At 47.1% G+C, this 65860-nt stretch overlaps 11 protein-coding genes across 18 annotated transcripts in view; 6 read left to right on the top strand and 5 right to left on the bottom strand.

Annotated features, from left to right (window-relative positions):
- LOC112887349 (amino acid permease 3-like) overlaps positions 1 to 372 on the top strand; it is a 2079-nt gene extending 1707 nt beyond the window's left edge. Inside the window, exon 3 of the mRNA XM_025953492.1 lies at positions 1 to 372. This exon is cut by the window's left edge and continues 567 nt beyond it. Within this exon, the coding sequence (XP_025809277.1) occupies positions 1 to 69 (69 nt within the window). The 3' untranslated portion in view covers positions 70 to 372.
- A 6086-nt stretch (positions 373 to 6458) lies between these two features.
- Positions 6459 to 15398, bottom strand: LOC112884580 (histidinol dehydrogenase, chloroplastic-like). 7 transcript variants are annotated; one of them, XM_025950000.1, is made up of 15 exons: positions 10767 to 11095; positions 10433 to 10473; positions 9988 to 10334; positions 9847 to 9899; positions 9695 to 9767; positions 9212 to 9313; positions 9016 to 9117; positions 8854 to 8925; positions 8709 to 8771; positions 8596 to 8637; positions 8227 to 8286; positions 8011 to 8121; positions 7677 to 7847; positions 7466 to 7556; positions 6459 to 7358 (listed from the first exon to the last, which is right to left on the bottom strand). In XM_025950000.1, exons 3-15 carry the CDS (start codon positions 10078 to 10080, stop codon positions 6667 to 6669), a joined length of 1725 nt encoding a protein of 574 aa, XP_025805785.1. In that variant the 5' UTR covers positions 10081 to 10334; positions 10433 to 10473; positions 10767 to 11095; the 3' UTR covers positions 6459 to 6666. The 7 variants fall into 7 exon arrangements, with proteins under 7 accessions (XP_025805785.1, XP_025805782.1, XP_025805786.1 ...); XM_025949997.1 differs by lacking the exons at positions 10433 to 10473; positions 10767 to 11095 and adding an exon at positions 14780 to 15398 and having other exon boundaries at positions 9988 to 10100; XM_025950001.1 differs by lacking the exon at positions 10433 to 10473 and having other exon boundaries at positions 9988 to 10100; positions 10767 to 11096.
- On the top strand, positions 12200 to 14354 carry LOC112884582 (amino acid permease 3-like). Its single transcript, XM_025950004.1, has 3 exons — positions 12200 to 13024; positions 13128 to 13270; positions 13371 to 14354. Exons 1-3 carry the CDS (start codon positions 12370 to 12372, stop codon positions 14004 to 14006), a joined length of 1434 nt encoding a protein of 477 aa, XP_025805789.1. The 5' UTR covers positions 12200 to 12369; the 3' UTR covers positions 14007 to 14354.
- A 9076-nt stretch (positions 15399 to 24474) lies between the features above and the next one.
- LOC112883832 (amino acid permease 3-like) lies at positions 24475 to 26402 on the bottom strand. Its single transcript, XM_025949077.1, has 3 exons — positions 25602 to 26402; positions 25367 to 25509; positions 24475 to 25272 (listed from the first exon to the last, which is right to left on the bottom strand). The coding sequence occupies exons 1-3, from the start codon at positions 26254 to 26256 to the stop codon at positions 24637 to 24639; spliced, it is 1434 nt and encodes a 477-aa protein (XP_025804862.1). The 5' UTR covers positions 26257 to 26402; the 3' UTR covers positions 24475 to 24636.
- A 3340-nt stretch (positions 26403 to 29742) lies between these two features.
- On the bottom strand, positions 29743 to 31752 carry LOC112886186 (amino acid permease 3-like). The gene is made up of 3 exons (XM_025951997.1): positions 30935 to 31752; positions 30702 to 30844; positions 29743 to 30614 (listed from the first exon to the last, which is right to left on the bottom strand). The coding sequence occupies exons 1-3, from the start codon at positions 31593 to 31595 to the stop codon at positions 29979 to 29981; spliced, it is 1440 nt and encodes a 479-aa protein (XP_025807782.1). The 5' UTR covers positions 31596 to 31752; the 3' UTR covers positions 29743 to 29978.
- A 5393-nt stretch (positions 31753 to 37145) lies between these two features.
- Positions 37146 to 40051, top strand: LOC112884473 (serine/threonine-protein kinase CDG1-like). The gene is made up of 7 exons (XM_025949865.1): positions 37146 to 37570; positions 37688 to 37835; positions 37919 to 38366; positions 38452 to 38867; positions 38994 to 39073; positions 39169 to 39460; positions 39550 to 40051. Exons 1-7 carry the CDS (start codon positions 37146 to 37148, stop codon positions 39814 to 39816), a joined length of 2076 nt encoding a protein of 691 aa, XP_025805650.1. The 3' UTR covers positions 39817 to 40051.
- Positions 40052 to 40683: 632 nt separating this feature from the next.
- LOC112886154 (DNA-directed RNA polymerases II, IV and V subunit 10) lies at positions 40684 to 42681 on the bottom strand. The gene is made up of 4 exons (XM_025951955.1): positions 42535 to 42681; positions 41888 to 41946; positions 41070 to 41164; positions 40684 to 40987 (listed from the first exon to the last, which is right to left on the bottom strand). The coding sequence occupies exons 1-4, from the start codon at positions 42568 to 42570 to the stop codon at positions 40962 to 40964; spliced, it is 216 nt and encodes a 71-aa protein (XP_025807740.1). The 5' UTR covers positions 42571 to 42681; the 3' UTR covers positions 40684 to 40961.
- Positions 42682 to 43582: 901 nt separating this feature from the next.
- Positions 43583 to 45241, top strand: LOC112886328 (pectate lyase 1). The gene is made up of 3 exons (XM_025952196.1): positions 43583 to 43915; positions 44005 to 44356; positions 44478 to 45241. Exons 1-3 carry the CDS (start codon positions 43708 to 43710, stop codon positions 44998 to 45000), a joined length of 1083 nt encoding a protein of 360 aa, XP_025807981.1. The 5' UTR covers positions 43583 to 43707; the 3' UTR covers positions 45001 to 45241.
- Positions 45242 to 48333: 3092 nt separating this feature from the next.
- Positions 48334 to 52723, top strand: LOC112887662 (NAD-dependent protein deacylase SRT2). 2 transcript variants are annotated; one of them, XM_025953903.1, is made up of 11 exons: positions 48334 to 48511; positions 49345 to 49387; positions 49478 to 49727; positions 49815 to 49880; positions 49974 to 50019; positions 50669 to 50829; positions 50901 to 51030; positions 51392 to 51556; positions 51851 to 51978; positions 52102 to 52201; positions 52288 to 52723. In XM_025953903.1, exons 1-11 carry the CDS (start codon positions 48467 to 48469, stop codon positions 52339 to 52341), a joined length of 1188 nt encoding a protein of 395 aa, XP_025809688.1. In that variant the 5' UTR covers positions 48334 to 48466; the 3' UTR covers positions 52342 to 52723. The 2 variants fall into 2 exon arrangements, with proteins under 2 accessions (XP_025809688.1, XP_025809687.1); XM_025953902.1 differs by having other exon boundaries at positions 49300 to 49387.
- A 383-nt stretch (positions 52724 to 53106) lies between these two features.
- Positions 53107 to 60879, top strand: LOC112884944 (dynamin-like protein ARC5). The gene is made up of 17 exons (XM_025950591.1): positions 53107 to 53567; positions 54106 to 54270; positions 54387 to 54509; positions 54753 to 54974; positions 56071 to 56204; positions 56287 to 56379; positions 56580 to 56643; positions 56804 to 56852; positions 56949 to 57031; positions 57523 to 57680; positions 58081 to 58141; positions 58513 to 58575; positions 58665 to 58765; positions 59688 to 59745; positions 59821 to 60132; positions 60249 to 60413; positions 60503 to 60879. Exons 1-17 carry the CDS (start codon positions 53214 to 53216, stop codon positions 60569 to 60571), a joined length of 2274 nt encoding a protein of 757 aa, XP_025806376.1. The 5' UTR covers positions 53107 to 53213; the 3' UTR covers positions 60572 to 60879.
- Positions 60880 to 61200: 321 nt separating this feature from the next.
- Positions 61201 to 65308, bottom strand: LOC112884946 (probable L-ascorbate peroxidase 6, chloroplastic/mitochondrial). The gene is made up of 11 exons (XM_025950593.1): positions 65124 to 65308; positions 64918 to 65034; positions 64380 to 64500; positions 64206 to 64306; positions 64021 to 64108; positions 62766 to 62833; positions 62600 to 62686; positions 62001 to 62075; positions 61851 to 61928; positions 61658 to 61762; positions 61201 to 61569 (listed from the first exon to the last, which is right to left on the bottom strand). Exons 1-11 carry the CDS (start codon positions 65205 to 65207, stop codon positions 61552 to 61554), a joined length of 942 nt encoding a protein of 313 aa, XP_025806378.1. The 5' UTR covers positions 65208 to 65308; the 3' UTR covers positions 61201 to 61551.
- Positions 65309 to 65860: the final 552 nt, after the last annotated feature.

Raw genomic sequence — 65860 nt, 5'->3', positions numbered from 1 at the left:
GCCGCCGCCGCCGGTTCCATCGCCGACGTGATCGACGCCCTCAAGGTCTACCGGCCGTTCAGCGGTTAACGTGGTACAAGAACCTCAAGGATCTATGTAAAATGGGAGGACGACCCTGAGCAACTACACCAAATCACCAGACTATTTTCGCATACTAAGAGTGGCGAGGCGGACTGCCTTGTATTCCTCCAGTACGTACGTGGTTCTAGTAGGCAGGATCTTGTTCTACCTGCAACTATGTCTTCCTAACTTTTTTTTATTGTAGATTAGGTATATTCCTCCCTACATTAGCAGTAAGCTGCAATACTTTTGGCCGCTTGTCATGTATGAAAGAGCCTCTGAGATATATATTTTTTTTCTGGGTGTCAGTCAGCTTCAAAGCCCAAAAAGGATTTTCTTTGTCTTTCGACGACCGATATTTGTTCTTCCAAAGTTTAAGAAATTAAGTTTTACCACTTTATATAGCTAGAAAACAGGGCCTGTAATCCCAACTTCACATGAATTTTATAGTATTTACATGGCATAATCAAATAGAATACCATGCTTCAATAGAACTAGGCATGAAAACTTTCAAGACTTTGGGCCTTGTACTCCCTGCATTCATCTTTTATGGTGTACTTTTACGGTCCAAGTTCACCCTTTGATCAACAGTTAGTCGAAGAACATGTGAGTTATGTCATATTTAAAAGCAGTTCCTTATGGTTATGATTTTTTTAACTAGATAAAATATAATGGAAAAGAACTCTCATTGTCAAAGAGATAGATTCTGGATATAGTCAAATTAGGAGGGATTGGTCTTCTTCCATCACTATGACATTATGGTTCTTCTTCGCTTGATCAGTTCATATGATTAAACCACCTTTTTTAGGACTAGACATATATTTTTTAGTACTCATATGATTGAACTACTATGCGATGCCTTGGACCATACATGCATGCCAATGCAAGTTGCCGTGACCTTTTTTGACGAATCCATCCATCTTATTGTAGCATCACCTTTCTCCCATGGAAAGCGACGACTGTATACTGCATGCACTACATTTCAACAACAAAGTTCTAAACCATTTGTTTTCTGCAAACTTGTCAGCACCTCGCCACCTAATCGATCGACTTTATACCCTCGGCAGTTTTCTTGGACCTTGATGATCTACCAAAGTGTCTACCAAGCTTGTGTGCTTGTGATGCTTGCACGCATGTGGTTTCTTTCTTTTGTATACTGTATTCCATTTGGATATAAGTAAGAACATAGGGAGGAAGACGAAGCTGTGTGCATGAACTAACCAGAAACAAAACGTTTTCATCGGTGGATCGATTGAAGCTAGATGTGGACTTGGGTTATATATGTCCATCAGTTTGCTATCCTTTGTCAATCTCTTGACAAGTCAAAAAGGGCTTTTCTTCCGGTAAGTTCATGAAGCAATCATATGCTGCGGCTATCTTAGGTGGTAGTAGCTTTTTTGTAAGGTGCTTGGAACTTTGCATTCGACAGCGATGGCTCTGGACATTGAAGCACTGGGACATGCACTAGCACTATTACGCACTAGATTGTTCATATCCTGCTCAATTATTGTATGCATTTTCTAGCTCGTCCATATGGTCAATGCTCATGTCATAGGCTGATAGGCGTGTAGCGACTTCACTTGAAAACCGGAGGATGACTTGGTTTAACTGATTGCTCAGAAGGTAAGAGAGAGTGGTCTGCAGAAATGACCAATTTTGTAGGTCGAGTGTGAGTGTGAGTGTGACTACAGGATATGTACGCAGGTGGAGACGGTCCTTTCATCTTCCTGATCCTCCTCCTGGACCTGAAGTGGGCGTGGATATGACCGCATCTATCGATCTGCAAGAGGTCGTCGTGTTCCACTGCGGGCGGCGATGCAGGCGTGCCGTGCCGACTGCCGCCGCATCCGATTCATCATCAGTGGCCGGCGTTTGAATCAGGATGAGGGGGAGAGAGACGGTCGTGACAGAATGAGGAGCAGCCGAGGAGGTGCGTGCTAGGAAGAAGAAAGAAGCGTCTCCACCGTGTGCGTTCCCACCCGATGCTATGCTATCCGATCCTGAGTCGAGCAGATGGAGGCGCGTCGTGGCGACCCGACCCGATGCAGGCGGATCGACTCATCAGGCGGCGGGGCGGGTGACGCTGGTGGTGGGCCGGCGATGGACGACGTCCTTGACCGCCGAGGCGAGACCGGACGGCGGAGAGTCCGATCCACTTGTCTTGCCGGCCGCCACTTGCTCGGCGATCGGAGGTTGTGCATGCGTGCCGGGAAATGGCAGGTCTCCGATCTCCCTGTCGGCACCGCACCTTTAATTCAGTGGGGACCGGTGCGCCTGCCTGCCGGCCGGCCTGCGCGTTGCCTATAACTCGTAGCTGCCTACTTGTTCTTCTTGCCTTGCATTTGGGACCACACCGCACCACACTCAGCTCGATCGCGATCGACGCGCATCACACGCGCGTGCTGTAGCTCCATGTCCATGGCGAATTGGCACGTGCCGGTTCCTCCTGCGTCCCAACTTTTCTTCTTCATTTCGTTTTGTTTTCCTTTATCCAGAACCCTCTACTTATTTTCGAAAAATGGCCTTTTTCGGACAATAATGTATCCGTGCGTATACATTTTTTTCCCACAGAAAACTTCTTCACATGAGTTTTCAGTATAACTTTCGGCACAACCTCTTCGCGTGATAAGTTCTCAAGAACTCGAAACCTGTTGCAATGTTTTCAAAAGACTCTCATTCAGTAATCAAGCTTCTGGTTCAGAAAATTATTTGTATCAAGTGAAACCATCCATAGAAACATTAGTACTACCTCTCCTGCCGCATGCACGCATGCTAGCCCCCAGTTTGACTTTGTTTCAGCCTCAGCTCACCTCAGCACTGGACAGCAGAGTGCGTTGACTGACGACGACTACTGGCGGCTTAGCTACAATGATGGCAGTGGCAGTGCGTTGACACTGCAGGAGAGGAGCGTCAAAGGAGTTGACTGCCCTTCTTGACTTCTCAATAAGTCAAGCTCGGTGCGGTGGTGTACCAGCTCACTGCTTCCTTGCTGATCAATCACCAACTTATCCGCATGCATCCGCTGCTCCTGATGTGCTCTCTCAACCACAGGAGCCTGACAGCCACATGAGCTAGCAACCGGCTCGATCTATCCCCCTCAGGTGGTGTCCCACACGCTAGCTAGTGTGGTGGGGTCGAAGCGGTATGCGCGTCCGTGTTAATTGCTACGTATACGCACGTGACAAATATTCTTTGTGGGCGTTCTGCTCAAGACTAATAACATCTTACTATTACTAACTAGCGAGATGGCCCGCGCAAATAGCGCGGGTAGCTAGATTTTCAATGCTAATATTTGCTTTTACTTTAAAATAAATTTCTGCAAAAAGTTTGTTTAATCGTGTCGTTGTAGTTGTTATCCTAATATGCCAGACCAACACATTGTTCATATTTTATCCATCATATTAATTATTCTGTGATGTATTCCCATGGAATATGAATTCGTAAGAAAAGATAGTACCTCATATAGAAATATATTTTTATTGTTTGTTAAAAGTAATATAAAAATTTAGAATTTTCACATAATATAGTTAACTTTTAAATTTTTGACTGGTAATGTATTTTTTTGTTTGACAGTTTCAGGTGACAAATATCCTTGGATTTTTTTATTGAAAGTCTAAGTGACTCAATGTATTCAACCATAGATCAATGAAATTAAGTTTTAAATTTTGAACCCAAACTTTAATGGGTAGTGGTTAAATCCCCTTTAGTTCTGGAACTGATCATGCGAATTGCCAACTATCGCTGAGTGCACAGGTCTCGATGCTATCTCAACACCAAGTTGTGCTTTCCAAGACGCATTGTCCACCGTGTCTGTGAACACCGCTACCGTTCACCTTATTACCGTGGGCATATATTTGTTTATAACAAAAGAAGTCAGAAGATATGTTGAACTTGTTTGGAACTCTAGTAGTTTATGCCTTGATCGCTCACCAATGTGGCAGCCACATGCTTTCAGCAGCTCTATATAGAACGACGGAGTTTACACAGAAAGAAGAAAGGAAGCAGATAAAACCAATTTGCTACTGCATGCTTAGTATTGAACAAAACACGCACAATTGTCAACTGATAGGCCAGCAGCTCTATAAGTGGTCTGCAAGCCATGTCATGCCCCCTTCCCCCCTCTCTGCTTGTGAAATGCGACAATCTTGAGCTATAGATGCTCTGAATTGTCATATACATAACTCAAAAACTGTATGGAGCTATCTATATTGCACACTCAAGATTGTGATTATGGAGCCATCGGTCACTATTGTCAGCACCTAAGAATCTACTGAAATAATTGACCTAGCCCCCATTGCCGCAAGATGCAATATACACACATCTCCAAGGTGTTACTGCACTCTAGGTTGATGTGAGACTAATGATCCATACATAGCTGATGACCATTGCCTCATCGTCATATATTCTTTATGACATGTGCAAAGGGTGCAACTGCTCTTTCCGGTGATGTGGTCAGATAGTTGGGTAGTTATGGTTGGCTTTGAAAAGCTTGGTGTAAGTAAGAAGAGAATATATAGAACTGTAAAATTTTATTCTTAGACTCCTTGGCATTCATGTTGCTCAGCGATTTGCGTCGGTCGGCCTCGCATTGATAATGATGAGTATGTACCTTTAAAGTATTGTAGGTTAGAATATTTAATAGATGAAAGAGAGACTGGGATAGATAATTATAATTGTTAGATATAAATCTTATTTTTATATTAATTGCAGAGTACGTGTGATGGGCATTTTGCCACTTTGCTGGCCCGTGTATTTCTGTGGTGCCACATGTGTACGACGCACGGTCTGTACGGTAGATGTCTCATGCATGCATACTATGGATAATCCGGCGTAGAGGCATGCATACCGTGGGACGAGGAGGAAGAAGAAAATGAGAGGAAGGAGGAAGAAGAAGAGGAATAAAGCCCCCCCAAAGTTACATTCTTGGATCCACCCCTGTGTGGGTATGATATATACCTACCTAGCTAACTATATATGTGTTGACTATACAACGTGATACACAAGCGATTTGCTTGTTGAGGTACACAAAGAAAATAAAATCAATACTATATATAATCATTCAGGCTAGGGGAGGCAGAACTAATTAAGAAGGGCATTATTGCATATAGATAGTACTAACCCAACCAGCATTAAGGAACGTGTAACTCCACTGGAAGATGTGCTGTATATGTCGACAGCAGATGGAACAGATTTGCCAGTGTGTTGGACGAAACAAACGTGCGGATTCTCTGTTGACGCTAGCTAATAGTGAGCTGATCAAGTTCAGGTTTAGTGCTCACTTTCACTTTCACTTTCACTTTCACTTTTACTTTCACTTTCACTTCACCCTCGTGCAGCATAGCTAGTAGTATAGCATAATCAGTTAGTTATCCAGTGAATAATAATCATGAGAAGCTAGCTGGACATATTACTCAATCCACAAAGATTTTATTCCAAATCCAAATTAAAGGAGCAAGAAGGGAACAGCAAGGCCACGTGTAAAAGTGCAAAGGCCGGGCAAGATATCCTCTAACATTATAGCTAGCGGCCTAGCGCTCGAAAAGATATTTATATTCTCCGAATAAGACTGCCATGCATCAATTATCACGCGTACTAGTCCATTGTAGATGTGGCTCCGATCCTTTGGTTTCCTATATATCCTCAAGATATCAATCAGAGATACCCACCGCACCCTAGCTAGCTAGCAATGATTAACAAGTCTTGTGTAGTGTAGTAATCTGTGCAAATGCGTTTTGGTCTCATATTATTTAATAAACCTGCTTAGGGTATTGTCTGCTTCTGCTTCCGCTAATTATGCTAAACTAGCCTCTCGACCCGTTCTCCCGCACGGACTAATTAGAATTAATAAAAAATAAAGCTTATAGCTAATAATTATAATTATTTATCTCACATCTTCTTTTATCTATTAAATAGTCTAACACATACTTAAAAAATATATATTTATCATTATCTAGTTGCAATAAATTTTATTTTGCATCACACCTTCATGTGTGTTTGATATATATTTAATTAAACCATTTATTTGTGGATTGGCATTCTTATCTCTCCCATCATGTCAGAGAGGCTTCTAGTGCCATTGGTCCACGTTCAAAGAAAAACATCTCATTGGTCCATGTGTCAGAGAGGCTTCTAGTGCCATTTTATTATTCTTTTATAATCTTACTTACTATGCATGCTTGTAAACACAATGGATACATATGCACCATCCAAATATTGGTGAAAGGGCAACTGGGAAAACAACACTACAGATACAATAAGTTCAGCTCAGGTTTATTCGCGAAACAGATGAGGATGACATGAGCATTATTTGATATACTAGTTGAAACGCCTCTTACTAACATCCTAGTGCCTGTTTTGGGAGACATCAACAGTTCAGTTCCCGTAGGAATCGGGAAAAATTTCAAAACCCCACGTCGAGTTTGAACAATAAAATGGGTCATGGCAGCAGCTAGACGGTCACAGTGGCCTCAACCATAGCCGAAATGAAATTGTTCTCACACAACAACCATAGCCGAAATTAAATTATTCTCACACAACCAAGCACGGAAATAAATTAGTCTGAAACCAAATCCTGTCTACAGTAGTGCACAACAGATTGAAAGACAACTAGTCCAAATTTTCAGCCTTCATGTATCTCCTGATGAAGGCTATCCTTTGTTCAGGTGTTTGGCACTTAAAGAACAAGCGCGTCATGATGGCACTTCCACAAAGGTAGCCCAGGGCCAAGTACTCTGGACTGCCAGGCTCAATCCCAGCTTCCAGGGCGCACTGGATCACAGCTTCATGCTGGGTGCTTTCCTGCTGTTCCTTCATCTTCTTCTCTGCCTGCCTCTCCTTCATCATTTGAAGCTTCGCCCCACTAACTTCTGAGTTCTGCTTCACCATGGATCTGAACATGTTGAAGTACGCGCTCTTGCTCTTCTTTGAATGACTGGCCCCAGTTGTGCTTGTGCTGCTGCCCCTCTTGTTGCTACTTGTGCTCCTAGGGCTGTCTTCGGCTGGGACCTCAAAACAAGGAGGAACATCTTCCTCCTCCGCGTCATGCTCCTCTTGCAGCCTCAGGGTAACGGCTCTCTTGTGCGCCTCGAGCCCTTCGACTTCAGCCATCTTTGCGACGTACGGACCCAGCTTTCTCAGCCCTTCCTCTGTTAGGGATTGGACAGTAATGTATTTGAGGAAAGAATTCAGTGACACACCACTGTACATCCTCGCATAACCGTAGGTTGGAAGGACATGGTTCGTTCCACTCGCATAATCGCCCACACTCTCTGGAGTCCATTGGCCCAAGAAAACTGAACCTGCCATATGGAAGCTGAATATTTAGATCGAGATTTATGTGCACAAGGGGTGGCAAAGAAAAGGATAAGGATCAATGTCAACAAAGCAGCAAAGAACATATGCCTACCTGCGTTCTCGATTAACTCCTCCCACTGCTCAGCATCCTTTACATTGATGATCAGATGCTCAGGGGCATACAAATTTGAGAATGATATGGCCTGGAAAAGGGACAAACAAAGGTCGGAATTGGGGCTGTTGAGGTCACAGTAGAATGGCGATGCACTTGCTACACAGATGGGTCAGGTTTAAGACATGGCAGGAAGCAGGAATGAAATTACCTCAACCATATCTTTGGAAAACACAGTGAAACTGTGGCTAAGTGCTTTTGAGGCAAATTCACCTCTTGGAAGAGCATTGCACTGCTTGCTAACTTCTGCTTCAATGGCATCCAAATCAACACCATCTCCAGCAATAACTAGAACAACTTGACTATCAGGGCCGTGCTCTGCCTACCAAAAAAAAGGCAGCTAACTGTAATGATAAACATCATGAACATGGTATGCCAATAGGGGTAGCACCCTACAACGAAATTCAGTATTTCAATGAGAAACATGACATCTACACCATTTAGCAGTGAAAATAAGACTAGAACAATTAAGAGAATACCAGTACCTGAGATAACAAATCAGCAGCAACATGAACTGGGTTTGCATATTTATCGGCAATGACTAAAACTTCAGAAGGCCCAGCAGGCATGTCTATAGATACCATAGCTTCACTGTTCTGCAGTCAAACAAGAATAAGAACCACAAAGTTGCTGCACGTAGAAAAGATGTGCTAGGCAGATAATGGTCAAGTTTTACACAACATGGAAAGAACAGAGCAAACCTGAAGAATCATTTTGGCAGCTGTTACATACTGGTTACCAGGCCCAAAAATCTTCTCAACCTGCAGAGGCAGAAAAACAGTTAGCAAAGGTTTATGCAAAACTTGCATCGCAATGTACAGTAAATATATATAAAAAATAAATAGCTGCTGTAGAACATGGTGAGCCAAGATGTCCATATGTTAACAGGTTCTTTGAGCGGAATTTAAAGCACTAAGAACATGGCATGCCCCATAAAAGTGTAAGTTATTAAGTCCTAGTAGAGTTATTAACAAGCAGAAGCCAATTAGATATAGGCGAGACAATAAACAGAAAAAAAAATCACTACTGATTTTAAACATGTAACCAAGAAGTTTATGTACTTCAAATACCTTTGGGCACGACGCAGTTCCCCATGCCATAGCTGAGATTGCCTGAAAGTAACCACCATTAAGTGCACTGAACTAAATAATGGAGCACAAGACAATCTCAAGTCTGCTACTACCTGAGCTCCTCCAGCTTTCAGTATGTGTGTGACACCAGCTTTTTTTGCACAGTAAAGAACCTCCTGCAGGAAATAAAAGTGTCTAGGTCTCCATCAAACAATTGCTGAAAAAGTACTGGTGTAGTTTCATGTCCCAAAAGTGTACCTTGCATATGCTACCATCACGACTAGGGGGTGTGGCAAGAACAATAGTTTTGCATCCAGCAATCTGTGCAGGCTGGCAGAAGGAGAAACCATTTTGAGAAGTTCTGAATAGCGAATCATTACAATCAGTTCAGTTAAGAGGATTGAGCAGAGGCAAGCATACCACAGCAAGCATCAACGCAGTTGAAGGCAAGACGGCAGTGCCACCTGGGACATACAGCCCAACAGAGCCAATGCATCTTGTTATTCTTTTACATCTTACCCCCTTCATATATTCATGAAATGGGCATATATAATTAACAAAGAGCATACAGGAAAGGTGAAAAATTGTAAATAGAAACATTTGACACAACTCTTACTTTCATATTCTCAACTGTCTTCTCGGGTAATTTTTGTGAAACATGGAAGGCATATATATTGTCATATGCAACGTCGAAGGCTTCCTTCACAGCTGGATCAAGCTGCAGTACTTGCGTAGGTAAGACAACCAAGCTCATATAGCAAATAAGAGAAACAACATAAACATAAGCACCATTTGCACGAAAAATTAAAACTTATTAACATCACTTGCACATACTTCTAAGGATTCAAAAGCTCTTAGTGGTCAGTGCAAGTCGCTAAAGCCTGGAGTTGCAGCTATTGAACAAATAGGTAACTAACAAAATCATATATCACACCATCCTAGAAATACATGTTTAACTGCAGAGATAGGTATCACATCCGACCAGAAGTTCAAAGAGAAGAAACAACACAATGCATGGAGAATCATTGAATACTTCATATAGTACATGATTTGTACTGATGAAATTGCAGAACTAAGTTGCAAATAACAGGATAACTACCTCTGCATCTGGGAGATCGATAACACACACAACAACATCATCAAGTGTGACCTTGTCAAACTTTTCTGTATAACTGGACCAACCAAACCCAGAAAATTAAGCATAATGTTTCATTCATCGAAGAAAAAGCCATCCATAACAGCAACACTTACTCCTTAACAGCAGCATCGCCTCTGACACGGACATCCTCAACAATTGGATTCACCTGATTGTACCAGACAGAATCCCATGGGTCTCAGGCTATGAAACAATACTGGACTTCAGTACCATGATTAATCCCCATCTCATCTTACCGTGCCGAATATGGACGAGAAGTCAATGCGGGGACGAGCCTTGAGGCCCCTAAGCTCGGCGTCGCTGAGCTCGGACAGCCTATACGACTTCATCACGCTACTGGCAGTCAACCCTGAACATCAGGAAGCAACACGCCGTTCCACGGAAGTTAGCCAGCAACATTAGGAACCAGTTGCTGGCAGCAACTGCAAAAGGATGTAATCCAACAAGCGCGCATCTCTGGGTTTGAGGACTCTGGCGGAGGCAAAATGGAGCCCAGAACCACGTAAAACCCTAACTCTCCCAACGAGCGGCGCCGGCGCCGGTGGATCGCGCAAGCTGCCCATCAACAGAGCACGATCCAATTCTGGAGCGTTCGCAAGTGTCAGAGGCAAGGGGAGGGAGCGCGAAAATTGAACAGAAATCGAGCTCGGCAAGGGGAGCGAAGTGGAGGGAGAGACGAACCGTATCCAGTGGCGGAACCAGCATTCAAACCTGGGGTAGTCCTGACCAAATTTTTCAACATGCAATTCGGTATAATCCAATACACAATACGGTATACAAGTACAAAATATGCATACAAACATAAATGAACTAAAACCACGGTACACATAGCACAAATATTTTTAGAAACTTGCATACATTACAATAAATAGTTCTAAGATAAGGTCTTACGTTCTTCATGCTCTCTCAAGTCCCAACACTATCGGTAGCAGATAACATCCAATTTACATATCAGGCAAAAATGCAAAAATTGGATTGGGCAAAAATTGAAAAGAGAGGTGAAATTAGAGCTCACCACTGAATGCGATGAGAGAGACGAAGACGGCGAACAGACCGGCGCCCTGGCCGCAGCGATTTTCGGCCGAAACCCTAGCTCCGGCCGTCCGGCGGCTGCTTGGCACTCCGAGGCGAGGCCGCGGGGGAGAGCAGGGAGCAGGGCAGCAGCGACGGGCGCGGGCGGAGGAGGTGCAGCAGGATAGCAGGAAGGGGCCGCGGAGGTGCGGAGGCCGGAGGGCGGGCGCGGGGCGGCGGCGCTTCAGCACCTGGGAAGAGGAGGCGCGGTGGGCCAAGGGGAGCAGGCAGATTGGATGGCGATAGGTTCAGCCAAAAATTACCCTACACTGGAGTGATTCCGCTTGACGTTTTTTGTTTTGCCGATCCATATGCCATTTTTTCTGATTCATTCATATCTCTCTGTGGATACGATGGTTCATTTTATTTGTAGTTCATGGCATTCAAATTCAATTTGAAATCGAACGATGCTGCTAATTATCAGTTCCAATGTCATTCAAAATCCTGAAATAATGGTTGGGGGAATATGATGAGAGAAATAATGAACACCTTTTTTATAACAATTGTATTTACTCTCTTCGGATGACAATATTTTGCCCAATCGTGGCATCAAGTTTTGGCTTGCAAATGCTTAGTCGTGACCATATTATCTTGTGGTGAGAGAAAAAAAATCTTTTTACAGTCAAAATGAATATCCCTGCGTAGACTTTGTACATTAAATTTTATATTTTAGCGAAAGGCTATACTTTCATAAGGGAGGCCAAGAGATTGAGTGTTTGTACGTATACGTGAGCATATGTACCGTGTTTCGTAATAAAGAAAGAGTTATACTTTCATTAAAAAAATCCAAAGTTTTATTGTACTTTCTCCAAATAATTCAGAAGGCTTTGGCGTGTACTGGAAAGGCAAAACAAATTCGAAGAATCAGATTCTCTAGTGGATTATTTCATTGAATGTGATTGAGTAGCCAATTCAGTGGGAGTATTTTTGGAGCACCTAATCGTAGAACGCAGTATGAACTCAAAACCATTTTGTACAGCCACATGCATCCAAAGATCATGAGAGTCTCACAACTCGCACTCTCACGAGCGCTTGTTTTTTCCTCTCCGGGCATCTTAAATTTTTTAGCACACCATGATCTGACCTCACCAGCGGCGTCTCCAGCAGTTCAAAGCCAGCGCAAAGCTCCAACCAGCAAGATAGAGTGATGTCGTGTACACAACATTTCTATTTTATTTTGCCGCTCAAAACAAAATGAGAAAATTTCTTCCAAAAAATGAGAAAAAGGAAAGGGAATAGAGAGAGAGAGAGAGAGAGAGAGAGAGACAGAGACGCCCCGCCCGCCGCTGACCGGCCTCCACGCGCTCCCGCGGCGAGAGACAAGACTCTTGCCTCCCCTGATCTCTTCCTCTATATAAAGCCTCCACTCTCCCCTTCCGCCACCGCACACCACCGCTCGCTCACCTCGCCGCACACCACAGCCTGAGCACCCAAGGACGAGCATCTCCTAGCCCAGCTTGCTCCCCGGTTCCAGCAGCCGCGGTCGGTTGCTCACTCGCTTGGAGGAGACAAGAAACCAGAGGGTGCGAGCTCCGTACTGGTGGTCCATGGCGTCGCACAACGGCCCCAAGCACGTGGCGCCGATGGAGGTGTCGGTGGAGGCCGGGAACTCCGGCGCCGCCGAGTGGCTGGACGACGACGGCCGCCCCCGCCGCACGGGCACGGTCTGGACGGCCAGCGCCCACATCATCACGGCCGTCATCGGCTCCGGCGTGCTCTCGCTGGCCTGGGCCATCGCGCAGCTCGGCTGGGTCGCCGGCCCCGCCGCCATGCTGCTCTTCGCCTTCGTCACCTACTACACCGCCACGCTGCTCGCCGAGTGCTACCGGACCGGCGACCCGGACACGGGGAAGCGCAACTACACCTACATGGACGCCGTGCGCTCCAACCTCGGCGGCGCCAAGGTCGCATTCTGCGGCGTGATACAGTACGCCAACCTCGTCGGCGTCGCCATCGGGTACACCATCGCGTCCTCCATCAGCATGCAGGCCATCAGGAGGGCGGGGTGCTTCCACAAGAACGGGCACGGAGACCCGTGCAAGAGCTCCAGCAACCCCTACATGATCCTCTTCGGCATCGTGCAGATCCTCTTCTCGCAGATACCAGACTTCGATCAGATTTGGTGGCTCTCCATCGTCGCCGCCGTCATGTCCTTCACCTACTCTTCCATCGGCCTCGCCCTCGGCATCGCACAGACCATCTGTAAGTTCACGGTTCAATCGGACTGCTAAAAGATTGCGTCTTTTTTATTGATCAATCCATTCTTAATTAGTTACTGACGGGTACTAAATCCGTGGAATTGCAGCCAACGGTGGATTCAAGGGAAGCCTCACCGGCATCAGCATCGGCGCCGACGTCTCCTCCACGCAGAAGATCTGGCACAGCCTGCAGGCCTTCGGTGACATAGCCTTCGCCTACTCCTTCTCCAACATCCTCATCGAAATCCAAGTAAGAAAAAGCCTCAAGTGCTCTGCTCTGATTTCTTCAACTTGATACTACTCTGTAGACTGTACCTAATCAAGGCTGCTCTGTTTCAACTCTTCATCAGGACACCATCAAGGCGCCGCCGCCGTCTGAGGCTAAGGTGATGCAGAAGGCGACGCGGCTGAGCGTGGCGACGACGACCGTCTTCTACATGCTGTGCGGGTGCATGGGGTACGCCGCGTTCGGCGACGCGGCGCCGGACAACCTCCTCACGGGGTTCGGCTTCTACGAGCCCTTCTGGCTGCTGGACATCGCCAACATCGCCATCGTCGTGCACCTCGTCGGCGCCTACCAGGTCTTCTGCCAGCCCATCTTCGCCTTCGTCGAGCGCCGCGCCGCCGCGGCCTGGCCGGACAGCGCCTTCATCTCCCGGGAGCTCCTCGTGGGCCCCTTCGCGCTCAGCCTCTTCCGCCTCACGTGGCGGTCGGCGTTCGTGTGCGTGACCACCGTCGTCGCCATGCTCCTCCCCTTCTTCGGCAACGTTGTCGGGTTCCTCGGCGCCGTCTCCTTCTGGCCGCTCACCGTCTACTTCCCCGTCGAGATGTACATCAAGCAGCGCCGCGTGCCGCGGGGCAGCATCAAGTGGATCTGCCTCCAGACGCTGAGCATCAGCTGCCTCATCGTCTCTATCGCCGCCGCCGCCGGTTCCATTGCCGACGTCATCGACGCCCTCAAGGTCTACCGGCCGTTCAGCAGTTAATTGTCGCTGGCCGTACGTGCATGCAGCATTGATTGCGGTTAACACTGTTAACCGTGTGAGATGTTTGCAACGAGGCCCTTATGTTAAAGAATTATTGAGGTGAAAGGAATAGGCGCCCTTGTGCACATGCTGGCCGCATTCCCTGTAAGGACAAGGGATGCGAAAAGGATGGCAGGAGGTGTTTGTTTATGAGTCTAGTGTAGAGGTCTGGAGTAAAAATACAACTTTCCCCCTTTTTTAGACTTTTCTTTTTTTTTCTCCAAGGTCCTATTTTTGTAATTGTTTCGTGCAACCTGGTGTACCGGATAAAAGTATATGAAGGGAAGAAAAAAAAAGCTTACACATGAAGCATGTCGCTCATTTTTTTTGTTTAATAGATTCCCTAAAAAATTATTTTTTAAGCTGGAGAAATCAAGTGGAAGCCAAAGATTCTCTAAAATTGAAGGGAAAATATCATGCCTTCTAATTTCATTTTGAAAAAAGATGGTCAGGGCGGGTTCCATGTGCGTTTCTTCTAGTAGCTAATAACCTATAAATCCTTTTACATGCAGCGTAAATCTACATAAAACCGATGATAAGCCCTTGGCTACCTCCTCAAATTATTTCAGTTATAACCTGGAGTAAACGTTCCAACAGAAGCATGGCTTCATTGTGGGTTTCTATTTCTCGTATCATATATATCTTCAATAATGAGAAACTAACCTTTTTTTTAATGAGAAACTCCTTTAGAAAAGGGGGCTTCAATATATATGAGAGAAATTAGCTCTTTTTACCTTGGTGGGTTTCCATGCATTTCTCCCTCCTTTGATCAACCGTACGTTTCTCCAGCCACTTGCTCCAGGAACATATACCTCGACGAAAGATGGCCTTTAATTGTTTCGTTAAAAAAAAGGGCCTTCACCAGTACAATTTTAATTCGCAAACAAGTGCAATGCTTGAGCTTGCAGACCTTTTTTTTCCTCTCTCGCTGGAGTCAGAAGTGACAACAACGTTCGTTGAAAAAAAAAAGAAGAGACAACAACAAACAGCAAGTGATCTCAAATAAAATCCATCAGAAATAAACTTCACTGCTCGACGACGATCCTGAGCTCCTTGCCCCTGATGTCAACTCAGCAGCAATAAGAAGATAGGTAGGCGATCGACCACAGGCAAAGGCTCTGGAAGCAGCAATCATTCAGCTGGAAGCCTATAGCTTCCATTAATCTCTGCCGAAGAGGAACATGCTGCCGATGTGAAGAAAGTGGAGAATCTTAGGTATAGACAGAGGGATAGATAGATATGATAGACAGATGATGATGATAAGCCTGGATCCAAAGAGGAAACGGGTGGTCAGACAGGCCGGACGGGAATAGTCGGGAACGGAAGCTCTCCTGGACCATTTGTGTTGCTTTCGATCGGCTTCGTTCCGATGGATGGATGGGTCCCCTTTCCTTCTTGTTCTTTCTTTTCTGGCAGCGAGGGGGATCATGCTTTTTCCGGCCGAAGAGGACCGGATCCGAATTAACGGACGGACGGTTCGGGAGAGATTGGAATCCGCGGGATGGCCGCGCGCGCCTCGGATCGGATCTTTGCCCCCCGTGTGTTATCGCTGTCGATTTAGTTGTCGACTTGTCTTGTTGATGAGATCTTGGATTTGTATTGCTTGCGATTGGAAGCAGCATACAGTTCGAGTTGGATGGGTTGTTCAATTCCTGATCGAGTCCAGAGATCGAGCTCTTTTACGGTGCCACATCAGTTAATGACAATGTGGGATTCTGCTGCCTTTTTCCAGTCAACATCCCTCCACCGCGTCGCTCCCCCTAGGTCGGCTTGGGTGGAACCCCCCCCCCCTCTCCACGAGCACCGCCGTCGGAGCGGCTGCCGCAAGCCCAGCGCAGGGCTCCACCTCCCCTCTTTCTCTCCTTTCCTCCACCTCGCCCTCTCTTGGTGGCTTGCCCGTACATGGCAGCGGCGGCCGATCCCGGCTACTTGTGGCCGGATCCGCACCCTCAGCCGCCGGATCTGCTCTTCCTGGACCTTGGTGCGACGGCGACCATGGCCTGGGCGGCCGGTGGGGCGCGCCTGCAGTGGTGCCAGGTGACGATGAGGACGTCCGTTTTGGTCACCTGCACCACTCTTGACGGCCGCGGTCAGGACTGCTGTCGTTCCTTCGGGGCTTGACCGAGGTACTGGCGAAAGCTTGGATGGTGACGTCTGCGGACGTCGTTCCCTCCTTGGAGGCGTCCTTTTGCACCTCTCCACCTCTCCGTGCCGGCTGTTGCGAGTGAAAACCCAACCCATCTAAGGTTGGTGTCGACGGCGCCTTCGGCGACATGAGCTTCTTGAAGGCGACATCAGGCTTATCCAGATGGCGATGACGGCCATCGACAGGGTGTGCTAAAAAAACATCGTTGCTTGTGTTGGTGCGGCTCGCGTCAAGGATCCAATTCGATCGATAAGGCTGTGCAAAGGCTTCGGTCGATTTCCCAATCCGACCAGGCAGAGTGAGTTGAGGTCTGGGTCGATGTTCCAATCCGACCTGGGCAGCGAGGATGAGCCGTGTCTCTGGAGGTTTTCTGTCCGCAGCGGTGGCACAACGGAGGTGAGGTTTTGGAGTGGCTTAGTGCTCCTATGTCACCCTCGACGACGATGCAAGCCATGATCCTTGGCGAGTCCAGCGGCGGAGTGGCGAGAGCCCCGTGCGCTTTAAGGTGGAGTGTGCTACTATGTCACCCTCGATGGCGATGCAAGCCAAGATCCTTGGCGAGTCCAGCGGCGGGAGTGGCGAGAGCCCCAGTGCGCTTTAAGGTGGAGTGTCCAAGGAGTGGTGTGCGGCGATGGATGTGGCGAGGCCCCCACGTGTTTGAGTTGTCTCAGAGTTCTAGGATCCGGCATGATGTTTTAGCTGTTTGATGTGCATGGTATGGTAGCGGTAGTTCAGCGAGGGGTCCTGCATGGTGTTGGCTCTTTCGGTGTGGTGTGGAGGTGGCCTCCTCAGCTGATTTCTGCCAGCGCAAGGCCGTACGGCGTCTCGGCAATCATGTGTGCGTGATCTGAAGATGATGGTGGCACAGTGAAGGAGTGGTGGTGGCTACTTGGCTTGTAGCGGATTGCGGCGGCCAGAGCGACTGGTTGGCGTGGGACATCGTCAGGAACGATGGCACTCGCGAGTTGGGCTGCTTGTCGGCTTCTTCTTGGGCAGTGGCGGCGCGGCGTGGTGGTTTTGTGTGGAGTCGAATTGAGTTGTGCAACCGTGTTGATGCCCCAATCCAACCGGTTGTTGTTGAGTCATGTTCAAGAGCAGTTGTGCGGTCGTGTTAGCCGGTGGTGGTGTTGTTGATGGTTGTTGTGTTGCGAGTCTGAACTTGTTCTTTCTTTTTAATATAATCGGCAGCTATCCTACCTGGTTCGTTAAAAAAAGTTACTGTTAGGAAGAAAATATACTCCAATAGTTTCCCAAAATCTCACCATTTCCAAAAGAAGATAATATATTGTGACTTGGATCTTGCAGTCCGCACCATCCTTGTACCCCACCACAAGTAGGCAACCTTAGCTTTATTACGAGATCCATGGCAGACGGCAGGCACGCACGCGGGATCGATTCCTATTGTAGGCTGTAGCTAATAAGTGGTGCATGGACTACTCGAGGTGGAGCAAGAAAGATGGGGACGATATGGCAACGGCACGACCGATCATTGTATGCCTTTCCCGTAGCCTAGGTTAACGCTCGTTGTTGCCACTTAGTACACTAGTCTATATATCTAGGTGGAACGCCAGACCGTAGTGCCGGTACCGTTGCATGCATGTGTGCCGGCGCACGGCACAGTGGAGTCGCACACTAGGGAGTAGCAGTGACGACTAGCTCCTTAGTGGTAGCTAGCAAAGGAAAGAGAGTAGCGAACGGTGGTGGGAGCTTCTTGGAGAGTCAACTCCATCAATCGCCGGCACACATCATGCGCCTAGCTTTAATTTAGCATGTCCGTCGGAGGTCAACGGCGAGCGAGTGTGCTGCGCGTGCCGGCCGGCGGCTGTGTATGTATGTAGCGAGGGAGGCAGCATGCAGCCAAGCCAACGGTGTGTACCGGCCGGTCTTTGATAACCACGCTGCCTCGATCGATCTGGTGCTGGAGACTACTAGAGGGGAGCTTCGGGAGAAGCGGCGGGACAGCGGGCGGCTGACGGATAACAACTACTCTCGAGTCTCGGTCGATTGGTCGCCGTCGTCGGACAGAGGGACGGAAGGTCCGGTTAGGTAGCAGTAGTACTGCTGGTCCTAGTTTGCACGGGTGGGTGGTAGAGCCTTGCAAGCCTCCTTCTTCCGTTCCCCATCGTCGTTTTCGTTTTTTGATTACGTATGTGCTGTAGCTTTCGTCGTGTGGAACCGATCGATCATGGTGGTGGGTAGGCACGCAGTACATACGTGCGCCGAAATGAAGCTTAGTTGGAGCGACGTACGGCGGCGCAACGACGAGATACGCGCGCCGGCCGGTGCCTACCTTACCTCCGGTGGCCCGCGCCCGCGTCATCAGGGCGACCGATCGAGGAGTCCGTCCCGTCGACGCCGCGGTACTGTGTGGCGCGCGTTTGCTGGCAGCCTCACTGCTGCCTCGCGAATGCCCAGTGGCCTGCCCTCCATACATGTACTATCTCTACTCCTAAACATACCGTACTTTTTGCAATTTAAACTTTTTTTAAAAAAATCATATTTGGATCCTTGGAGAACGTATTTCCGAATTTGTATCCTGAGACTCGGCGTCGTGACTCATGGCGCCAAGATAAGACGTCTCGGCGCCATGAGTCACGGTGCCGAGGTATCCGGCTCAGCTACTGAGGTGGCGGATACGTGTCAGCTGGCTCGGCGCTACAGATCATGACGCCGAGCTCGGCGCCATGTACCCTATGGCGCCTTCTCTCCTCTCGTCGTCCTCCTCTCTCTCCACTCTCTCGCCTTCACTCCGCTCGTCGGCCGTCGCTTGCCAGCCGCGCATCCGGCCGGCTCTCGCCACCTCCGCTTATTCCTCCTCCTCCGCATGCGCAAGCAGGGCGCCGAGGCAAGCAGGCCGCCGCTCGCCGCCCCGCCTTCTCCTCTGCGCACGCCACCCGGCTGGCGCTCGCCCCCCCCCCCCCCCTCCGCCTCTACTCGCTCCTCCTACGGCCGCTGCGCGAGCACCGGCACGGCCGCCAGCCCGCGCGCGGCCTCGTCCGCCCGGCCCTCCCGTAAGTTTTTTTAATTAGCTTTTCTTGCCTCGGCGCCCTGCTTGAAGATCAAATCAATACGTAAAAATTGAGGAGGGAAGAGAGGATACCTTACTTTTGAAGATCTATGGATCAAATCAAAATTTTTAAAATCAAATACGTCGATTGATGAGGTTGGACGAGTGGGGGAGAGACAGAAAAATCGAGATGGGGTAAGAAATATGGGATGAAGTCTCGGATAGGGGGAGGGGCGGCGTTATGGTTGCCAGCTCAACGCCACGATTTGCGCCAGCGAGGTTGGCGCCACGCCACGTCGGCGCTAGGTGGGTGCTGAGCTAGATACCTCGGCACATGGGTCACGACGCCGACACCAGGGTCCAAATTCGGACGTACCTTCTCTAGCGATCCAAATGTAAATTTTTTTTAAAAAAAGCTAAAATGCAAAAAAATACGGCCTAATCATATCATCATATGGGCCGGCGAGCCAGCAATCAGCCGCCACGAGCCAAATAAATCGATCGAGCGCGTGCATTATTGCGGGCCCGATGGGCGTCGCCAGGGGCCGTGGTCGTTTCCGCCGTCCTGCAGCTCGCGGCGCGTCGTCGTTGCGTGCCGACCTGCGGCACGCGCCTCCGGCGATATATGGGTCCGGCCGCGTGCTGTCAAATCTCGCTCTACGCACCGGTAAAGCTAGTCCTCTATCAAACGGTCCCTTAAATCTGCCTTAGCAGCTTAGCTTGGTGGCCTTCTTCAGTGCACGCAACGGCTTAGGTGTTGACGTCGTTACTACTGTACTTACTAGTACTAGCAGTAACCAAGCCAGCTACGGCTTAGGTGAGTGGATGGATGGAGCACGTGTCGTGTGGCGGAACTGGACTGGACAGAAAAAATTACGTAGATACAAGTTAAAATTTTATTGTGTCATGTTTAAGTATGTATGTATCAATATATATTGCTGCTAAAAATAGGACACTTAGATACTACCAATATGGTAAGACACGTGGAATGAAAGATTAAATTGAGCTGCACGAAATAAGTTGATAATTGAAAAGAGTATTTTGTAAATTAAGGATGGAGTTGATCCTTATTAAAATTCGAGAATAAAATCGGCTATTCCGCCATATATCTTTCTTTTAATTTTACATTAATTTTCTAAAAGAATTTAATCTATATTTATCGACAAATTATATACTACACACTAGTTTTTTAATTGTTGAGGGCCATGGCCCTGCCAGCCCCCCTCATTTCCGGCAGTGCACGTGTCGGCATGCCGCCGGAGCCGTGTTTGCCTGCGCGCGCGACGATCGAGCTCAGTACGGCCGGCCGGGCCGCCCGCGCGCTCCGGCGGCCGGCGACCTGCCTGCCTCCTTTCTTGTCTGTCTAGCTAGCTAGCTACCTATGCTCGCGAGAAATTAAAATAAAAAGGAACCCTGTCGCCAAGTGAAACGTGTCGCGTGGACGGCCACGCACCACACTAGCACTACCAGGGCGGGCAGGCGCCAACCCAGGGAACGCGCGGCGGGGCTGCCGTGTGGGCCCAACGCGCAGTTGGGCAGAGGGCGAGAGCCCACGAGCCTGCTCCCTCCCTCCTTTTCAATACGCTCGGCTCGGCCGGGCTGGCCAACTTGGTTTGGTGCAGCACGCCGCACACGTTTTCAGACAAAAATGTGGTGGTCCCACGAACGCTGTCACTAGATTCCACCATACTGTACTTCCCAAAGGCCGGCATTACTGTAACGAGCTACAGTAACTCCGTGCATGTACATCGCAGGACGAAAAAGAGAGTCCAAGAGAAGTCGTCGCGCTCGATGGCCCCCTTTTGGTGCCGAATACCACACTTCCTCGCTCTCACGGCGATGAACTAAAATGACCGCGGCCGCAAAGCCAACGACGGCACAGAGAGGAGGCCCACACCACCTTTACTTCTTTCACGACGTCGACCAGCCCACCCACCAGCTAGCCAGAAAAGGCTCGTTCGATTCGTTCTTTTACACAAAAGAATTACGACTAACCTACGTACGAGTACTCCCTGATCAGACGGTAAAAAAAAAATCAAATTTTACTGCCGCTTTATGCAAAAGATAGCAAGCAACTCAGCAATTGGCCCATTCCCCAACAAACGACTAGTGAATTCTGTGCTCCATTTCCATTCCATCCATCTCGGCGCACCGCTACGTAATTAACGAAGTCCACAGAAGATAGTAGCACGGCCGGCCACTGGAAGTTCTTTTTTAATTAGCTCCCTTACTTGCCGATTCTGCACTAGCTTCGTTCTTTTAATCTTTGTTACGGTGCTCTGCAGCAGCATTGCGATGAACCTGCTGGTAGCCTGGTACCAAAAATTTCCAGGACATGACAACCAGCTCAGGGTTAGTCAACGGCGCCACCTTTTTATCTGTTTGGTGGAGTAGGGCAGCTTAACGGGTGTTTAGAGATTCGAAGGACTTAAGTTTAGCTCTGTCACATCGTATGTTTCGATGCTAATTAGAAGGACTAAACATGAGCTAATTATAAAACTAATTGCGGAAGCTTTAGGCTAATATTCATGGGATGAATCTATTAAGCCTAATTAGTCCATGATAGCCCATGTTCATCTCGCGAATTAGCCTAGAGTTATCCAATTAGTTTTATCATTAATCTACATTTAATATTTCTAATTAGCATACGATGTGGCAGATAGAGTTTAGCCTGCTCTTGCCTACTCAGGAAACATACGTACATATCCATATATGAATCGGACACTATTTAATTATTTTGCATGCAGTAGTCTGGTCTCTGTCTTGAGATCGTTCAAGGCCCAAGAAAACGGCTGGGAAGATAATAATATGGTCGATCGATTAGGCGGCGCGGAGACATTCTTGCAAAGATATCGTTGTGAACTTTACTGTTGCGATGAAACGTCGGGTGTTCGCACTCGCATTTCGTGAGGAAGAAAAGTGATGATGCTGCAGGATCGAGCGAATCGTCAAAAAGGTGCACCTTGGCAACTTGCGATCGATGCAGCTATCGTTCAAGACATCCATCACATAAGTCAAGCACGTATGATGAGTGCTACAAAAATTCAGAACATGTCTGATCCTAATTAATAAGCCGATCGTAAGGCATGATAAAGCGAGGAACAAACACAACAGATAACGCACGTGCTCAGGCACGGTCGCGACAATGTACGAATGCAGTGGCCCAAGGCTAGCTGCGAAAGTTTTCCTGCCTAGCTATAATCAACGCGTGCCATCATGTTTGGGCAGTGTCGTACCGGTCATTTCGTTGGTTGAAATATAATGCCAATGGATGCTAGTTCATCCGCACGCAGCAGAGTGATTATTAGTACCGCATTAGTTATGTTTCCTTGTTGAACTCTGGGTGACAGAACATTCACCAGTTCGACCGGTAGTGCAAGTGTGAAACTGGGCCTCCAACAGCACATGCTAGTAATTCCTACCTACTCCCAATAAAAGGCTTCCAATAAAGCTAAGTGACAAGAAAAGATGTCGAGTTCTTTAATGGTTAGCTTGTAGATATGCAAAGGTAGGGAAAAAATGTTACGTGTCTCGACCTCGTAGTGTGCCACATACTTTTGGTACATGGCTAAAGGGTTTGAAACGTTACTCCCGCTAGGGGTACGAACTACCTGTTGGTGTTTATCGGAGGAAATCTTCAGCTAGGTGGCGGAATGTACCCGTCTAATTCTAGTGTAGTATGAGTTTGAGTAAAGTCAAAGATTGCTTGATTAAGAGGCGTAAGAATACGGAAAGGACTCAATGATTTAGAGTGGTTTAGACCGTCGGAGCGTAAAACCCTACGTCCACTGTGTGTTGTATTGTTTGTGGAAGCTTCCGAGAGAGTTTGAGCGTCTCTGGTCCTTGTGTTCTAACGTGCGCGCTCTCCCATTTATATGCTCAAGGGAGACGCGTACACTGAGCGGGGTCCCGACAGGTGGACCCGGCGACATATTAAACTACGTACACATTGGAGCCTTAAATGCTACAGATTCGGAAATTTTCCTCGTCGGCTCCCGTGCGTATCCTCTACCAGGGTATGGTCATGTGCCATCTCGCTAGCACAGTGGCACAGTGCCTGCTGCCAGTGACATGCACAGTAGAAGACGTGCTGTCATTGTTGGGTTCATTCCCACTGACAGGTGAAGGGGCTATGTTGACCTGCCGTGCTGTAGCCTCTGCGCACACTGTAGCAGCGCACGCCGCAGCCCTCCTGCAGCAGATCATAATTACCCTTTGCTCACGTGCGCGGCGCTATGATGTGACTACACGCCGCCCGCCTGCGTACGCGGTGTGGTGATGCGACGCGCCGCCTCGGTAACTGGCGGGCTTACCGTGGTGTCAGCATACCTGTCCAACGTGTCAGTGGGCAGCCCATGCCCTGTCTTGGGCACGCGCACCCCACCTACCCGCATTTAATGCGGTAGTTGGGCTGGCTTCCCGCTGAAAGCTGGCTGCCACCGGACACGTGGCAGAGCTGGCTTAGCAGCTGCTTCCTCAGAAGCACGTAGCGGCACCGGACCTCCTCCCGGGTGGGAAGGGAGGTCCGGGCCCTAGGCCAGCCCAGGCGCACAGGCCCCCCTAGGGGTCCGGCTTCCACTCGTGGCGCACCGGACCACCCCGCGGAGGTTCGGGCCCGCGGTGGCCGTTCCTGAGCACCTTGTCCTTGTGGGCACATGGAGGCGCCGGACTTGCTAGAGCACGGAGTAAGGTTCGGAGACTATGATCCCAGCTGTCAGGCCCGGGCCGTACGCCCCGTCACCCAAAGGCTTAGTGCGAGGTTACGGATAATCTCGCGCCTTTCGGGTTGGACACACTAGCAGGAGGTACCCGAACGTACCGACCGTGTTATTATGGCTATTCAGGATGATTTAGTCTTTCAAAAGAAATACAATATTTTTATCTATTGCAAGTTATCTTCTCGATTATCCAATGTCCTTGTACTTACGGAAGCAGCCTTTGAAAAGAAGCTAGCCTCGCAGAAGCAGTAGACGCGTGTGGCTACGCAGTTTTTTCTTTTATCTAGATACACGGTTGTAGCGGTTTGGTATAATAATTGATTATCCTAGTTTATAGTTTCATTACACAGAACTTATAACTGGATAATTGAGCCAGGGCAATATCATGGCGATGAAACTCCCCTCGTATCCCGTAAAACTCTCCCTTCTCTCTCCTCATAATTACCATATCGTACCAGCAATTTGCTGATTTGATACAATATTTAATATCTATAAAACACTGGAACTCCTACCGACAGTGAACTTAGAACGGTTTGTGTGTATTATGGTTACGATGCCTCTCGTGTTTTTCAAGGTTTTATTATCATCTTGATGTAAAGGTGTTGAGCAAAAATAAAGCTTTACCGAGAAAATAGGATACCATTGCTAATCGTTACATGCAATCCATCAGGTGTTAGGCAGAATCAGAGTGCTTGAGAAGCGCCTCTTCGTTGAACGAAATTAACCGCTGAACGGCCGGTACACCTTGAGCGCATCGATCACGTCGGCTATGGAACCGGCGGCGGCGGCGATGGACACAATTAGGCAGCCGGCGCTAAGCATCTGGAGGCTGATCCACTTGGTGCTGCCGCGAGGCACGCGACGCTGCTTGATGTACATCTCGACGGGGAAGTAGACGGTGAGCGGCCAGAAGGAGACGGCGCCGAGGAACCCGACAACGTTGCCGAAGAAGGGGAGGAGCATGGCGACGACGGTGGTCACGCACACGAACGCCGACCGCCACGTGAGCCGGAACACGCTGAGCGCGAACGGCCCCACGCGGAGCTCCCGGGAGATGAAGGCGCTGTCCGGCCACGCCGCGGCGGCGCGGCGCTCGACGAAGGCGAAGATGGGCTGGCAGAAGACCTGGTAGGCGCCGACGAGGTGCACGACGATGGCGACGTTGGCGATGTCCAGCAGCCAGAAGGGCTCGTAGAAGCCGAACCCGGTGAGGAGGTTGTCCGGCGCCGCGTCGCCGAACGCGGCGTACCCCATGCACCCGCACAGCATGTAGAAGACGGTCGTCGTCGCCACGCTCAGCCGCGTCGCCTTCTGCATCACCTTCGACTCCGACGGCGGCGGCGCCTTGATCGTGTCCTGAAGTGGTAAAGCAGAGCAGCCTTGATTAGGAACAGAGCAATCTCAGTTGAAGAAATCAGAGCAGATCAGAGCGCAGGAGGCTTTTTCTTACCTGGATCTCAATGAGGATGTTGGAGAAGGAGTAGGCGAAGGCGATGTCACCGAAGGCCTGCAGGCTGTGCCAGATCTTCTGCGTCGAGGTGACGCCGGCGCCGATGCTAATTCCGGTGAGGCTTCCCTTGAACCCACCGTTAGCTGCAATTCCAGTAACCAAGCTTATGTCAGTAATTTAGCATCGACAAATCATGTAAAAATTTCATGTCTTGACCAGACAATCAAGAACTTACAGATGGTCTGTGCTATTCCCAGGGAGAGTCCGATTGAAGAATAAGTGAAGGACATGACGGCGGCGACGATGGACAGCCACCAAATCTGATCAAAGTCCGGTATCTGCGAGAAGAGGATCTGGACAACGCCGAAGAGGATCATGTACGGAGTGCTCGAGCTCTTGCACGGGTCAGCGTGTCCATTGTTGTGGAAGCAGCCGGCTCTTCTGATGGCCTTCATGCTGATGGAGGACGCGATGGTGTAGCCGATGGCGACGCCGACGAGGTTGGCGTACTGTATCACGCCGCAGAAGGCGACCCTGGCGCCGCCGAGGTTGGAGCGCACGGCGTCCATGTAGGTGTAGTTGCGCTTCCCCGTGTCCGGGTCGCCGGTCCGGTAGCACTCGGCGAGCAGCGTGGCGGTGTAGTAGGTGACGAAGGCGAAGAGCAGCATGGCGGCGGGGCCGGCGACCCAGCCGAGCTGCGCGATGGCCCAGCCGAGCGAGAGCACGCCGGAGCCGATGACCGCGGTGATGATGTGCGCGCTGGCAGTCCAGAACGTTCCCGTGCGTCGCGGGCGGCCGTCGTCGTCCAGCCACTCCGCAGCGCCGGCGTTCCCGGCCTCCACCGACACCTCCATCGGCGCCACGTGGTTCGTGCCTATGTGCGCCGCCATGGATCTCTGCTACCGAGCTCCCTCTCCCTCAACTTCCTCCTCCTCGGAGTGAAGTACTACCGGAGCACGGCAGGCACCGGAGGCAAGCTAAAGCGCTACAGATTCTTGGGAGGGTGCTCAGTGCTCACTAGAGAGTAGGGTGAGCGGTGGTGTGCGGAAGGGAGGGGAAGGAGGTGTGCTGTATATATAGCGGAAGAGGAAGCAGAGGGGCGCTGCGCGTGGTCGCCGCGGGTGGGGCTCACTGCGGTCAGCGCGTGTGTCTGCTCCTGAGAGTCGTCTTGATCTCTCTTGATCGTTGGAGTTTTGCGTTGACCATGGGCGACGGTTTCTTTTTTGGTGCAGTCCTGTAACAAACCCCCTGCAAGATACGCTATCGAGAAATTACATGTTCTTTTTTTTTAAAAAAAAAAGGAGAACTAGCAGGAGTTCTGCCGTTCATGTATTAATAATGCAGAGGAGCAATGGTCTAACAGGAATTTGCATGTTCTTGGCCTCAAAAATTGCCTGAATTTCATGTTGATAGAGTTTAGCACGAGAAAAAGAGAGCAAACAAGGTTTGCAGGACCACAGGCAGCAGCCTCGTGTTCTGTAAACGCCGGCAGCCGCAGGCAGGAAAGCCAAACTCATCTCCAGCGCGTGAGGAGGGGCCGGAGGGCCATGAGTTGCACGCCGCCAAACAGCGACGCCCGGCTCCGGCGAGGTAGCGGTGCGTGTTGGGGCGCCGTTGGGCCGCCGGCAGCGCGCGTGCACGGCAGCAGTAGGCCCAACGCGCTGGCCCCACTCTCTCGGTGCGCGGAGCCGCGGACAGAGACCGGAGCGGGCGGCCGGCAGGCGACCGCGGCTGCGGCAGGGCGATGGCTCGCAAACTTTGCTCAGCTATCCGCCACGTGACGTCACTCCAAACGAGACCTCGGAGTATCTGAGAAACCAAATGCAAAAACATTTGTATTTCTCTTGATCTTGCCCTAACTCTTACAAGCATTTATATTCATTCTCCAAACATCTCTTCCCAGCCACACCCTCTGTTCTCGCGTACTACTACTAGACTGCTAGTGCGCTTTCCATTTCTCCCCCACCAAGATGCGAAATGCAAGTTTGCCACCTTTTGAAGGGTCAAAAAGTTTTCCCGCCAACTTGGCTGCCATCTTCTTGCGTGTTTAAACTGTTCGTCGACCCAATGCATGTACAATTAGCGCGTGTGTCCTCTATCGCCAAGGCAATTCAGGAGGATGTGTACAACCACGCCGCCGTGAGTTTGTCTTCTATCGCCAAGGCAATTCCATACCGTTCACACCTATAAATTGGTGGAGCATTATTGGGCTATTGTTTCTGTACTTCCCAAGAGCAGAGCCTTTTGAAAGAAAAGATCTTGTTCCCTCTATATTCCTAAAGCTTTCTGAACTAATTTTGGTATTTGAGAACAGGAGGACTGGGTGTTAATATTAGGAAGGTTTGGCCACTTAGAGACAACGTATAACGAACTTTTTACTCAAAAAAAAACATAAAATAAAGCTAGGAAAGTTCGCCGTTGACAATAAATAGGACGTGTGGATCATCCTGTCACAGAAGTTGTTCGTGCTTATCGTTATCAACAGTTCGGCCAATTCTATGTTTACCTTGACCTTCAGCATGTGTGTTCACATATGATCGATCTCCTGCCTTTGTTGCATAAATGTTGTAACCAGGGCAGTGCTCAGACTGGTCATGCTCGGCGCCTCACAATTCTTCCGGGAAATAAAGAGAACAAAGCGTTCCCTTCTAGCTGCCATGCCACCACCAATACAAACAATAATTGTTTAGTATGCATAGTTCAGGATCAGGGTTGCTGAAAATAAAGCATTGAAGTGCCTGGATAGTATTAGTTAAATACATCCACTTCGTTCTGATATATGTAGGAACCAAATCCTCTTAATCATCATAGTATTAGTTCAATACATCCACTAATTTCCTTTTACATGTAGTGACAGTCAGTCGCATTCCTTGTCCATTTACCATGCCACCTTGTCACTTTGCTTTGTAGTTTTAGTGACATTCTTGACACGTTTATATTGTCACTAGAGGAGTAATTAACTCATGAGCAAAAGGATATGGCATGTTAAAAATTCACCAATTACACTTTTACGGCGGCATGTTTACATGATAGTATCATCTTGCATAGCTTACACCTTAAGAGTATTCTAAAGGGCATCCACACTCCAAAGTTTATGGACGCCATCAAATAAAATCCAGCAGCATGCGAGTTTCATACGTTCATCATCTCTACCTCACCTTCTTCAGTTCGACAAAAAAAACCCTCATCTTATTCATCTGGTTATCCTTTTCCTTTCTCAATCCTGTAGTTCAACTATGCTCCTTCTACCACTCCAGCCGCGACACTAGCTCCCCGGCGTGAGATTCCGTATTATTATTATTATTATTAGTATTATTATTATTATTATTATTATTATTATTTTGCTTGTGTATATAAATGCTCTAGGCACCGCATGGTAACATAAAGATGGTGGAAGCCGATAAACACGTGGGTTTCATTAGGAATAAGATCCTGAGTGGAGTGGAGATTAGGATTTAAAATCAGTGATGTGGAAACGCAAACGCTGTGGTTTAATATTAGGTAGGCTATAAAATTTCATTGTAGGCGTGGTTAAGATTAGATGGGCCGATCGAGATATGCACCCAAACAAGGCTAAGATTCGTTTTTTTTCCTGAACTTTTATCTCTTGCTGTTCTTTTGTTTGCTTGAGGTGGGACCTGAAAGTATTGAGCGAATCTATTATCAGAGCTAAAATAAGTCATCATGTTCGCTTTTAATAGCTAAATTTTTTCATATTTATAAAAAAATAAAAATAAAATTGTGATGCCATTAATTAATCTCATCATTAAAAAAAAGGAAATGATCTACTACTTCCGTGAAATGGGAGTCGTTATAGTTCTGCTCTAAGTCAAGTTTCTTTAACTTTGAGGAAATTTATAGAAGAACACACCAACCTCTGTAACATCAAATCAGTTTCGCTAGATTCACTGTGAAATGTTTCTCACTACCGTATCTATTTGGTATTATAAATGTTAATATGTTTCTATCACTTTAATTAAAGTTAGACAAATTTAACTAGAAATAAGACTAAAACAACTTATATTTCGCTACACAATCTCCCACGTCCCACCGAAAGCCTGAAACGTACTGAAAAGCTAGCTGCGCACCAAGCTCGGCCCTGAGATTGATGAGTGCCGGCGGACAGTACGTTGATTAGTCGCCGAGCATTGCTGTGAACCAACAGCTTTTGATCTTATGATCGTATTGCTACTGCCTAGCAAGCACTGCGATGCTCTATATTGTTCATCAACAGTGCATGCACTTACATACTGCTCCATATCGCAAAACCACACGTTTTCAAGGCTAGTTTCGTGATATAGAGTAAAAGTGTTCCTTTACATATGGCAAGAAAATATATAGCGTTGCAATTTTTCTGAACTTAATTCACGGTACTATAATTTTGCAACATAGAGTAAAAGTCTGATTGGATTAGAATCCTTCAAAATTACACTGAACCTCCTAGAATCCTTCCATAGCGGTGTGACATTAGTACCACAATGCCCTCTCTCCCTCCACCACTGCATGAACTGTCCGGTGATTTGGCGTCCAGCTGTGTGCAACTCTAGAACTATTGATGTATGCCTCTGTTGGTAATCATGTTAGCTATAAGCCTTGAGGCAGTATTACTAAGTTAACTGCTGAACGGCCGGTAGACCTTGAGGGCGTCGATCACGTCGGCGATGGAACCGGCGGCGGCGGCGATGGACACAATGAGGCAGCTGATGCTGAGCGTCTGGAGGCAGATCCATTTGGTGCTTCCCCGCGGCACCCGGCGCTGCTTGATGTACATCTCGACAGGGAAGTAGACGGTAAGCGGCCAGAAGGAGACGGCGCCGAGGAACCCGACAACATTGCCGAAGAAGGGCAGGAGCATGGCGACGACGGTGGTCACGCACACGAACGCCGACCTCCACGTGAGGCGGAACAAGCTGAGCGCGAAGGGGCCCACGCGGAGCTCCCGGGAGATGAAGGCGCTGTCCGGCCACGCCGCGGCGGCGCGGCGCTCGACGAAGGCGAAGATGGGCTGGCAGAACACCTGGTAGGCGCCGACGAGGTGCACGACGATGGCGATGTTGGCGACGTCGAGGAGCCAGAAGGGCTCGTAGAAGCCGAACCCGGTGAGGAGGTTGTCCGGCGCGGCGTCGCCGAACGCCGCGTATCCCATGCACCCGCACAGCATGTAGAAGATGGTAGTCGTCGCCACGCTCAGCCGCGTCGCCTTCTGCATCACCTTCGACTCCGACGGCGGCGGCGCCTTGATCGTGTCCTGAAGTGGTAAAGCAGAGCAACCTTGGTTAGGAACAGAGCAATCTCAATTGAAGAAATCAGAGCTGAGCGCAGGAGGCTTGCTTACTTGGATTTCGATGAGGATGTTGGAGAAGGAGTAGGCGAAGGCTATGTCGCCGAAGGCCTGCAGGCTGTGCCAGATCTTCTGCGTAGATGTGACGTCGGCGCCGATGCTGATTCCGGTGAGGCTGCCCTTGAACCCACCGTTAGCTGCAATTCCATTAACCGAGCTCATGTCAGTAACTAAGAATCAATCACTTCTCGAATATCGTGATCAATCCGATTGAATCAAGAACTTACAAATGGTCTGCGCGATGCCGAGGGCGAGCCCGATGGAAGAGTAGGTGAAGGACATGACGGCGGCGACGATGGAGAGCCACCAAATCTGATCAAAGTCCGGTATCTGCGAGAAGAGGATCTGCACAACGCCGAAGAGGATCATGTACGGGATGCTCGAGCTGTTGCAGGGATCGCCGTGGCCATTGGTGTGGAAGCACCCGGCTCTCCTGATGGCCTTCATGCTGATGGACGAGGCGATGGTGTACCCGATGGCGACGCCGACGAGGTTGGCGTACTGTATCACTCCACAGAACACCACCTTGGCGCCGCCGAGGTTGGATCGCACGGCGTCCATGTAGGTGTAGTTGCGCTTGCCGGTCTCCGGGTCGCCGGTGCGGTAGCACTCGGCGAGCAGCGTGGCGGTGTAGTAGGTGACGAAGGCGAAGAGCAGCATGGCGGCGGGGCCGGCGACCCAGCCGAGCTGCGCGATGGCCCAGGCCAGCGAGAGCACGCCGGAGCCGATGACGGCGGTGATGATGTGCGCGCTGGCCGTCCAGAACGTGCCCTTGCGGCAGGGGCGGCCGTCGTCGTCCAGCCACTCTGCAGCGCCGGCGTTCCCGGCCTCCACCGACACCTCCATCGGCGCCACCGCGTGCTTGTTCGGGCCGCTGTGCGCCGCCATCGGTCGGTACCACCGAGTGTGCGAGCGAGCTCTTGGATGGTCTGGGCCGAGTGAGGCTGAGGAGGTGAGGAGAGGCTGTGTCTGGAAAGGGGGGAGGAAATGGTGGCTTATATAGAGCAGAGGAAGCCGTGTCCATGGCGCGGTAGGGCGGAGGAGGGCTGCTGGTCAGCGCTGGTGCCTGCGTCTCTGTATTTTAATTTCTTTTCGACCTTTTTTCTTTTTATTTCGGCGGCAAAGCAGAGTCATCACACTGTGTTGCTCTGCTCGGTGGAGTTTTGCGGCGGCTTTATTATGCGACGATCGGTGGACTCTATGCGACTCTGCTGGTGTGGCAATAAAAATGTAATTTTCGGTCCAAGATGAATTGCCATAATGATTTTTAGGAAAACTGCGAGATACGTGTTCAAGCTTGGTGGATTTCAAAAGGTCTCAATTTGTTGCAAAGCGGCACATGTAATTTGTCACCGATAGTGCACCGGCAACGGCAGAGCGGCCGGCCGGTGAGGGCACCGGCGGTGTCCCTCGGCCGCGCAGGCAGCATAGATAGCCAGCCAACACGGCACGGATATGCCCAGGCACGGTACAACTGGGCACGACACAATTATGTAGCGTCGATGCAGGCGGTCCAGGCACGACGTGATGCACGCGCGGTCGTGTCGTGCCGGCACGATGACACGATCAGCCCGCCGTGGCCATGCCGGCTCGAGCCCGTTGTTGGGCGACGGTGCAGGTGGTGGCAGCGGACGCGAGGAGGCTGGCGTCGGTGACGATGGGCGCGGGATGGTGGCCTGTAGTGACGATGAGCGCGGGGGGCTCCGCAGCGGCGATGAAGGGCGCGGGAAGGCTGACGGCGAGGAGCGGAGACAGGACGGCGAGGCCGCACCCCTCGTGGGAAGGCCGTCGCTGCGGGAGCCAGGACGGCGAGGCCACGGCAGCGAGGCCGGAGGGGCGTGGTGGTGGCGGCGAGGGAAGGTCAAGGGGCGAGGGAAGCGGTGGAGCGGAGGGGTGGCAGGGACTCGTGGGAAGACGCGAGAGAAGAGATGGGGAGGGGGGTGGGACGGCGGCTGGTTGGAGGGAGATAGGAAATGGAGGAATAAAGATTAGGATTTGGAGTGGAAGTATTTATACGAGATATACGGATCTTTAACAGGCCAAATCGTGTTAGCTCATTAGTCGTGTTGTGTCCATGCCGGCACTGCATGCTGGGATTTCAGCGCACGCACGATACTGCGGCCGTGCCGTGCTGGTACCGGCATTGTATGGTGTTCGTATTTTCTTTTTAATATCGTGTCCCGTGCGATCCATTAGGCACGATCTGTTTGGCTATCTATAGCAGCAGCTCGTGCGAAAGCGTTTGTTCTCTGCAATCTCTTCTTCATCTCTGCAGCTAATAACCTTGGATTATTGAAATTTATTGTTCACCCATTAAACGGAAACTCTTAACGAACAGGAAGCCCGGCCATGCGTACATCATCAAACTCCCAACGTCAACACGATGTATGAGATGGGGAGATCTTAGCGGAGCCTCCGCCCTCTTTCATCGCATGCATGACACCCGCAAAACCAAGCGGCCCGCGGATCTCGTAAGACTTTGTGGATACTTCGTAGGAAGTTGTAGAAACTTAAGAGGTATATATGCTCCACACAATATTGCCACCGCCTCCATTTCAAGATTATCGTCGTCGTACGGTGGCGGCGGCTAATATCTTCAAAGTTGTACCGCCGTACATACATGAATGTATGTACGTAGCTATAGTTGTTGGCGGGTCAATCAAAGCCGACATTTCATGTTTCTTTCTCTTCTTCTCCTTTGCTCTTGTTATGAGCTCTATTATATTAGCTCCCCAAATTAAACAGCTTTTCCCGTGTAGTCATACCCCTCTGCTTTCCCTACTGTACTTCTGGATCATTTTCCATCACCATTCACCATGATGGACGCACGAAAAGTTTCTGTGCTGGTTTAGCGCTCTGGTCCGATGTTGTACCTGACGGGTGACCATGCACGGGTGGAAAGTCACCACTTGCGCGTTAGGTTCAGGCCTCGATCCGGTCGGATCCAGTGCAGGAATCATCTGATAGGAATAGGATCAAAACTCAAAAGTAGATGAATAAGGGGGGCCGGTGTCCAAGTGCTCAACTTTAGCAATACCTTCTCCAAACGGTGCTAACGGAGTGGGCTAAACTTTAGCTAAAATCCAAAAACTTTTAGCATGAGGTATGAGTGCACTCGACTTGAGCTCATCTAACCATGCCAACTAGTAGGTATGGTAGGAATACAATCTTGTGATCATAGCCCTAGTAAATTATGTTTCCTTAATTATTCGGCTGTTGTCTTTTAGAGACGGGCGAGGCAGTCACATTCCTTCCTTGTCCATATAGCGCACCTTGCCGCTTTCGCTAAACATCAGTGCCATCCCTTGGCACATTTGTATTGCATGTATCTAGGGATTAGGGGTGTATTGTATGTATCTAAGAGTCATCCATTTGCACCCCTATATGTATCGCTGAAAATCAGAAGACACCCCCTCGTTAATAATTTTTTGAAAGTTGAAGATTCCTTAAAAATTAAAAAAAATTCTTTGGTACCTTCAACGAGGGATTATTTTAATTAAAGATAACTTAGCTAAGAGAAACTGATCTGTTTAGCAAGCAAGGCATCGTCTTGGATATCTTTATTAAAAATGGAAGGAGAAGCAATAATTGACTTTGCTTTTGATTCCTTCGAGTCGGTTGTGTACATTTTTCTCTATTTTTTCAGTCCGTGTGCTGAGAATTTTGTAAAATCTTGGTTCGAGGATGCATGGATACAAATATGTTAAACAATTTGCACTTTAACGTTCTATAGATAGAGCACGTTTAGTTTATACTACGAGGGCATATATCCATGTCGCACGCATGATGCTTTGTTTTGTTTCCGTCGGGGCATATTAAAGATGCAGGCACGTGGCTTTTTAGATTTGGAACGGAATCACTGGCTAGGCCGGCCTATCACTGACTGATGTGGAAATAAAGGCTGCGGTCTTGGGCATCAAAAGCCCACTATCCTCCCTTCGTAGGCGGGCCTGGTGGTCATGATTAGATTAGAGATGGACCCGATCCAGACAAGCACCGAACAACTCAGCTCGTCTCTCACCGGCCGCCGTCACCTCCGGCGCGCTTTCCCCGCGCTCTCCGATGGTGGTGGCGCGTATGCTATCTCTGTCTCGCTGCGCTTTAAATTAAATCAAATTTTTGTTACCGGCTTCTCATGATTAATAAGATAAATCCTACTAGCAATAAGCTGCCCTGCCGCGTTGGCCATGCACCGCACGAGACCGAAGCACCAAACTAAACCAAACTTAACTGGCCCTCCTGTAGTGATTAGTTAGCGACAGCAGCAGAGACTAGCCGTCTCGCTCGTCGCCGATCCATCCTTCTCAATCAAATCAATCAGCAGAGAGTGCTACTGTTACTGATACTGTAGAGCTGAGCAGTGCGATGCAGCATCAGCACGCCCGCTCTTGCTTCCTCTCCTGTTCTTCCCCTACCTTGGAAACTGGAATGGGTCGCTGCTTCCCGTAATCAGCTCCCCGATCACCTCGCTCACCGCCCACTTGCATTTGCACCCACTAGCTAGCCCGGTTAAGGTCTCGTCACGTCACTAGTGCTAGCGCTAGCTTTACACATGCTAGCTAGCTAACTGATCGACGGTCGGGCGCTCGTGCCTCACGTGTGGTGTGGCTGCTTTGACATCATTGACATGGCGATCGAGAATTTCTTTCTTTCTTTTTTCCTTTTGTTTTGCCATTTCCGTATTTCAGCGGCAACTAACTTTATGCCTACACGGATATTCACTTTTTTGGGTCTTATATAATTTTATTTTTGAAAGATAAAGCTTGATTCAGATCAGAGCTAGGAGTTTCAACAAGTTACAGTATTCGTTCCTTCATCCATCACTGTATTAAGCTCCATGAAGCGAGCGCTCACAATATTCCGAGAGAGAGTGTTTTTCGTGGCGTATGAATGGGCCGGACTAGGCAAGCCCACAGGCCCACCAGAAAGCCCGTTGCGTGATACCGGCAGCCCTCTCCATGTTCCCATGACAAACTTGGCATCTAAATTGGTACATTCCCTCAAAAAAAAAACTAAATGCGGTACAAACTTTAGTTCAGTTTTCAATTTTTAACCCAGAATTTCATTTTGTTTCTATCCAAATTACATGACTGGGCAATTGTCTCGAGTTTCTACATAAACGAATTTTATCGAAATGTGTTTTTAATCGGATGGTCTGTTTCTCTTTCAAGTTTTAGGGGAACATATCTTCTGGCAAAGACTGTCCTATTAGGCTGCAGCTGCCTCAAGATTCCAAGTCTGGTAAATAAACCCAAGACTTCATCTAGAGCGGCATAAACTAGAAGAGAAATTGCTCAGTCCTTTGACTCCATTCTAGACGAGTGCACACGTCAAAGGCATGGCCGCATGGGTTTAGTCAAAGATTTTCACCTCAACTCGTTAAACAACTGTAATTTAGTTGCAACGGCACGGCAGGTTCTACAGTTCACGGCACATGTCAAGCTTAGAGCTCATTTTTTTTCCCCTTGTGGAGCACGGGACAGCATAATATTTTGGGCTTCACGATACTGTGCCGCCAGCTCTCTCAATTGATGAAATATTACCCCGTTTTCTCTCATATTTACTGTAAAGATACGTTAATAAAGCCACCATATGCAAAACACATCGAGGCACAGATTTGGATTGTTTTATGTGGTTTCCATTAAGAAAAGATAAGTCCAGCCGAAGAGAACTTGAATTTGGGTGGTGGAGATGTACAACCAAACCCCATGAATCGAGGAAGGCTCGAGTCCAAACATTTCTCCTCCTTTTTGTGTTGACAGTTCCAAACATCCGATGAACACAAGGAGCGAAAAACACAAACACACAGCATCTGTTTCGAGACAAATGAAGTGGATCACTCTCTGTTTTTCTTAGGGCAATGCAGTGGATCTCTTTAGAAAGCATCATTTGGTCATGAAGAGTATTCTCTAACTAATTTTTATGTTTCCTGTGAAAAAGAAGGTCAACCACTCAAATTGTGCAAGTACTAGGCGATCTTGGTTAACGGTATAATCAACTGTACTGTGAGTGTGATCCGTACCTTTTGGTCACTGTACTTAAGAGTCCTGCACAGCGCGGCAGGGCCGTGCATCCATCCAGACCGGGCGGCTGGAGCGTCAGGTCGCGCGCGGCGGCGGCACCGCTGGATGCGACCGCCCGCAAGCCCGCGCAGCCCGCGTCGTCCCGACTCCAAACACCCGCGGCGGCAGCAGCATCCGGAGACAGCAGCGGCAGCGATTTAAAAATTCCGGCGCCCGCGCAGCCAGCTTCGATGCCACGGCGCAGCGGCGACGGGCTCCCATACTTCTCCACCTCCCCCCCCGCTTATAACGCAACCGCCACCGGCCGTCCTCCTCCCCTCATCCAGCGAAGCAGCGCGGTGCGGAGCAGAGGAGAGCAGCGCGCCGGGCTCGAGGAGCAGACGAAGCAGACACGCGGAGAGCGGTTCGACCAGCCATGAAGCTCAGGCCGCTCTCCTTCACGCGGTGCGCGCCGTCGCCGCTGGGGTGCGTGGGCTTGGGTGGCGGGAGGAGGAGGACGGTGCTCGTGGCACTGCGCCGGGACGCCGCCGGCAGGGAGCTGCTCACCTGGGCTCTCGTCAAGGCCGCCGCCGCCGGCGACCGCGTCGTCGCGATCCACGTCGCCGTCACCCACGCCGCCGCGGCGCCGGGAGAAATGGCGGCGGAGGAGAAGGTGAGGGCCAGCGACTCGCTCGCCTCCGTGCTCGGCGCGTACAGGGGCTACTGCGACCGCAACCAGATCGACCTGGAGCTCAGGGTCTGCGAGGGGCCGTCCATCAAGAGGGCCCTGGTCGCCGAGGCCACCTCATCCGGCGCCGCGCACCTCATCCTCGGCGTCACCAAGAGCTCCAGGCCTTCCGGGTACCGAATCGCCGCGCCCTTCGCCTCACATTGGGAAATGATTTCACCCAAAACGACCCCTTCTTCTCCAATTACTAACTCTGTTGCGTTCCGTTTCATCTTGTGATCAACAAACAGATCGTCCGCCACCGCCGTCGCGAGGTACTGCGCCAAGAGGGTGCCGCCAAGCTGCATGGTCACCGCGGTCAGCAACGGCGCCGTCGTCTACCGCAGGGACGCCGTGCAGCAGCAGCTGCTCAGCCCCTACAGCGCAAGTACGCCGCTCGTCACATTGTTTCTTCTGAATTTAGCCGCCTTTTTCAGCTCATCGAAATGGCTAAAATTTGCTTCAACGATGCAGTGGTGGAGACGCCGCGGCGGCTGTACCGGAAGATACTCGACGCGAGGATGACGACGGGAGACAAGTCCCAGGACGACATGGTAATCGGCGACGGACGGGCACTGCGCCGGAACATGTCCGTGGCGATGAGCGCCCTGGTCTCGCCGAGGGTGACTCTAGCGCCGGGTCCGGTGAGGTGTCACGGGGTGGAGTCGCCGAAGCTGGCCGCCGGCTGGCCTCTCCTAAAGAAGGACAGCATGCCGACCTTGCCGGAATCGTCAGAGATCTCTGTGGTTCAGTGGGCGATGCAGCTCCCCACTAGGTGTTCAGAGGTTTATTCAGACAAGATTTCCGATGAAGGGGAAGAGGAGAAGCAACTCCCAGAGGAGCTGGTTTCACTCAGAGAGAAGTACTCATCCAAGTACAGAATGTTCAGTTACCGAGAGCTAGCCAAGATCACCAATGGCTTCTCTCCAGGTATGTCTCCATTTCGCAACTGATCCTTTTTCAGATGAATCGAGCTGAATGGTCAATGATGACAATGTCTGATTGTGGTCTGCAGAACGACTAGTCGGGAAAGGTGGTGCGGGCCGGGTTTACAGGGGCTGTACTGACGATGGCAAGGAGCTTGCAGTGAAGGTCCTGAAATCTTCGGACGACGTCACCAAGGATTTCATCTCGGAGATCGAGATCCTCAGCTGCGTTGAGCACAAGAACGCCATGTCCCTCATCGGGCTCTGCATCGACGGCGGCAAGCTCATGCTCGTGTACGACTACATGCCGCGAGGAAGCCTGGAGGAGATGCTGCACGGCGAGAAGAAAGGCAAGGGCGCGTTGGGCTGGCCGGAGAGGTTCAAGGTAGCCATCGGCGTCGCGCGCGCCCTGGAGTCCATCCACGGCGGCGGCGACCACCGCCCGGTCATCCACAGGGACATCAAGTCCTCGAACATCCTCGTCTCTGACGACTTCGAACCGAAGGTGACGACGACGTCATTTCCCACATTTCAGTAGTTGCAAAAGTTCTTCAGTATTCAGTACGGTCCTATGACGGCGGAAGAGTTGTGAATGTGACATCGACTGAGCAGCTCGCTCTTCTCTGTGCAGCTGTGTGACTTCGGCCTCGCGATGTGGGCAGACGAAGCGGCGGCGCAGGTCACCGGCGATGACGTCGCCGGAACATTCGGGTGTGTTTCTGGTCTTGTTTGATCATGTCACCGAGAGGGTGTTTTTGACGCTATCACCTGACAATTTTAGTGACCTCTATCCTGTTTCGTGGCAGATACCTAGCTCCGGAGTACTTCATGCACGGCAAGATGAGCGACAAGCTCGACGTGTACGCGTTCGGTGTGGTCCTCCTCGAGCTCATCTCCGGGAGGAAGCCGGTGAGTGCCGGCGGGCCCAAGGGCAAGGAGAGCCTCGTGATGTGGGCGAGCTCCGTCATACAAGAAGGCAAGCTCATGGATCTCGTCGACCCGAGCCTGCCGCTGGCCGACGGCGAGGTCGAGCGGACGGCCCTCGCCGCCGCCCTCTGCATCCGGCGAGCGCATCAACACCGGCCGAGCATGAGCAACGTAACCACTTCTCACCATTCTCTGAACTAACCGAACATATGCATTGTCAATTTCTGAACTAACGCACCGCTTGCTGCCCTGGACGTCAGGTGGTGAAGCTGCTCACCGGCGACGACGACGCCGTCGGGTGGGCGAAGTCGCAGGTCGGCGTGCCAGGCGACAACGACCACAATGGCTGCGGCGTGGCGACTTCGCCGGACAAGAAGGACATCCAGTCGTACATCAACCTCGTGCTGCGTGACGTCATCGACGACGACGCCTCGTCCGTCGGCAGCGCCGACTTCATCGGCGCCAACATGTCCTTGGAGGAGTACCTGAAGGGGAGATGGAGCCGGTCCTCCAGCTTCGATGGCTGAAGGCTCCACCAGGGTGGCGATCGCCATTTTTGTGTGCATAGATCATTCTTTTCATTCATTGTATTTTAGCAACAGATTAATTACTGTATATTAAGGAGTACGTTTTTCTCTTTGCTTGTTAGATGGGAGGTTGCACATGAAAATATTCAAAAGCAATGCAATCCTACAGTTTTGACCTAGCAACTATCTCCTCCATCAAGATTCATGAAAGATTTAGAATTTTCACCAGACGATGAAAGTGGGGAAAATAATCGACAATGGTTTGATTCAAAGTTTTCTTTCTTCATGCGAGAGGGTGAAGTCCTTTAACTGGAACACTAACCTTGTTCATAGGGATTATTCGTAGCCTACTCAAATTGACGATTACAGTTGCACCATCTCTACCGTTACAACTTACAGAAGATATGGAAAGGAAAAGAAATAAGGATGTCCCGTCCGTGCAAGATGCGATCGAAAAGTACAATTGATGTCAACCGGTGCAGGCGTGAAGCACAACAATTGGGAATCTGAACGTGCCCTGTCCCAGAAAACTCGTCACTAGTCAACGGAGATGGGAGGCAAAATGTTGTCTGATTAGGCCTTGGAGGAGCAAGTTGCGCCACAAGCACATGCAGCAGAATGATGCGGGTACAATCATACAGCAAGCACGACCTTCAAGCACATGGATGGCAGTTGCATATCTCGCAAAGCAGAGGCCATCTTCATAGTTTGATTTGGCCTACAGTATTTTTGAAGCACAGCACGCTGACCTGGGTGAGGTGGAAGGAAACATAGACAGAGGAACATGCAAGTGTAGTGTGTTCTCTATGAAAAAGCCAGTAGTAATAGACATACAATCAAGCACCACTAAATGAAGTCTACTAAAAATTTGACAACAAAAACATTACCGCTCCAATCCACACGAATGTACGAGTAGATTTTGGTCAACAGTTATATCGCTTCAAAGTTCAAATATCTGACAGCATCGCAAGTTCATAGCATAGATGCAACATGCACCGACACATCAAACGTCCCTCATTCATGAGCAAACCAAATTAACATTATCATCTCACAACCAGCCTCTCCTGGTACAGAAGAAACAACATACCACACACACTCTATGATACTAAGAAACAGTAGGTGATTGTGGAGCATGGCGTGTTCTCTTAGCTTGTATCAGTCTTCTCCAATGCTGAAAAAATATTGAGCCATTTACACATGATGCATGGTAAACGAAAATTTTAACTTGAATAGGAGCTCAAAAATCAACTTACTGTTGTAGTTGAGCAACTTTTCAATGAGATCAACATGGGTCATGAGCATTCGCCTGCAGCAGTAGCGGACCAATTCTAAAGCATCCAGAGCATCTCTGGCAATAGAAATCACCAAAGAAAAGCATGCAACTGAGTAATAACTTTCCAAATTATAACATTTGTTGATACAGGCTAGAGACAATTTTTAACACTGCTGTCAAGGAAGTACAAATTGATCAGTTTGTTCATAAACAAGGACAATAAACCCTTCTATGCTCATAATTTTCAGGAAACTTAGATAAAAAATCTTAACCCATTGCGATGCAAAGCTCAAAGTTTAGACCCTAACTAGTACATTTTAGTTTTTGTTAACATTTCCAAATGGCAAGGATTTAGGTATCTGGTCAGTATTGAAAATATGTAAGTTGTACTGTCAGTGTCATAATTAGTACTGGTTAATCACTGACCCATATCACACATGACAGAATGTACAAGTGATCTTGTGTGCCTGATTTCCTCACAAACTCTAATTAAGAGCTGCTGTATCAGAACTAAATAAACACATTTCGAAGGAGAAGCATGGAAAATATATCAATTTCGCTTAACATGACTTGTGTAGTTGTATTAACTAGCCCAGGAGCATCGCATATCTTCAGGGCACCAAATGTGTGTGAAAATTACTACTCTTTTAATCAGAACCCCCTACTGACCAAGCAGCTCAGCAATCCAAACATTGCAAACTTATTGCCCACAAACAAACACAGTACAATCCAACGCACACACTTGAGATGCAGCAACGAAACTGCCATGTAGGATTCTGTGAGGATAGGCAAGTTTACCCCTCCGTGTAGTCAGCCTGGAGGAGGTCCAGGTAGAGGTCCCACTTGTTCCCAATCACCTGTAATGGACAAAAGAAACATATTTTAGTTCACCTAACCGTCGCAATAATCCCCTTGAGAGAACCCAAGATTGACAGCACAGAAATAAACTTCTTTTTAACCAGAAATCAAGACTCTAGCGAACGTCCTCACAACCAAAACCTAAGGCCTAACTCCCCAACCAATGGACGAAATAGCGCAAACAATCCGCACCCACAAGCCGGAACAAATGAGCAATCGCGCAATCCTACGAGAAAGGGAATTGGTTCCATAACCAACATTGGAGAAAATGGAGCTATTTTAAAATATTGTTCCACGGATTTTTTTGGACTAGTTACTAGTCCGAAATTTATGTTAAATGCCAAAATTGCTAATTACTTCTGTAATGCCAATTGGAATGATATTTCCATAACCAGAGCCTAGAAGAGGCGGCGGGTACCTAAGCAAACGGTGATATCGAATCGTGGTGCGTGAGCGCAGCAGGCCCAGAGGGGTAGCAAGCAGTCGCTTGAAGAAGCTACTCAAACCCTAGGTGAAAGAGAGACGCAACACAGACCGGCCGCGCGGCGGCCGCGTGAACAGGAGGAGAGAGGGGATGGGCATGTTACCTTGCCGCAGGTGAAGCAGCGCACCGGGATGATCATCTTCGCCGCCGCCGCCGCCGCCGGAACCCGGAGAAAGAGGGGAAGGGTTTCGGCGTGAAGGCCCGGCTGAACGAAACAATGCGGCGAGCTGCGTCCGAGAGAGGCAGCCGGGCACGCAGCGGCTAAGTAGTTGTAGCACATGAGGTGGCCTTTGGGCTGGATGGTTGGGCCTGGGGCTATTTCTCCGTTCCGGTGGGTGGATAGCTTATGCATCTTTAATCCTCTAACAGCCCAATATTACATATGACAGGCCCAAAACAGCCCATAAAGCACAAAACGGTCTAGAATTTTTAGGCTTTTTCGTCCGCGCAACAGAAATAATTATATTTTGCTGCTCCAGTGGAGTGTTGAACCACGATGCAGAATGATAGAGGTCCTGCAGAACCCCTATATGAACTTCCATGGCTAATAAATATACCCCATGGTCCCATCATCAAATGGTCATGGTAGTAACTTTTTTTTCCCTCGTGCTCGATGTATCCTTTTTTCTCAAAAGAAAATTGAGCTAGTGCCTAGCATATTCAACTTTTTAAAATGATAGGTCCAGCATTTCTTTAAATATAGCTCAACATTCCGCAAAAAGCTAAATCAACATTGGATATGATAATATTGAAATAGCATATCTAAAGTGTTGAAGTGGTATAATTAAAATGTTGGACTAACATATTTAATATGTTTAAATTTAAAAAACAAAATATGATCATATTAGGTCTCATTGTCCTGAGAAAATTGTAGTGAACACTATAAATCAAATGGAATTGAAATCAGAGGCACCATTAGAGAGAAATCTAAGTTTAAAAATTTGGAAATCAAAGCTCACGCTGTCCGCAAAAGAGGCTGACACAACCTGCGCCTGCCTGTGCCATCTTGAGGTGGTGCTCGTACGGCCGGAAAACAAACACGCTAAGCGAACTACTACTTCCATCTAAAAGCCCATACCCCTTCATGGACCGGAACCCTTGGGCCCTTCTGGAACCGGCCTACTACTACTTTTCTCCGCCAGTGCCAAGTGCCAACGCTTCTCTTCTCTCAAAGAAAAAATAGAAACCTCTGCCGACACCCTCGCCGCGTCGGACCGGAACGCCGCCGTCGGTGACTGAGGCGTGCGCCCCTCAGTTCAGGAATTGGGCCTCCCACATGGATCCCCCCCCTCCTCCTCCTCCTCTGCAGCCGCCGCCGCCGCCGCACCCTCGCAATCCTCGCGGTGAGGGTCACGGCGGCGGGGAGATGCCGTACCAGGACGCGGACCACCGGCTCCGCGCGCTCGCCGGCCGCGCCGAGGGCTTCGGCCGCCACGCCATCGGCGGCCTCCACGGGGCCGTCTACCACGTCACGTCCCTCGAAGGTACGGCGGCGAGATCCCCCCACCCAGTTCCTGTTCCACTCGAACGATTGGTTTCTGAATCGACGCGGGGTGCCGGGAGTTGAGCGCAGACGACGGCCGCGGGAGCCTGAGGGAGGCGTGCCGCGCGGCGGAGCCCCTGTGGATCGTCTTCGAGGTGTCCGGCACCATCCACCTCCAGTCCTACCTCCGCGTCTCCTCCCACAAGACCATCGACGGCCGCGGCCAGCGCGTGGTGCTCACCGGCAAGGGGCTCCAGCTCAAGAGCTGCCACCACGTCATCGTCTGCAACCTGATATTCGAGGGAGGCCGAGGGCACGACGTGGACGGCGTCCAGATCAAGCCGGGATCCACCAACATCTGGATCGACCGATGCACCCTCGCCGACTACGACGACGGGCTCATCGACATCACGCGGCAGAGCACAGACATCACGGTCTCAAGGTCTTTTCTTTATTTCCATTCCTGCCACTTGTTGTTCTGCCACGAATCCGCAATGCGATCAACGATGGATCCATGGATGATCTCGGAGCTCATGAAACAAACACCCAAACAATTGCTGCAGGTGCCACTTTGCCCGGCACGACAAGACGATGCTCATCGGCGCTGACCCCACGCACATTGGCGACCGCTGCATCAGGGTAACCATCCACCACTGCTTCTTCGACGGCACGCGGCAGAGGCACCCGCGCCTCCGCTTCGGCAAGGTCCACCTCTACAACAACTACACACGCAGCTGGGGCATCTACGCCGTCTGCGCGAGCGTGGAGGCTCAGGTAGTGTCCCAGTGCAACATCTACGAGGCAGGCGGAGGCCCCCCAAAGAAGACCACGGTGTTCAAGTACATGCCGGAGAAGGCCGGCGACCGAGAGGATGTGGTGGCCGGGTCGATCAGGTCGGAAGGGGACGCTTTCCTCAATGGGGCGCTGCCCTGCCTGGTCGATGGCCCTGGAGCACACGAAGCTGTCTTCAGACCAGAGGATTACTACCGGCATTGGACCATGGAGCCAGCGTCGCCGGCGCTCAAGGACATCATACAACTCTGTGCCGGATGGCAGCCGGTGCCAAGGCCTCCTGACGATTGCTAGACTTCATTGTTCTGTTTTTTCCATCACGGATTGCTTCTGGCAAGAAAGTATTCAGTTATCAGTATTGCTCTGCATTTGTATGTATGCCATCCCTAGGAAAATTTAACTTTTTGTCGCTTGTGTCTTCTTCCTCTCACCTCTCCTCTTCCTTCACCTCTGGCCCTCACTTATGGATTTCCTATGTGTATGTTCATTTATAGTACAATTATCACAGAAATTTCTCTCATCTGTTGCATGTCAAGAGCTTTCAGTTGTGGATGACAGTCTTTTAACACGACAACTTGCTCGTGGACATTCACAGAGAATTGTTGATGAGAATTAAGAGCTCCATTCAGAATTGGTATCTGAAATGTAGGATTTGATTTTGACCTGAGACCCAAACAGCTTGATGATCTAACGGCATAAGGTGGTTAAGGCACAAGGATTCGTCAAAAGATAAGAAAAAAGGGTATCATGTTTGTTTCTGTTTTTGAACTTGATCCAAACATGAGCCTTGAAAGTTCAGTTTGTCCTAAAGATTTCATTTTACGTACGACGGAGGATGGCTCATTGTTTCTGCACCTTTTTGCGTAAAAGCAATCTGTTTATTTGTTGTCCATATCACTGTACCCTGTAAGTTTACATCCTTCTTTTTCGAGCAATTGAAATCTTAACATTCTTAATGTTGGTCAGGTTATAGTTTACTAAAAACACAAAAGAATGTTCTCCTGTTTATCTCTTCTATGGATCATTATCCTTTGCTAAGCTTTGGAAAATGAACTTCAATTCAGATGTTTATGATCTACCCGTTTGAAATAGACGTTCAGTTCTCTGCCCAGGATGGTTTTTCTAGCCGCCTACTGAACTAAACAATGAGCCTTGCGGCTGGAGAGCATCTTCTTCGCCGGCGTGAATCCCGTGGTGACCTTCAGGTCTGCACTCCCAGACGAAACACCGGAGACCCGGAGACCGGACCGGGCACTGCCTCGCCGAGCTATAGGTCCTCACCGTGTCAGGGCCTGTTTGGATACAGCGGAAAGAGAAAAAGAGAAAGTGCAAAACTTTTGCTCTTTTACACTATTTTTGCACTTTTAGATCCAAACACCCCAAAGTGCAAAAGGGCAAATGCTACCGTAATTTTGCTAATTATGGATTAATTAGGTTTAATAGATTCGTCTCGTCATTTAGTCCTCATCTATATAATTAGTTTTTTAATTAAACTATATTTAATACTTCTAATTAGCGTCCAAACATCTGATGTGACAGGAGCAAAAATTTTACCATTTACCCTTTTGCTATTTGGGGGTGGATCCTCAGTCCAACGAGATAGCGAAGCGCGGGCGCCGCCGCCGCGGCCGAATCGCCGGAGGAGCTACGAGCATGAGACAAGCGCAAGGGAACCGGAGGCAGCGGCCAGATGAGTGAGATACGGAGGCTTGGAGGTTAGAGCAGGATGCATCGCGCCCGTGCAAGCGGAGATCACTAGCGGCAACGCGGGCTCGTCGGCTGCTCCGACGCCGGCGTCGCATCTTTGCAAAATGCCCAAAGGGGTCCTTTCGTAACTTTTTGGATCACGTATTTTCAAACTGCTCCCTAGTTTGGATCGTGATCTATAATCTCGATCCAATTCAGGGGCTTATTTGTAAAATGTGGGATTATATATTTCACATAGCCCCCTGGTTATTCGCGATCCATATTAGAGGTCCATCTGAAAATCCGTGAATTCATATTTACATAAAGCTCCCTGGGTTTGGATCCCTCCGGCTCCGGCACCAACGGCGGCGGCCACCCGCTCCCGCTTCAGTTCCAAGTTCCATACTTATCTCAGGCCATTCTCTAGCACAAGAGCTTCAGTCCTCTGCTCTGCCTGCGGCAGCAAGCCGCTCCCATCAAAGCCGCATGCATCAGCTCGCCCTGCTCGCATCGAAGCCGCACGCATCAGCTCGCGCGACCGGGCATGGCCGGGTCTGGCGTCGTCGTCTCCTCCTAGGACACGGTAGTATACGCGGCCATCGGTGATTGTCCTCTGTTTGTTGGAGTCCGTGCCACATCCGCACGCGATTACCACTCGCAGGCTGCGATGGTGGCTGCTGCTAGCTCTGCCACCATGGGAGGCGAAACAGAGCTGCTTTCTTCGCACCCCCGCCGGCCGCCGTGTGATTCTTATTTTGTATGCAATGTGAATTCCACACGGAATCGAGCTATTCTCTCGGTTAAGACAGTAGAGATTTTCTTGATTCTGACAACCTGAATTGGAGTTCCAATTCCGGCAGTTAGCAGCCGAATATACAGCACAAATGTTCCGTACATCTCACGACGCAAACTCGATTAGCCTCTCAACCGTCCTACTGATTCAACTCTCTTACTGCTTCCATCTTCGAGCTCGCTGCTTGCCCATGCCAGTATCTCAAAGCACGCATCAAGAGCCACGCCTGGAAATCTGGAATGCAACGTCGAGTTTAAGAATGGTAAACAACACAGCTGCAAGTTTTAAATCCTACACGTTTTCTTTTGTTCTGGTATGAAGCAGCTGAACAGAAGTACATAGCATCACCGAGGATGAATTTGCTGTCAGCTTTCTCCCAAATGTGGAAGCTAGGAAGAGATGATGCAGTGCTGTTAACCATTTTGCCTAGGGATGATGCATGTAGCAAGTGCGTGCTAATTCTATAATTACTCTTCTTCTACATTTGCATCCTGCCTTTCTGCAGCTAATGCCTGTTTGTATGCATTGTCCTTTTCATCGAAATCATCAAGAACACAATAATATTGATCCATTTGTTCCAACCACAAGTCTAGCCAAATGTCATTTCTTTCATTCCCAATATAATCCAAGGCCTCTCACAGCTCAAGAATTGCTTTCCAATTAAGAAGGGCATTGTGGCCAGCATCGTTCTCCGTTGTGGCCTTCCACGGAGCTCATGGAGTCTGGTGCATGCCTTTGAATTCAGAAACCGAGTCTTGTTTCACTTTTACAGGTTCGATCGAGCAAGGCAGTTAGCTAACATAGGATGATAGGATCACGCAACATTGGATACCGAGGTGAAGCATTTCTGAGAGAAGTATTTTGATTCTGCAATTGATTTGCAGTGTTGGCATCTGAGAGACTGAGGTCAAGTTACCGAGCCAATACCCATGGATTGAACACCATTTCCGACGAGGCAACGAGGAATACAGCAGAGTAAGAGAACCATCCATCTGCTGCTCTTCAGTTTACAGGCCGACTTATATAATTTTTCAGGTCAAGTTCATAAATAAACTTCTAAACAGAAGCGGGCCACGTAACTGCTGACGAGGAACGACTACAGAAGTCGGTCTCGTCTCTTCGCCCTTGTTTATTTCACAACCAAACAAACATAACTGCCCCCTTGCCTTGCCGGCCTCGCGGGTCGCGGCCTCGGGACCACGCGGCGACCGCGCCTCCACGTCACGCGCGCCGCCGCCCGCCGGAGAGGACCCGCCCCTCACCTAGCAGCCGGAGCGCCCGATGGCGGCGGCCCCGGCCGCGCACGCCTACCGTGCTTCGCCTTCGGTAATCGACTAATCGCTCGCCCTCTCCATTCTGCCTCTCTCTGCGGAGCTCCATTTTCCCTCCCTTTCCCATTCCTCCTCTTATCAAAACACTCGTCTTTGGCTTACTTTACTCTAAGCCGTGCGAATGATAGTGTGCGGATCAGTGCAGCGTTGAGGTTAACAATTTATGTCTCAGCTGAGGCCTGAGCCCTGAGCCCTGAGAGTTTTTTTTTGAAGAAAATCAGGAGCCTTGAGAGGATTTAGGGATAGGAATGGGGCAGGACTGTCGTGCTGTTTAATTGGAAGAAATTCGTTTATCGAAACTGAGCCACAATTTCAGAGCTTGATGGCAACTCAGAACAAGATTTATAACCTGACATTGGTATGCGTTAGTATGCGTTCATTCTTGTCCCAAATGGCTCCCTAATAGAGTGATGGACATCCCCAACTGGTTTTTTTTTTTTTGGCGACATGCAACTTTGAACCCATTTCGTCGATGAGTTGCCAGTTGGCACTGCAAACTCCAACAGTAGATAGATACAATTGGTATGAGATTGGACACCTCAAACAAGAATCCAAAGTCCAACTGGGGAAGACTTTGTGTCACACCGTCACTTCCCTTGACTTGCTCAGCTGCGACACTAAACTCATGAGCAGGGAACAAACATCGTGTAAAATGACCCCCACTTTGTTCATGGGTACTGCTGTAACTGAATTCTCTTGGAACAATTTTAGGTTATATGGCTAGTCATGCACCAATGCAATTGCATTTGTAATTTATAAATATAAATTTATTTGACTGGATAGGTCGAGGTTTCTATGCAACCAACTTACACATGTAATGGAACTCAGATATTTGCAGGCCTAACTGGAGCTCTGCAGGCAGCATCTAGAGGCAAGTTGTTTGAGAGGAATCCTTTTTTAATGGGGGTTTACTTAGTGATTCTTGCTTTTGTAATAACTACTCGAAATTGGTTCATATCAGGATCGTGTGCTCAGTTCTGCAATTTTCAAGCATTAGTGAACAATGGACTTCTTTACAGAAAGGGAAACCCTCTCCCCTTGAGATACTCTTTTCACTCCTTGCAAGCAAGAAGTAATCATTCATCAGCTGTTGCACCTAAGGACTATTGTGAAACTTACATCCAGTTTTTAAGAGATAAACGGATAGTTCCTGATTCCGATCCACCAAGCTCTGAAGATGTGGACCTACTGTATCAATTTATCGATAAGAGGTAAGACCCTCCGTATTTGAATTTCCTTGTCATGTTTCTGTTCTGTAGTTGAAGTGAAATGAGCTTCATTACCTTTTCTCTCTTCAGTAAAAAGCTCATGGTGGTAACTGGAGCAGGAATGAGCACCGAGTCTGGAATTCCTGATTACAGGAGGTATGCGCATTGCTAGATCAGTCATGAAACCATATTGTCAGCCTTCCCATTACTCTCTATGTTCTAACCAGCAGAATTCTTGTTTTATGGCAGTCCTAATGGTGCATACAGTTCTGGTTTTAAACCACTTACTCATCAGGTGTGCTTAGCATTGCTTGTCAAATGGCATCTCTTTTTGACTCCTTTCAGATTTCTCCCCTTTTGGTACACGCTTACTTAGATTTTATTTCTTTCATTATGGATCCATTTTAGTAGGGGCACTAACATCTTTTATAAAGTTCTTTGAATTATTGGCCTGATATTTTAACTTTCCTTTCAAAAATAACAAGATTGCATATTCTGTGTTTATTACATCCATTATCTGTGTGGAAGACTCCTAAAACGAGGCTGCTTGCATTGGTTATTGACTTATTTCTTGCGTTGCAATCAGCTATATTAACAAGTTAGCTCTGTTCTCTTCACTTTTTTCAGCTGTATAACTTTCTGGAGTCATGATTTCTAGATAAGATGGTATTCAAATCTTAAGCCTATAGAAATCATTTAAGAGCATGCCCATGATGTTTTATCAACGTAGGCCTCATGAATCATCATTGGTCTGCCATGCTATGTAACTGTAAGCTGTGTATGACTTGTGGGATCCTTTTATTTTTACCTTATATTTCAACCTCGATTTTTGTGATTAGTTGAACCAACTTTCAATATGAAATCATTCTTACGACACTTCATTTCTCCAAATCAACTTACTATGATTGTTTTATCCTTGCTTACTTACCACTTGAACAAAATAGGAGTTTGTTCGGTCTATTCGAGCTAGGAGGCGGTACTGGGCTAGGAGCTATGCTGGATGGAGAAGGTTCACAAGAGCACAACCAAATGCAGCCCATTATGCTCTTGCATCTCTAGAAAGGATCGGTCGTGTTCACTCGATGGTTACCCAAAATGTGGATAGGTATTGAGCTGGGCCTGTGTTATTGCTAATGGTGAACAGATTCATCATTACTTTTTGCACATGTAACTTAGGTTGCATCATCGTGCTGGAAGTAAGCCACTTGAGCTGCATGGGAGCGTATATGAGGTAATTTGTTTAGACTGTGGTACATCCATCAGCCGAGAGTCATTCCAGGAGCAAGTGAAGGACCTTAACCCAAAGGTTCGTTGTCCATTTTGGTACTTATTATATTATTTAATTAAAATTGGCTATTGTATTTGTTTCACATGAGCCCTTTAGAATTGTATTCGTCTCACATTAGACAGAAAGTTAAAGAAATGATGATGTTCACTTCCTTGTAAAGTTGTTGACTCAATATAATAAATTTAATATATGTTTGCCTTTTCATTTTCAATTATTCAGACATGGTTCATCTGTAATTATCATTTAGCCAGCTCCGACATAGAGATGGTATTGTTGATCAATAGAGCAATACATTTTTCTGTAGATGATTGATGCTACTTGCTAGTCAAGTCTTAAAGTGAATTAATGCCTATTATTTCTATTACTGTTGTGTCTGCAGTGGGCTCAAGCTATCGAGAGTTTGGAAGTGGCTCAACCAGGTTCAGACAAAAGTTTTGGAATGCAGCAGCGACCTGATGGCGATATTGAGATTGATGAGAAGTTTTGGGAACAAGATTTTGAAATTCCTAATTGCCATCAATGTGGTGGAGTGCTGAAACCTGATGTGAGATTCTTTTTACCCCGATACTCATGGGATCAATTTGTTCATATATAAGTATGATCAGTTGCAGTTTGAAAATTATTAGAAGAATGAAGCCACATCTGGCCATCTAGGTTTAGTGGCTTGAATTATTTGATAGCAGCAAATTAATTAAAGTCAAGCAATGATGATGACTGGAATTAAAGTGTGAATATGTTATTCAATTTTCTGGCATTCTTTCTCAAGTCAATGTGATTTTACCAAAGCATGAATATGAAAATTCAAAGTTATTTAACCTGTTATTTCTGATGTTTGAAGGTTGTGATGTTTGGTGACAATGTTCCTCAAGAGAGAGCTGAAACCGCTAAGGAGGCTGCGAGAAATTGTGATGCACTTCTGGTGGTTGGCTCAGCACTAATGACAATGTCTGCTTTTAGGCTGGCAAGGTATCATAATAATTAAACAATAATTTAACACTTAACCAAGAGCTAGTCATCATATCCGCTAAAATTTTCTTCCTTCTCTAAAAGTCAAACTAAATTCTATTGTATTGATGATTCCAAATTCAGGCTTGCACATGAAGCAAATGCTCCAATAGCTGCGGTTAGCATTGGGGAGACAAGGGCTGACAGCATTTTATCACTCAAAATCAATGCAAGATGCGGGGAGGTTAGAGCCTCTTACTTTTAGTTTTATGTGCCACTGCATATGACTAACTGTGGTTCTCCTTTGCTTTGCTGCAACACCTTCTTCAGATATTGCCCAGAATACTGCAGATGGGAAGTCTGGCTATACCTAACGTAAGCTGAGCATTGCTGTCAAAATATCCAAGTCGTCTTCTCTGGCGACTCTCGCTGGCCATAAGCACAACATTTGGAAAACTCAGTTAGCTGTGTTGAAGACAAGGTGAAACATGTGACTACCTGTGAGATGATTCAACTACATGTGACCATCATGGTTTGCGCAGGAGCATTAGTACCCAGAAAAAGTGATTTCCAAATTGATCATAGGGAACAAGTACAGTATTCTGGGATCATTCCCGGAACCAGTGTTTATGTGTTTCCTCCAAAAAAAATGTTAATGTGCATGTAAAGAAAGAATCCAAGGTCGTTAGACAACATCATCTCACGATGCTTCTAACCTGAGCAATGTTTTCTTTTAAGAATAAAATTTACTCAGTGCTGCCCTGAATGTTACGGAGTCAGAAAATTCCATCGTAAATGGATCCGTTCAGGGTTAGTTTGCGGATTTTGTGCTATGTCATAATACATGTGATGTTTATTTAACAAACATAAACAGATTTGGTTTCTTGAGAGATCAGAAATGGTCCTCTAAAACCACGTCCTTGTCTCTTTGCACAACAAACCTTTTGAGTTTATCTTTTAAAAAGAAAAACCTTTTGAGTTTTGGTTTTGGCGAGATGCGTTCGAGTCGCCAAGAAATCTTTATCAGGTAGTACAACACACTAACACTACAGACACGAGTGACTAATGTTTCCAAGAAAAAAAAATGTTTGGCTCGTGAGGAGAAAAAAACAAAGAACAACAACGAGGGAGATAACGCACGGGGGGCCTTTCGTCTTTCCCGCACTGCCGACGCTTGAACCTCTCTCCCCCTCCGTATCCCCCACTCCACCCCGCTCCCCTCCAAAACCCCCACGAAACCCATCCCCACCAACCCAATGGCGACGCCATCGCTTTTGCCGGCGGACGCGGAGGAGGAGGCGCGGGAGCTCCTCTACGAGGCGTACAACGAGCTGCAGGCGCTGGCGGCCGAGCTGGGCGGCGCCGCTGGTGTGCCGGCCGTCGTCGTGGTTGGCCACCAGACGGACGGCAAGAGCGCGCTGGTCGAGGCGCTCATGGGGTTCCAGTTCAACCACGTCGGGGGCGGGACCAAGACGCGCCGCCCCGTCGCGCTCCACCTCCGCTTCAACCCGCGCTGCGACGCGCCGCAGTGCCGCCTGCTCGCCGGCCCCGGGGACGAGGATGAAGACGCCGGGGTCGCAGGTCGCCCCATGCCGCTCGCCGACATCCAGGTGCGTAGGATCGGTGATGGCGCGCGCGCGTTTGTGGAAATGGCGCTGCCTGGTGTTCTGTATGCTTTTATCCGTGTCTGTAGATTGCAATGCACCACATGTGTTTGTGTCATTGCCGGTGTCATGTACTGACGAAGAAGGGGTTTAATCAAACTGACAACTGATTGGGGAGGATGGGGTTTACCCAACACGCCTTGTGTGCTTCTATGATTTTGAGAATTGTCTGCTGATGTTGGCATCCGGACTGGCCTGCTAACTAAGATTATGATTGCTACAAGGAGTTATATAGAACAAGTACCACAGAGCATCAGCTTTATACACAGTTTATGAAGTCATTGAGCATACACAAAGTTGAACACGCAACAGCTGCATTATATTGTTTGATTAACCAGGAATAAATATTTTTTTTCCTTTTTCCCCTTCATATTGTTCAATGGTAATGTCAAGAAGGTTGGACCACTGTTGCATTTGATGATTTAATATTCCTCCAAATTTTCTGTAGCATGATGACACAATTTATAAGCTCAACTACTTTCAGGCATATATTGAAGCTGAAAACATGAGGCTGGAGAATGACCCTTGCCAATTTTCAGACAAGGAAATCATAGTAAAGGTAGAATACAAGCATTGCCCCAATCTCACTATTATTGACACTCCAGGCCTCATTCTTCCAGCTCCTGGCCGTAAAAACCGAGTTTTGCAGGTACTTGTTTTTTTTTTTTACCTTGGTCTCTCTATCGGTTTACGTTACTTATTTTATCCAGTGCCTTTGATTCCTCACTGAAACTGCACAAACTTGGTAATCTTTGCAACCTGCAGAGCCAGGCTTCTGCTGTTGAGAGCCTCGTTCGTGCTAAAATCCAGCATAAAGAGACCATTATACTGTGCCTTGAAGATTGTAGTGATTGGAGTAATGCAACTACACGGGGAGTGGTGATGCAGGTTGGTTCTTTAACTTATCTTCTTATATGCATAAGTCCTCTATGACTCTATAACACTATGATATTTTGCATAATTTTTCACCAGCTATACTCACTTATTGGGTTGCCATACATAAAAAAGAAGACAACATTACTTTCCTGAATGTTAACTCTTCAACCGGAGCTTGACTTTGCACAATCCTTATCTAACTGATAGATTGTTTCCACTAAAAGCAAAGTATTTTGTTTCCTTTTGGTACTGCAGGTAGATCCTGATCTCGCAAGGACTGTTATAGTTTCCACAAAATTGGACACTAAAATACCACAATTTGCCCGACCCTCTGATGTTGAAGTGTTTCTTCACCCACCGACTTGTGTGCTAGATGTTTCTTTATTGGGAGATTCTCCCTTTTTCACATCAGTACCTTCTGGTAGAGTTGGTTCTTGCCATGAAGCGGTGTTCAGATCAAATGAAGAGTTTAAGAAGGTATCACAAGCCAGTGCCACCCAAGTTCTTTTGATCTTTGTGCTTCAGCCTGTGAAGTGTCAAGTTATATAATGTTTAGACATGCTTGAACTCTAGTATTAAGTAGACCTTGAGTTTTCTCCCTCTGCACAAGCAAACCAACCGATCATCTGATTTCATTATGCGCCTGACAAAACAATCAGGTTAAATTCAAGAGCAAATGTGTAAAGTGTGATGTTATTTCCCTTTCAAGAGAATTACAAGTAGCTGAAAACCTGTAATTTCTAATAGCATTTTAGGGAGTCTAGTTTACTTATGGAAGCTATAGAGTAGTAATTTCGGCACTTTTTTAATTTAAGTACTGATTCTTTTAGTTCAAATATATAAGACATGTTGGTTTGACTTTTGAAGCTTCTCTGACTCCACTACAAGATGCCATTCCTATGGCATGTGCCCTTTTCTATCTCTTTTTTATAGGGTAAAGACACCTCCAGGAATAATCTATGACTAACAGAAAGGGTTGTACTTCCTGTGGGGGTCAAGAATGTAAATGAGAACACTTTCAATTTTGGAAATATGTGTGCTACTGTTGGATTTATGATTACTATTTGTAAGATCAATGAAATGTTTGAGTATGTGACTCTTTTAACAAGACAATATCCAATAACTAATGTTGATCATCAGTGTTCACAGTAATATATTAGTGAAAAGCTTTTAAAAAAATTATATTTTGAAAGTACTGTCTCACAAAAAAAAACAAGTTTTATTGTTTCCATTGTCTAGATTACATCATGTTGCCAGTTTGTAGTTTATTTCATTCTCTGTACATAACCTCCCTTTATTTTATAACATATGCTGTGATGAACTCCCGCACAACTTTTAATCCTAAACTCAAAATATTCTGAATGGATGGAATAATATATAAGGAAAAAAACTGCTTTAGTAACATATGAAATGTTCTAACTGAACTACAGAACACCATGTATGTGTTTTAATAGCCTTTTTGTGAGCATTGGCCCATCATATATCCAAATTTGGGCCTTTCTCTTATGTATAAAAAAGCAGGTAGCTTTTCCATAAAGCCGCTAATTTTTTCTTTTACTATGTTGTCGTGAAGGCCATCTCATCAAGAGAGTCTGAAGATATTACATCTATTGAAGACAAGTTAGGAAGGTCACTTACAACAGAGGAGAAAGAAAGAATCGGAGTGGGTAACTTGAGATTGTTTTTGGAAGAGTTGCTGAGGAAGAGGTATTCTTGTGTATTAACTGTACAGCATATTTTTTTAATCTTTCTTGTGAAATAATACAAATGATGTTCTTATTATTGAAAGGTATATTGAGAGTGTTCCACTGATCATTCCACTTCTTGAGAAGGAGCATCGAAATGCAACAAGGAAATTGCATGAAATCAGTCAAGAAATCAGGTTATTTCTTAGTTCATTGTCCATGTTCCCTAAATTATATGGATTCTTCCCTTTAGTAAGTTATCTGGTATTTCTGAAGCTCAAAGCTTTGTAGGAAAGCCGCCTTACGTTCTTCCTTATGTGGCTGTCTTTGCATGCTCATGAAAATATATTTGTTATTCAAGATGCATGATTTATGTTGATATCCTACATCTGAACAGTGATCTGGACGAAGCCAAACTGAAGGAGAAAGCTCAGCTATTCCATGACTCATTTTTGACCAAGGTGCTCGTAACACATTATAAGGCAGACACTACATTTCTTAGATGACACAATCTTCTTGCTTCACATCATTTGATTCCACGAATGGCTTAGACTTTTGTATTCAGAAATTGAAAGCTGCTTCAGATAAACTTAAAATTGATGCTGTATTATCTCGTTTCAGCTATCTTTGCTATTGAAAGGCATGGTGGTGGCACCTCCTGATAAATTTGGTGAGTGTTTTATCTCCCGTTAGTGGTTTTCTGGTGGTCTTGAGGTCATTGCTACATTCTACTTTGTTATCACTTTTTAAAACTGTTGGACCACAGGAGAAACTTTAATTAACGAGAGGATCAATGGAGGAACATTTACTGGAAGTGAGAATTTTCAGCTCCCGAACAAGATGATGCCAGTAAGTTCTGTTTTTGGTTTTTGTATTGAAGATGCATCATGACTAGTCAGTCTGTCTTAGTTTAAGCATATAGTGTTTAAAGGAGCTGAACTTCCCTGCTACACACAGAGTCTGATGTGATTGTGTTGAACATGCTTTCCTGGAGGGTTTCCTGACAAACCTTTAGTCAGTTAGCAGTAAGGAGTGGGTGTTGATTTAAGATACTTGAGTCTTGACCCCCATGACTTTTTACCACCCTTTTAACATTAAGCATTTCTTTTCTACAGAAACCAAAGGGTAAACATATTTTGTCCCCACTACTCAGCTAGTTGTATTAGTGTAATGATATGCAGCTCTCCTGTGTATTCGTGAAAAAAAAAGCTAGTCTTATTAATTCTTTGTTTCACATGCACCATATACTACTGTACCTTGGCCACAGATGTATATCTTATAATTATCTTATGGCACTTTTAATTCATATTTGACATGTTTCAAAATGAGCTTGCTTGCAGAATGCTGGAATGCGGCTTTATGGTGGTGCACAATACCATCGGGCAATGGCTGAATTTCGTCTGGTAGTTGGTAGTATCAAGTGCCCTCCAATAACTAGGGAGGAAATTGTCAATGCTTGTGGTGTTGAGGATATTCATGACGGGACAAACTACTCCAGGTACTCTCTTTCTTAAGGTTATCATCATGATAGGGATCCTGGTAAAATGACATCAATGGTACATAAATCTAAATCTTGTAGGATTTAATAGGATCTTGTAGGTTCGTGCTAAGGGGTAGGATCATTATGTTGACAAGAATTCCATCAAAATTTAAAAATGTGATCCAAGGAGTTGTTAATTTAAGTTATGTTAGTCTAAATTTATTTCTTTCAGGTTTTTATGGTTTCTTCCTATATTGGACATTCTAATTGCTAATATTGTAGACTTGTATAAAATTTAATGTTCATAACCTGACTTTAGTTAATTTTCCTGACCTGGATATAAGTAAGGACACGCTTCATTCAGAAATAATACATTTGCACAATATATTTCAATCTGAACAATTTGTGGTTTTGTTAGGACTGCTTGTGTAATTGCTGTGGCAAAAGCACGTGACACATTTGAGCCATTCCTTCACCAGGTTGGTGAGCTTGTTGCCTCAGTGTGGGCTCATTAATGACCCACCATTTAGATCTCTTCATGATATTTGTGATACTTTTGTATGATTATGGTTCCAGAAACCTGCATCAATCTTTTTTATGATAGATGCATCTTCTTATTTAGGCTTCTTGTGCCAAATATTCCCTACTAAACAATTGATATCATTACATAGCGTAGTATGTTAAACAAAATAATTCTAATAGTTGAGCTACTCTGTTTGTGGTTAGATAAGCTGTGATCTTGGCATTTTTATATGAAAGGCCTTTTTTTTATTTCTCTATTCCACTCCATTTAGATCTATCTGCTTACTATGTTTCTGAGATTAATATCTGTCACCTATTCTTAATGCAGTTGGGTTTTAGGCTTTTGTACATACTGAAGAGGCTGATCCCAATCTCTGTTTATCTGTTGGAGGTACTAACTTGTCCTTAAGTAATCCAAATTATAGGGTTTTTCTTTTATTTTGAAAAGATTTACACAATACTCTTGATGGACCTCTACAGAAAGATGGTGAGCGCTTTAGTGGCCATGAAGTACTTGTAAGGCGTGTCCAAGCGGCATTCAGGAGGTTTGTTGAATCCACTGAGCAATCATGTCGAGAAAGGTAATAACCTTCCTGATTCTGATACTTATGAAAGGCTTTCTTGTTTATTTGCTTCTGTGCACTCTATTCAAAACTCAAAATACAGTTATCTGTGCTAAGGCAATCCTTCCATATTGGAATCTTGTACCTAGCACCTTTGATTTGAAACTGTAGATACATTTTCAAACATTTCTTGTCATCAACAGTACTTGTGCTATCTATGGACCTCTTTTGAGAACATAGCTTGGCTACTTGGCTGTATCTATGAAATGCTAAAAATGCTGTTCTGCTGATTTACCTAGTTATGCAGTTGTCACTTTCCAGTTTCCATTCAAACTGACAGGTATGCTTTAGGATTGAATGGAATAGCATTTGATGGAAAGGTCTATGCTTCATTTCAGTTCTAGTTTCTTATCTAATTGTCCACCTACCACTCATAACACTGGTGACGAGTGAATTGACACATTAGAACACAAAGTCATTATGTTTCAAAACACTTATGGAATGACAGAGCCATTTGGTCTAGTGATTATCTCTATTGAAGGCATTTGTGAACTAATCATGATGATTAGAACCACACTCATCAATGAAATGCAAATGTAGAGAGTGGATATCCCAATTCTAACCATGATAACTTTTGCCTCTATCTGACTGTTGATATTAAATCTTGTCCATGAGCATTTGTTGTAATCAGTTATTTGAGGTATTTGTGTTTTCATCTAAGTGAATTAGTGAAAGAACTAAATACAGCTGCTATGAGAAATATCTACTGCTGAGGTTTTTGTAGCTGTTCATATTTGCTCCTTACTCTTTAGTCATAACTGCTAGATCTTATCAATTGTATTTGTACTGACATCCTCCTATGGGCTATAATCCTATGTGTCAAACGCTACATGGCCATATAGATTTTTATTTCTTTGCATACTCAAATGTCCAAATGCAGGTGTATGGAAGATTTGGAGAGTACCACTCGTTATGTCACTTGGTCCCTTCACAACAAGGTGCACTTATTTAAACATTAGAAATTTTGAATATGTTCTATCAGCATGCTTAACGTTTTGCTCTATTGAATGCAGAACCGCGCTGGGTTGCGACACTTCCTCGATTCATTTGTTGCACCGGAGCAACTATTAGTAAATACACTGCACGAGCAGTTTCCTGGGTTGAATGACAACAGACAGGACAGGGCAAAGACCGACTCAAAGTCTAATCATTCTTCAGACACAAATTCATCGGGTGCTGTACCAGAGACAAGGCTGGTCGATCTGTTGGACAGCACACTCTGGAACAGAAAGCTGGTTCCCTCATCTGAAAGACTTGTCTATGCATTGGTTCACCAGATTTTCCACGGGATCAGAGAGCACTTTCTTGTCACCACTGAACTGAAGGTTCCCCTCATCCAAAAGACAACTTGTTTATGCACTGCTTCATCAGATTTTTCTTACTATGCTGTTTCTTTTTCTTTGTTTATGGCTAAATGCTTTGGCTCATTGCGAAACTGCAGTTCAATTGCTTTCTCCTCATGCCGATTGTCGACAAATTACCTGCGCTTCTAAGACAAGACCTTGAATCAGCTTTCGAGGATGAACTTGATAGCATCTTTGATGTCACTCAGCTGCGGCAGTCGCTAGGGCAGAAGAAGCGAGAGCTGGAGATCGAAGTGAAGCGGGTACGCTTCTTTCTTTTAAAATCGAGCAGTTTTTAATACTACCATGTTAAGATCATTGGGAATAATTACTATTCTTTTGCTGGATTCAGATCAAGCGTTTAAAGGAGAAGTTTGGGGAGATAAATAAGAAGCTCAATTCTCTTCGTGTTAGGGAGTAGGTCCGTCCAGAATTGAGTAGTTTGCTAGGCAAGGACTCCAGGTAGAGTGTTTCTATGCAATAGTTTGCATAATTAAGAAGTAGAATTGAGCAATAGTTTGCTAGGCAGTAGGTCAGTCCAGGTAGAGTGTTTCTATGCTGTAATAGTGTGACTTCTTGTTGTACCTTTAAAGTTGTAAATATGAATGTTGGACCAAGGATAAATGTCCCCACCCCTCCCACTATAACACCTGGGTTTTATGGTCGGGTTGGCTAGGTGGGGTGTTCTAACTATGAAGACTTCCTATGTCTTAATGTATGATGTTAGTACATGATTTTCCATATGGCCAATAAAATAAAATGATGTATCCCTTATCGAGTTTTTAAATATGAGCTGTTGCTTAGCAACTGCAGTTTGCTGTCGTAGAAGAGATGATTTGTTATTGAAGTGAACTGGTAACGTTGGCTCCATGTAGTAAATAGGTTGAGAGCAAGAACAGGAAGCTCCAATCCCAGTTGGAAATGCGTTTCTGCTGGAGGGTATGCTATAGCGAGATTGCTAGACATGATTCAGGCTGTTTCATGGACGTCCAAGAGGGACATGAGTTGACATCTTCGGAGCAGAATATTCATCGCATATAACATGAAAAATTGAGTGCCGCAGAGTACACATGTAACTTTGCCTAAATGATAAACAGGTCACGCAGAAGGAAAATAATTGCTTCAATTCTGTGGGAACCTGATTTTTTGGGTAAGCTCAATGCAGTACCATGCAACATCCAAAACAGTGTTGACTGATGCTGCTTTTATTCCTAGTACAGCACACAACTCAAAATGGACATGCTGGGAACAACAACTTCTTTAATCAGTGAGTCGAAATGGAGCCCTCGTACAACCAGAACAAGTTCTGTGAGCAAAGTCTTCGAATATGGTTGCTCACAATTAACAGATCCTTGTTTTGTTTGCTCGCCAAATGCATTTCAACTGCAGCCGATGCTATAACTACTCAAGTGAGATACCCTGCAACATTCAATGAATACCATGTTACATAACCTAACAATATAATTATTCTGTACCTCTCAAGAATGGGAATTGTCTTAATTCTTACCTTTGGTGGGTCAAACTTTGCCCCAAGATTGCTTAATTTAGCATGAGCTTCAGCGTAGTCCTTGAAAAAAGCATCCTGGTCCTCGGCATATTTTTCAGCATAGACCTTCAAGCATGAGAAGTCATCATGAGACTTGGTTCAGAGTATAAGCTAGAGATGTGCAGTTTCTTGCAACATAAGAACCTTCACAAACCTTGAATGAGGAGTCCTCAAATAGCACAGCATCGGTAGGCAGAACTAGAAGGTCTTGATCCCGCCTTTCTCTGACATCCTGAATTTTATGCCCAAGTTACTGCTATGCTACATGATTGATGACATCCCTAGAGCAAATTAGGTAGCCTACCTTGAAATAGCTGTTGTCAAACTTGAGCCACTGAGATGTCCAAGACTGCCCCCCAGGTGCACCAGGTCCATCTTTCTGGCATATCAAACAAAAAAACAATTAATTAAAAAAGGGAGATACACCAATCTCAGCACCACTCAGCAAGAACTTTATGAAAGTGTAGATGCTAGTATTAGGTACTGCACACAGAAAGATCATATTTACAGAATAATAATGGAGAAAATAGAGACAAGGTCTGTATAAAGAAAAGCTTGCAGTAATGATACTTATATAGGGCATCCAATCTAAGATGCACCACATAGTGAAAAGCAATTTCCAGGGAAGAGATTAGTCAAGCATGTCTTATCAGAAATCAGCACGAACAGTCGAACAGGTGATCAAAACATGGTGCTTATGCAGCAAGCATGCATGCAAGGACCAGTCTGTACATTTTAAGGGACAGCCAAAGCGAAAGTAACTAGCATGAGTCAAAAATATTGGTTACACTTATAATTCACTGCCTAATGGTAATTATGAAGGGCAGACATGCAGTCATGCAGATGCAATAATAATAAAAAAAATCAATAGACAACACATGCTTAAAGCTGTAAGTTACATACAGTGTATTTTGTTTCTGGTTTTCCCCAGCCACTACGCTCTGGTCTTGCCCGTCCAAGTGTATGAGCTCCTGACAGTGCAACAATTTCCTACAGAGTACAAAATAATTGTGAGTAGCAAATCCAGAATTCTGCCATGTTTAATTCGAACACAGCATTCTGTGCACACCTTGTCGTTCAGGCCCATTCTATAAAATACTTCACGTAAATGTTCCGCGGGTGAAGGTGGGCCAGCAGCTGTTGTGCAAGGAAATAAAAATATGAGTAACCTTGGAATAAAATCTTCTGTACAAATAAAACATTGGTACACCAAAGAGGTAAGGCAGTAGAGACAATGTATAACTTTCAAAGTTAAATAATTATGACATAGGAAGAAATCAATCAGGAACCACCAGATTGGGGTGTTTGAAAACATTGCAATGCTTAGGAAGGTAACATGCAGTGACCTATTCTATGACCAAAAGACAACTGTATGAACATGATTCCATTCCATGTGGTGCAGCTTCTCAATATCTGTCACATTGTAGGTTGTGGGCAGTTAGAACAATTTATCTTGTGCATTCTGCGTAATAGTCATGTGATTTGACCAGACTGTAGACCTTACAATGGTAATTTTAAAAAGGACTTGTTTTATATCTCACATAATACTGTTCAATGTTCTACTGCTTTAGCTTGTTTCTACCCACCAATCTTACTAATATTCAAGAAATATATGGATTAATCTGTCCTACCAATCTCAGAAGGCTGAATTTGGAGGCATTGCAAAGAACCCAACAAACACTACTAGAGAGAAAAGAAAAGACTGATACTGTGATGATAAGGTATACCATTAGAAGTTAGCAGGGAAGTATATGCTGTATCTGGGTCCTCTACTTGCAAAAGCGCATCAGTATTTTGTTTGTGTTTTAATTTGGTGTGCCAAATTTGCACATTGCAGACAAATAAGCATCAGGTGAAATAAATCTGATAAGATTTGTCTTAGCTTGAAGTGGATGATGTCCAGGACACAGTATATTTTCTGCGATATGAATCATAAACTTTTGTCATAGTAATTTGTTGAAGGCTGCCAGAGTACTGAGATTCTAAGCTTTTGTAAACAACTAAGCAAGTCAAACACAAGTCAAACATGCGTTTAAATTCGGTATTGATTTAATAAAAGATAGTTTATCAATGTTTTAACCAGGGAGTTAGCTGAAAGTTTGCTATGTGGTGGAAGTCTGAGAACAACTAGAGGTAACCAAATTAGATAGTGATTCAGTGTTTCTATCACTAAGCAATGATTGCAACAATATGCTTAGATTAAATGAAACTAAAGTGGCAACCTAAGATTCTGACTGCGTTCTGGGCTCTCTAGATTCTGAGTCAGACTCAAACCATAATTGGCATAGGAAGTAAGATCGGTCCAAAATCCATTATTTACTGACCAGGAAGCCTCCCCTCTGGTGGGCATTGTTCAGGGGCCGTAATGTCAACCCTTCCATAGATCATGGGAATTTTGGGGCCACCTGCTTCCTGAAATGAAAGAAATCAAAACCACCAGTCATTATCAACAAGAAGCACTTTATGAATGATCGTCACTTAATCAGTACGCAGGAGCGATTTAAAGGACCTCAATGGCTGTGGCGCTGGCAAGCTGAAACAGATCTGCATATGTGACACCTGAAAACTTATCCTTGATCGGCTGGACCAGCTTCAAAGCATTCACAAGACCTGTCGCGAAACTATATGTAAGAATGGCCCTTCATCATGAACCTACAGATGATCGACGGAGGAGAAGCACTACCAGCATTAGCCCCATGCTTTAACTCGATTTCAAATCTCAAGCTACCATTAGCTCCGCCGCACTTGGGCCACTCTGCAATGTTCTTGTCATAGGTACCAGCATCATGCCACCCCAATCGAACCTGTACCACAAGATAACTCATCACAAAATCGTATGCAAGCAACTGAAAGGTGGAATGCCGGAATCATCTAATGCTGAATTGAGAAGATGGAAAACAGCAAAGTGCACACAAAAGAACAAAGACCAACATTGATCTAGTCTAGCATAAACAGATCAGTACATCTGCAGAACTACTATAATTTGAAAACCTATTCTCTTGCACAAACAGTTGTGTGGTTAGTTGAGTAAACATATAGCCAGAACAAAATGTTGCAGTATTGGTTCAGCAGTTGCACGAAAAATAAGAAAAAACTTAAACTTTTGTACAGATGCAGAATTTCTTCACAGCTAGATGGATAAATAAGGAAATCCCAACGCAATCACTTGTCTGCTCCAACCACAGGGAGCCGCAGATTTTGCACGAGGAGCAATACCGTACCAGGATGGGATGGCAGGAGGTGGTCTTGAGCAGCTGCTTGACGTCCTCCCGCGCGCCCCTCAGCTCGGCTGCCGCTTCCCCCGCCGCTGCCGAGCTCAACTGACGCCACCCGAGCTCCTGCGCCGCCGGGAAGAAAAGACAGCAGAATCAAGAACCAGTGTGACCGCAAGAACAATGGGCGAGCGGAGGGGAGGAGCCGCCAGTACCTGGGAGGCGAGGAGGCGGCCGCGGAGCTGGTGGAGCGGGGACCCGCCGGAGACCCCGCGGCGGAGGAGGTGGTGGACGGCCATGTCGGCGCCGGCGGCGGGGGTGAGGAGGGGTTTAGGCTGCGGTGGCTACTTGGCCCGCGTAGGTGGGGAAAGGAACGGAATGGTGGACCAATAGGGAAAAAGAGAGAAAGGAAACCCTCGAGACATCGGCGCTGAAATCCCACTGACTCAATGGGCCCACCTTGCAGTCTCCCTCCCTAATCTCAAGCGGTCAAGCCGATTGAACTAAACCAAGTAGCGCTCATTCTCCAATCCCATGGCTACCCTGTCGCCTGAACTGGCGATGCCCAACCAAGCAAGAAGCGAGATGCAGACCGTGTGGCGTAGTGTAAAATGGTACCTGATAGTGAGATCTGACCGGCCCTAAAATTCATCTAGGGCACGGCGTAAGTTAAAATACAAGCTGTTCATTTTCTATACTACACTGATCATGTGGCGTAGTGTAAGTTAAAATACAATGCAAGCCTTTTCCTTTTGGATACTCTGATCAAACCTACGTTTAATTTTATGAATTTTACTCAACTAACAAGGATCACTAGTTATGATTTGTGTCTTGATATGTTGCGTAAGCTGCCCGCGCACCCGCTTGCTGATCAGTGGCGCGTTCCGTTTCGATGGAAGAAACCCTTTTGCATGTTTACGCTCAACAAGTGTCACTGTACCGCCGATAACCG

This window comes from Panicum hallii, chromosome 3 (genome assembly GCF_002211085.1).
Source record: "Panicum hallii strain FIL2 chromosome 3, PHallii_v3.1, whole genome shotgun sequence".
Classification (NCBI taxonomy): domain Eukaryota; kingdom Viridiplantae; phylum Streptophyta; class Magnoliopsida; order Poales; family Poaceae; genus Panicum; species Panicum hallii.
Note: the sequence above shows the minus strand (reverse complement) of the source record. Positions and strands in the feature narration are given on the sequence as shown.

Excerpts from the sequence above, each read along its gene's own strand:
- LOC112886186 (XM_025951997.1), bottom strand. The coding sequence starts at position 31,595 with ATGGCGGCGCACAGCGGCCCGAACAAGCACGCGGTGGCGCCGATGGAG. Across the intron at positions 30,845-30,934 it reads CGGCATCGCGCAGACCATTT|CTAACGGTGGGTTCAAGGGC; the intron begins GTAAGTTCTTGA and ends ATGGAATTGCAG. Across the intron at positions 30,615-30,701 it reads ACATCCTCATCGAAATCCAA|GACACGATCAAGGCGCCGCC; the intron begins GTAAGCAAGCCT and ends TTACCACTTCAG.
- LOC112884473 (XM_025949865.1), top strand. The coding sequence starts at position 37,146 with ATGAAGCTCAGGCCGCTCTCCTTCACGCGGTGCGCGCCGTCGCCGCTG. Across the intron at positions 37,836-37,918 it reads ACAGCGCAAGTACGCCGCTC|ACGCCGCGGCGGCTGTACCG; the intron begins GTCACATTGTTT and ends GCAGTGGTGGAG. Across the intron at positions 38,868-38,993 it reads CTGACGACTTCGAACCGAAG|CTGTGTGACTTCGGCCTCGC; the intron begins GTGACGACGACG and ends TTCTCTGTGCAG.
- LOC112886154 (XM_025951955.1), bottom strand. The coding sequence starts at position 42,570 with ATGATCATCCCGGTGCGCTGCTTCACCTGCGGCAAG. Across the intron at positions 41,165-41,887 it reads CAGGCTGACTACACGGAGGG|AGATGCTCTGGATGCTTTAG; the intron begins GTAAACTTGCCT and ends TTCTATTGCCAG. Across the intron at positions 40,988-41,069 it reads AAAGTTGCTCAACTACAACA|CATTGGAGAAGACTGATACA; the intron begins GTAAGTTGATTT and ends ATATTTTTTCAG.
- LOC112886328 (XM_025952196.1), top strand. The coding sequence starts at position 43,708 with ATGGATCCCCCCCCTCCTCCTCCTCCTCTGCAGCCGCCGCCGCCGCCG. Across the intron at positions 43,916-44,004 it reads CCACGTCACGTCCCTCGAAG|ACGACGGCCGCGGGAGCCTG; the intron begins GTACGGCGGCGA and ends AGTTGAGCGCAG. Across the intron at positions 44,357-44,477 it reads ACAGACATCACGGTCTCAAG|GTGCCACTTTGCCCGGCACG; the intron begins GTCTTTTCTTTA and ends CAATTGCTGCAG.
- LOC112884944 (XM_025950591.1), top strand. The coding sequence starts at position 53,214 with ATGGCGACGCCATCGCTTTTGCCGGCGGACGCGGAGGAGGAGGCGCGG. Across the intron at positions 58,142-58,512 it reads TTGAGCCATTCCTTCACCAG|TTGGGTTTTAGGCTTTTGTA; the intron begins GTTGGTGAGCTT and ends TTCTTAATGCAG. Across the intron at positions 58,576-58,664 it reads TCTCTGTTTATCTGTTGGAG|AAAGATGGTGAGCGCTTTAG; the intron begins GTACTAACTTGT and ends GGACCTCTACAG.
- LOC112884582 (XM_025950004.1), top strand. The coding sequence starts at position 12,370 with ATGGCGTCGCACAACGGCCCCAAGCACGTGGCGCCGATGGAGGTGTCG. Across the intron at positions 13,025-13,127 it reads CGGCATCGCACAGACCATCT|CCAACGGTGGATTCAAGGGA; the intron begins GTAAGTTCACGG and ends GTGGAATTGCAG. Across the intron at positions 13,271-13,370 it reads ACATCCTCATCGAAATCCAA|GACACCATCAAGGCGCCGCC; the intron begins GTAAGAAAAAGC and ends ACTCTTCATCAG.
- LOC112884580 (XM_025949997.1), bottom strand. Across the intron at positions 8,638-8,708 it reads TGAAAGCTGGAGGAGCTCAG|GCAATCTCAGCTATGGCATG; the intron begins GTAGTAGCAGAC and ends GGTTACTTTCAG. Across the intron at positions 7,557-7,676 it reads TTTCCAAAGATATGGTTGAG|GCCATATCATTCTCAAATTT; the intron begins GTAATTTCATTC and ends TCCCTTTTCCAG.
- LOC112884946 (XM_025950593.1), bottom strand. The coding sequence starts at position 65,207 with ATGGCCGTCCACCACCTCCTCCGCCGCGGGGTCTCCGGCGGGTCCCCG. Across the intron at positions 65,035-65,123 it reads GCCGCCTCCTCGCCTCCCAG|GAGCTCGGGTGGCGTCAGTT; the intron begins GTACTGGCGGCT and ends CCGGCGGCGCAG. Across the intron at positions 62,076-62,599 it reads AACCAGAAACAAAATACACT|AAAGATGGACCTGGTGCACC; the intron begins GTATGTAACTTA and ends TTGATATGCCAG.
- LOC112887662 (XM_025953902.1), top strand. The coding sequence starts at position 48,467 with ATGGCGGCGGCCCCGGCCGCGCACGCCTACCGTGCTTCGCCTTCG. Across the intron at positions 48,512-49,299 it reads CCTACCGTGCTTCGCCTTCG|GTCGAGGTTTCTATGCAACC; the intron begins GTAATCGACTAA and ends TTGACTGGATAG. Across the intron at positions 49,388-49,477 it reads TCTGCAGGCAGCATCTAGAG|GATCGTGTGCTCAGTTCTGC; the intron begins GCAAGTTGTTTG and ends GGTTCATATCAG.
- LOC112883832 (XM_025949077.1), bottom strand. The coding sequence starts at position 26,256 with ATGGCGGCGCACATAGGCACGAACCACGTGGCGCCGATGGAGGTGTCG. Across the intron at positions 25,510-25,601 it reads GGGAATAGCACAGACCATCT|CTAACGGTGGGTTCAAGGGA; the intron begins GTAAGTTCTTGA and ends CTGGAATTGCAG. Across the intron at positions 25,273-25,366 it reads ACATCCTCATTGAGATCCAG|GACACGATCAAGGCGCCGCC; the intron begins GTAAGAAAAAGC and ends TTACCACTTCAG.